General features: G+C 40.2%; 5 protein-coding genes and 1 long non-coding RNA gene across 7 annotated transcripts in view; 3 read left to right on the top strand and 3 right to left on the bottom strand.

Moving 5' to 3' along the window:
• The window catches only part of LOC311037952 (kelch-like protein 24), a gene marked incomplete at both ends in the record, with an annotated part of 8,862 nt that extends 7,089 nt beyond the window's left edge, over nt 1-1,773 (bottom strand). The window contains 2 exons of the mRNA XM_084047247.1: nt 869-1,003; nt 1,543-1,773. Of these exons, the coding sequence (XP_083903373.1) occupies nt 869-1,003; nt 1,543-1,773 (366 nt within the window). The remainder of the gene's footprint in view (nt 1-868; nt 1,004-1,542) is intronic.
• A 15,627-nt stretch (nt 1,774-17,400) lies between these two features.
• Nucleotides 17,401-34,650, top strand: ptpn11a (protein tyrosine phosphatase non-receptor type 11a). Of its 2 annotated transcripts, none has more exons than XM_084047044.1 (16): nt 17,401-17,703; nt 20,086-20,208; nt 20,535-20,729; nt 23,287-23,482; nt 24,099-24,218; nt 25,324-25,437; nt 26,050-26,146; nt 26,698-26,795; nt 27,877-28,038; nt 28,447-28,578; nt 29,103-29,257; nt 30,161-30,228; nt 30,706-30,857; nt 31,452-31,570; nt 32,224-32,326; nt 32,672-34,650. In XM_084047044.1, the coding sequence occupies exons 1-15, from the start codon at nt 17,690-17,692 to the stop codon at nt 32,291-32,293; spliced, it is 1,815 nt and encodes a 604-aa protein (XP_083903170.1). In that variant the 5' UTR covers nt 17,401-17,689; the 3' UTR covers nt 32,294-32,326; nt 32,672-34,650. The 2 variants fall into 2 exon arrangements, with proteins under 2 accessions (XP_083903170.1, XP_083903171.1); XM_084047045.1 differs by having other exon boundaries at nt 32,651-34,650.
• Nucleotides 34,651-38,942: 4,292 nt separating this feature from the next.
• On the bottom strand, nt 38,943-40,837 carry LOC311037005. Its single transcript, XR_014599913.1, has 3 exons — nt 40,704-40,837; nt 39,249-39,358; nt 38,943-39,147 (listed from the first exon to the last, which is right to left on the bottom strand). It is a non-coding gene; the product is annotated as an uncharacterized lncRNA (long non-coding RNA).
• Nucleotides 40,838-45,010: 4,173 nt separating this feature from the next.
• On the top strand, nt 45,011-50,604 carry tmed2 (transmembrane p24 trafficking protein 2). Its single transcript, XM_084046591.1, has 4 exons — nt 45,011-45,372; nt 46,334-46,526; nt 47,900-48,007; nt 48,614-50,604. The coding sequence occupies exons 1-4, from the start codon at nt 45,193-45,195 to the stop codon at nt 48,736-48,738; spliced, it is 606 nt and encodes a 201-aa protein (XP_083902717.1). The 5' UTR covers nt 45,011-45,192; the 3' UTR covers nt 48,739-50,604.
• A 2,656-nt stretch (nt 50,605-53,260) lies between these two features.
• Nucleotides 53,261-60,439, top strand: ddx55 (DEAD (Asp-Glu-Ala-Asp) box polypeptide 55). Its single transcript, XM_084047779.1, has 14 exons — nt 53,261-53,386; nt 54,056-54,106; nt 54,475-54,561; nt 54,696-54,787; nt 54,884-54,946; nt 55,182-55,331; nt 55,862-56,051; nt 56,621-56,703; nt 57,020-57,151; nt 57,327-57,419; nt 57,684-57,798; nt 58,655-58,823; nt 59,372-59,676; nt 60,247-60,439. The coding sequence occupies exons 1-14, from the start codon at nt 53,288-53,290 to the stop codon at nt 60,436-60,438; spliced, it is 1,821 nt and encodes a 606-aa protein (XP_083903905.1). The 5' UTR covers nt 53,261-53,287; the 3' UTR covers nt 60,439.
• A 611-nt stretch (nt 60,440-61,050) lies between these two features.
• On the bottom strand, nt 61,051-64,958 carry eif2b1 (eukaryotic translation initiation factor 2B, subunit 1 alpha). The gene is made up of 9 exons (XM_084047780.1): nt 64,635-64,958; nt 64,423-64,524; nt 63,777-63,913; nt 62,503-62,619; nt 62,260-62,372; nt 61,859-61,927; nt 61,702-61,777; nt 61,462-61,587; nt 61,051-61,210 (listed from the first exon to the last, which is right to left on the bottom strand). Exons 1-9 carry the CDS (start codon nt 64,645-64,647, stop codon nt 61,055-61,057), a joined length of 909 nt encoding a protein of 302 aa, XP_083903906.1. The 5' UTR covers nt 64,648-64,958; the 3' UTR covers nt 61,051-61,054.
• Nucleotides 64,959-71,822: the final 6,864 nt, after the last annotated feature.

The following is a 71,822-nucleotide window of genomic DNA, read 5'->3' as shown; positions in this document are numbered from 1 at the left end:
ACATACCATAATGTTGCCATACTTGTCAAACACAGCAGACAACAAGCATGGGTTAAAGAAACAACGCCTCCTCCTAATTGAGCGGCTTCCTTTGAAGGCCCCTCACAACCAACTTGTGCACGTGCCCTACAGGCTACCAAAGATAAAAAACAAAAGTTTACATCTGTAGCCTAGGCCTAGCTGAGAAATGGTCTGCTCTAGCTCATGATATTTTAGCACTTTGGTTAGCTTCCTCTAAGCTGTAATCAAAAGTACAGCCGACCTCGAGAATGAACACCTCCCTATGGTTTTCATTAACAACAATTAATGACATCAGGGGTGTTAGCTGAAATGTTAGAGAACACAGAATCATCATTACACAGGCTAAAAATGCTCGGCGTCACAGTAGAATGCTTACACAGCATGATGGAGGACCTGAAAATAGAAGAGATATCGTTTGATATAAAAAAAAAACTGTATACATTGCACCCATTTAAGATGTGAGACATGGTTTCAGCTATTTGTTCATGACCATGATGTATACAGTGAGGAGCATGGTTGCCTGGAAACCAGATGGAGAGGTTAAGTTTAGATGGTAAAACCTGCAACCTCGCTTTCAGAGTAAAGACAACAATGCACTTGTCTAAGGCAACATTTTTGAACACGAGTGAGAAACAGAATGGCCCGCAGCAGGGAGACATGTAGTCTTCCCTTGCAGTCTCAGCTCAGTCTAATGTTGCCGCTGCCTTTGCTGTTGTGCCCATAAGAGGCGACCTTGGGCATTAGTATAAATAAACAAAATATATACAATACCTATCATAAGACATTAAGCAAATATAGGTAAAATAAATGGAGACAACAACTAAGGTTTATGATAATAAAACATCACCTGCACATTTTCAGTGGAGATGGCCACCTTTGAAGTGTAGGCATAGCAGACCAACAAGTCGATCATCTGAGGTTCTACTCCATTGATGACTATCTTGTTCTGTTGAGACTCTGTCCACTCAGTTGTAAACATTGCCTGTGCAGGTTGAAAAAGGTGAATGGTTGGCATAGAGCAGGGGAGCAGTGCCTTTTCAGGCACAAAGCACTTAGTTTACTAAGGCTGGGGTGATCACCCAGTGCCAGGCAGCAAAAAACAACATCGCTTTTACGTTGCAGCTGCTAATTAATACAAGCATAGAATAGGTCAACAATTCAATAATAAAATCCAACAAAGAACGAATCAATACATTTAATATGAATAAAAAAGATAAGATACATTCTGACTATATCTGGGGAGAAAGGTTTTATGCATATTATCTAACAATAATGGTTAATAATGGTTGTTTTTGATCAACTCAGTTCCCACAATAGCCTTATTTGATCACATAGTCGATCAAAAAGAGGTGGTTGCCCATCCCTGGCTTAGAATGGTCATGGTTTAGGCCTTTCTTATTATTGACAGAGTCAATAATGAATTGATTGGACATAGCATGGTATTCAGTTCATGTGAAAGCCAAGGCAGCATTGATCGTCATGCCCTTAACAACACCTAGGTCAATAAATGTGTGCATTTACCTGAAAGTAAGGGCTAAAGGAGGCTAGGACGTTACGATGGCAGGGGAACTCCTGCCCCCCACAGCACAGAATCACATCACAGAATGTATTGCTGAGTCGAAGACTGTTCAGGCCTTCCAACAGTTTGTTGGGATGCCTGGTCTCTACAAACACAAAGGTGTCATCCTCCTGAAGTGCAACATCCATAGGGCAGGGGGGTAAACTGGCATCGACTGGAATCATTTCAGCCATGTCTCCCTTTTGCTAGAGCAGCCTATAGGACAGTAGGAAAACAAGTTGACATTTCAGTCTGATATCAGGCTACCTTGCCCTTCCAATAATCTACACCAACCTTTACCAAACTGCCCCAACCACACTAATCTGCCCCACATCGGTTGATTTAGAAAGGTTAAATGTAGGGTAACTGATTTTCTTTGGTTAAAATAAGTTGCATAGCTCTATGTTCTGATAGTAATCATTGTGTTTGTTCAGTAACATGAGTCTCTAGTTCTTTATAAAAAAGAAAATGCATTTTCAGGTCAGGATACCAATTTTATCCAGGATACAGATTAAACAAGTGTAATTGGAAGTGATGTCACAAATAAATAAGCAGACAAAATTGGAACAGGAACATTATACAAATGAAGCTGAAATGTTAGGTGACATTCCGTATTGTTCAATAAAAACGGTCATGAGTCTTGGATCCATGGCTAAACATGAAGTGACAATGAATGATGACATTCTTACATTCACACGAGAACCAATTCAGCTTCACTGAGCTCACTGAAGACATGAGAAGATGATGAAGATTTTCATTCACAAAACACAGTGGTGGAAAGTAATTAGTACATTTACTTAAGTACTTATAGTACAATTTTGAGGTATCTTTTACTTTATTAGGAGTATTTCCAAATGTCAGTACTTTTACTTCTACACTCCACTTACATCTCATAATTATTTGAAATTAATTAGTTATAGTTACTTTGTAGACTGAGTATTATTACAAAACATACAAGTACGGTACCACTTCAGCCCATTTCGGCCATTTGAAAATAGCCGATCTACAAGCTTGACTAACTTCAAAAGATTTCATACATTTGAAAACTTGAAATGGGACATTCTGCATAATGAGTACTTTCTACTTTTGGTACTTTAAGTACATTTTTATACCAATACTTTTGTACTTTTACTCAAGTAAATTTTGAATTCTGGACTTGTAACAGAGAGTATTTATTCATTGCAGTATTGATATACTTAAGTAAATAATTTGAGTACTTTTCCCACCACTGTCGATAACATCATACCTTCTTGTTTCATTAATGGAATAAACAGCTACACGTGTCATATAGGTGCACCGTGTTTATGTTTCGTGCAAGTATTTCTTCTCCTGCTTGTTATGGTGACGCCACGGTGGTGGAGAACAGACTGTACACAGCCTGCAGCGACACCTACTGCGTGAGTGGAGTTGTGGATGCAGTGAATGGAAAATGAGACACACACACACACACACACACACACACACACACACACACACACACACACACACACACACACACACACACACACACACACACACACACACACACACACAGTTTAGCACTCATCATCTCTAGGTGTTGGAGCCTGTTTGTCAGTGTGGAGAAGATGACAGTGGTTTGGTTTCTGATATGTATGTTGTGGTACTGGTATCATTATGACCTTGGAGTGTCCACACGACAGTTTTATGACAACTGCAGGGTCCTTTCTCAAAGCAGAACCTCCTCACTGGCTCACTCCCACACTGTCAGGGAGTATACCACTCTGTATGAACTGAAGTCTTTAAGTTAAGTCTCTAAATATAATTTCGATTTTTTTTTTTTACCCCAGGTACAGAGGGCTGTACATGGTTAAATGCTGTCCTCATATGCTGTTATATGGTATCCTCAAGAAGGATTTTTTTGTAACAAGAAGAGTAGGCTGAAAGTCTGTTGTGTATTAATAGCACCCCGAATTGATCTGTGGTCATTACATTTCAGTTTGGACCCTTTACCGTGTTCTATATTTCAGCATGAGAGAAATGACTGAAGGCCCGCAACACTCCAGATTAAATAAAGGTGCACGGCACATGCAATAATATCATGACAAGTGTGGATATAGCCAGCACACAATGAATCTTTCACATGGTTTTATTTATCTCTCACAGACAGAAACAGCGGACACGTTTCAACCAAATAGGTCTTTCTGAGCATTGACAACTCTTTAGTAGAGGACATGTAACTGAAATTACAAGTCTCCCAACACCAACAAACCATCAGCAGAAATGAGCGCTACACCAGCTGAGCCTTGTCCACTGGATGGTTCCTTAATGCTGTGTGTGTGTGTGTGTGTGTGTGTGTGTGTGTGTGTGTGTGTGTGTGTGTGTGTGTGTGTGTGTGTGTCCATATATTATAACTCTATGGTTCTACCATGTTACGCTATATACGTAGTGTGACCTGCAGAAACATTTCACAGCCAAGCTTAGCCCTCTATTAACCATTTTCATCCATTGATGCGCGATGTCCACGACCACACGCATGTTCGTGCAGGGAATGATTATCGTATCTTTCCAAAAAAAAAAGAACTAGAACACACCAATGGCAAAATGGAGCTCTAATATCTGATAGTGGAACACAGCTGTTTGTTTGGCTCTACCGTTCACACCAGACGCGAGTTCCCGCAGAATGTCTCCCGAGCCAGACTGTTGCCTCACAATCTCCAATTTTCAAATTTGGAGATTGTGTAATAGTAGTCTGGCTATGTGAGACTAGCAGATTGTTAACCCCACAAAAGTTTACATCATGAACAGGAAACATTGTTTTCAACAGAACTATTGTTTTCAACAGAACTGTTTCCAGACAGTTCTGAGTTTGGTTATTGTACCAAAATGTTCTGGGAAACAGTTCCGTTATTGTAATGGATGAATTGTACTGGTCAGGCTGACCTAAAATGGTGTAACTAATCATATGATTACATAATATTTAGCGCCAAGATTTAGGGCCACAAGGTATAAAAACAGACCCTATTTTGACAGTTCTGTCTGCAGACATGGCTCCGGCTGTATATTAACAAATGTACTATAATGTACACTTCTGAAGATGGATATACCGTACCTGTCTATTTTACCTGCAGATGTTGAGAGCTTGTAGAAAAATTATCTCACCCACTTTTTTACATCTGTAATCATGTGATGTGAAGTGACACTAAAGTCGAGTCTTCTGATTCCTGCCTCCAGATTATATTCTTCCACACATTCAAAATGTAGTAATGTTCAGAGGTCATAGATAGCTTATGTTTCACCTTCCTGATAATAATCCATTACACTTATAGCATAATTATGACACATACTGCATGCATGCGTGTGTGTGTGTGTGTGTGTGTGTGTGTGTGTGTGTGTGTGTGTGTGTGTGTGTGTGTGTGTGTGTGTGTGTGTGTGTGTGTGTGTGTGTGTGTGTGTGTGTGTGTGTGTGTGTGTGTGTGTGTGTGTGCGTGCGTGTGTGTGTGTGTGTGTCACATCACAATCTAATAATGTAATGTGACTTAATAGTGATGAAAGCCATTACATTAAGTGTACTAATTGCTGTCATAATTAGTAAACTGATATATTTAATAAGTAAAATAATGTATATAATGCCCCATTCATTGGACATGTAATAGAATACAGCAACAATTACATTAAATCATATTATAAAAACTGTCTGGAAAAACGGATTCTAGAAAAATAGTTCTACCTTATACAATTGATATGGTCAACATGGTCATTTATATAGTTTGAGGAACCGTTCAGTGGAGTTCAATGGACAGGTGGCGACATCCTGGGAGCTAATACTTTCAATGGTGTGACGTCAACTTCTCTTTCTAGAAATGAATAACACCTAACTAATTTGAGATACCTCAATGTAAAAACATGTAATGCAAGATTATACCATTACCACTTAAAAGGTAAACTATGTAACTTTTAGCCTATAGATATATAAAACTATTTAAGCCGTCCTCCCACTATCAGCCACTGTATTATTGTGCTGGTGTGCTTCCCTGCAGAAAGGGGGGGGGGTCTTAATTGATCCCTTTTAACTTCAAAAGGGTTGTGCACAGAGTTGATTAATCCAACTTTTATAGTGAAAAGGTTTTTTCTCTAGCGTGTGGACACGCTGGTGTCTTTTCAGCTTACCTGAATTACTGAAACTCTTGTCACAATGTTTACAGTGGAAAGGTTTTTCTCCAGTGTGGATACGCTGGTGTGTCTTCAGGGAACCTGATTCACTGAAACTCTTGTTACAGTGTGTGCAGTGAAAAGGTTTTTCCCCAGTGTGGATACGCTGGTGTTTCTTCAGGTCAGATGACTGAAAGAAACTCTTGTCACAGTGTGGACAGTGGAATGTTTTTTCTCCAGTGTGGACATACTGATGTTTCTTCAGCTTACCTGAATTACTGAAACTCTTGTCACAATGTTTACAGTGGAAAGGTTTTTCTCCAGTGTGGATACGCTGGTGTGTCTTCAGGGAACCTGATTCACTGAAACTCTTGTTACAGTGTGTGCAGTGAAAAGGTTTTTCCCCAGTGTGGATACGCTGGTGTTTCTTCAGGTCAGATGACTGAAAGAAACTCTTGTCACAATGTTTACAGTGGAAAGGTTTTTCTCCAGTGTGGACACACTGGTGTTTTTTCAGCTGACATGACCGAATGAAACTCTTGTCACAGTGTTTACAGTGGAAAGGTTTTTCTCCAGTGTGGACACACTGGTGTTTTTTCAGATGACATGACTGAATGAAACTCTTACCACAATGTTAACAGTGGAAAGGTTTTTCCCCAGTGTGGATACGCTGGTGTCTTTTCAGGTCAGATGACTGAAAGTAACTCTTGTCACAGTGTTTACAGTGGAAAGGTTTTTCTCCAGTGTGGCCACGCTGGTGTGTCTTCAGTTGAGATGAACTAATACAACTCTTGTCACAATATTTACAGTGGAAAGGTTTTTCTGCAGTGTGGATAAGCTGGTGTGTCTTCAGGGAACCTGATTCACTGAAACACTTGTTACAGTGTGTGCACTGAAAAGGTTTTTCTCCAGTGTGGATACGCTGGTGTCTCTTCAGGGAACCTGAATGTCTGAAACTCTTGTCACACCGTTTACAGTAAAAAGGTTTTTCTCCAGTGTGGATACGCTGGTGTGTCTTCAGGGAACCTGACGCACTGAAACTCTTGTTACAGTGCGTACAGTGAAAAGGTTTTTCTCCAGTGTGGATACACTGATGTGTCTTTAGGGAACCTGCCGCACTGAAACTCTTGTTACAGTGTGTGCATTGGAAAGGTCTTTCTCCCGTATGGCTCATCTGGTGTCGTTTCAAACGAGATGAAATACTGAAACTTCTGAGTGTCCAAGTATGGACACTCAGAACAGGAGAAGAACTGAGTGTGGGAAGACTGGGACCTCACTCCTGAGAGAGAGAGAGCGAGAGAGAAAGAGAGTGTGGGGGGAGGGGGGGACAGAAGAGAGAGGGGGAGAGGCAGGTTAGAACTGGTGAGTACAGATACAACTTGAAAGCTTCCATCATCAAACAAGTCTGTTGTTTAGGAGCACTACTGCTTCCCTGTTAATAATGCTGATTTAATTGTATTTTTCATCCTCTTTTATTCCAACTCCCAGTTTTCCCCACACATATAAGTCCTGTCCCTGTGTTTAACACTGACTGACCGCCACTGGTTTCCTCCCAATCCTCACTGTCTTCAGTGACTTCAGTGCCAGATTCAAGCTCAACTTGAACTTCAAAGCAGCGTGAAGAGATGTCTTCATCATCAACTTCCCCTTTCACTGCTAGTAATGTCAACATTGATCCATCAGGCTTCTCTGGTCTTTGAAGTAGCTCCTCCTGTTCCTCTTTAATGTGTGGAGGCTTTGGTTCCTCCTCAAGCAGACTGGGGCTCCTCTTCTGTTCAGGAGAAACCTCCTCTTTACACACAACCATGTGCAGGATGTCTAGGAGCAGAAAAATTACATGATAGTGAATACTGGATTCCTTAAAATGTGCATCTATTTTTCCATCGTCCATGTTCCCTGTATAAAGTGAGCTATCACCTACTTTGATTGACCAAACATTTACATTTACTACAGGTCACTACAGTTGTTTCTTGAAAACTGAAATTCAGAAATATCATGTTTTAACAAAAAACATATCTTGAAATGTCATTTGAATGTATATATTTAGTTACTTCACCAAACAAATTAATAATGTTGTCACAGCAAACATTGAATTTGAATCATTAAATTGTGAAACAATATTAAACCATACAATTTCACGCATCAGCTCTGATTTGTGAGTAAATTAAGCTGTAGGCCAAGCCGTGTGAAGTTGGGTTGTAGTTTAAAATCTAGAAATGGGTCTGTGAATCTTTGAATCTGTCTGTATGTTCGGGGCGGATCTCACAAACCGCTGTACCGATCAGAGACACATTTCTGCCCGCTGCCAGTAGACCAAGGGAGTATTTTTCCCCATCTGATAGAATGTGTTGCAAGTCATTGTCATGCTTCATTTTTTCGCTGATTATGAAAGTGCAGATTTTAACCTATGATGTGTCATGCACTGAAATCTGAAAATAGATGAAGATATACTCATGTTCATGTTAACCACTTTAACCCTCTATACTTAATGAACTAAAACTTAGTTGACTGGAGCTAGCTCTGTACTAGTCTGCTCTTTCCCCCCCCTCTACAACATATCTATTGACCTATTGATCTATTGAGTCTGGACTCCACACACTGGTCTGAAATGAAGCAAGTTAAGGAGGACTTTAATAACTGGAGACCTACAGTAGTGGAGAATAACAATATTTGCAGACGCCTAAGCCCAACTCTCGAACATATGAACCTCGAATGCAAAGATAACAGGATTGATATGTTAGGGTAGAAATCACGCTTAATTTAAGATTGCAAAATACATCACCAAGTTACAACTTATGTTCACAAGTACGGATAAGCAATCCTCGCTCCCTAAAATCCCAAACTCAATCTCAGTTAGACTGTGAGATGTTTAGTTCAGATGTAGCCAAGATAATGGAAAGAGAGCCTTTGGCCAACAAGAATGCTAAAGGCAATTCATTTGTTTGGAAACACTTTAGTTTCAAGAAATCAAATGAGGAACAACAAGAAATACAGTTCAAGATGTATTATGGTGGTGTGTGTGCACTGTGCACCACAAGACAATACGACCAATTTGTTTAATTATCTGAAATTAAAATACAAGGGGTCTATGACCAAATAGAAGCAGCAAAAAAAAAGAGTTTACAGCATAGTTTTATATTTCAATGCATGTTTCCAGTCAATGAGTAATCATGTTAAATAGCCATGTAAAAAAAAAAAAAGATTATTTATGCCACAATCGAACAGCCCCAACCTTGTGTAAAAAGTAACTCATTTTAATTTGGGCTGATGGTGGAAGATGGAGACACTCGTTAGGGTTCATCTTCCAGGGAGCAAGCATGAGCAGAGCACGCTTCATGGCAATCTGTCCATTCGATTTTGAGACATCCCTTGTGCAAGTGGCCTAAAGGTGGCGCGAGCTAGAGGTTGGACACCAAAATCAGTAAGATTCATCCTTGTTTACAGCATTCATCCTTAAATTATTAGGGGTGGCCATGGCTGAGTGGTTAGTGAGCCTGCCTAGGGAGCCAGAGGCCCTGGTTGCCCCAGGTTCGATTCCAGGCCAGGCCAGCATATGTGTCAATGAAATAAAATTTGTCCCTGAGCAAGACTCTTAACCCCTAATTGCTCACAGGTTCTCATTGGAAACAAGTCCGCAAGGACTTTCATGAACAACCTGTTAAAAGGAATTATCCTTATCCTTGCTGGGTGCATTAAAGGACTAACGGTATTTACTGTAACTGTTGGAAGAAGCGGCATTCAGTCATAGTTGTCTGTAGTGGAAAAGCCCATATGACCAGAAAAAATCATCCAGACTATGGATGTGCATACGTGACCAAATTCTAAATACTGTTCTGGCAGATTTGCTTTGAATGTGTTTCTATTATCTATTTGATATTACTAATATTACCTTTTATATGATCACATTTCATTTTGTCTTATTCCACACTGTTGAAGCACAATTATTTCACTGCCAATAGTGCAGCTAGCAACTGTTGTATGTGATAATAAGCACCTTGAAGCTGAAAAAGAGAGACTACTGATGTCTAGCTGGTCTTCAGGTTCCTCCAGTTTCACTGAAACGGATCTCGCGTCTGGAATGAAACGATAGGAGTTTAGGATTAATTAAGAACAGAACAGTATATTCTAACAAACAATAAAGAAGGAGTACCTTATTTTTCTAATAACTGGGCACGTTACTAATTCACAGAGCACTTCTTTATGAATATTAACCTTTTTCACGTCAAGTTGCTCACTATCAAAATATGTTATATAGAGTCATTCTACGAAACCGGTACGATTTGGACTTTTTTTTGTGGAAAAATCGATGGAAACTAATTACTTTTTCTGAATAGCCCACACCATTAAGGACATATTTAACATGCAGAAAAAAATATTTTCCCATCTTAGGCATTAAATTAATATTTTTATATGGAATAATTGCGAATGCGGAAGGAGGCGCGCCGCCCAAGTGGAGCTTACTATCAAATCCTGCTCGGCTTGTGTGTGTGTCTGTCTGTGTGCGTGCACTGCCTGTGTGCAGCCTCCAGAGTGCGCCAGAGTGCCGAGCAGGGTTTCACACACACACACACACACACACACACACACACACACACACACACACACACACACACACACACACACACACACACACACACACACACACACACACACACACACACACACACACACACACACACACACACACACACACACACTACAGTGTGGCCATAGACGGGTTTCCGCGCGACGTCATCACAGAGCAGAATGCGCAATCTGCGCATGCTCGGGGGAAACGAATTGTTGCGCCGTTCACTCTGTTGTTGTGTTCGGGAGTTAGATAGCCATAATTCTGCTATTATAGGCATAATAGGCATAATGCTGCTATTATATACAAACAGATCCAACTTCCCACAAATCATTTTTATTGAGTAAACAAGGTATTACAAACTGCATAATTTAATCTACTTTCATTAAACCCGGTGAAGATCATTTCTTTTATGAATGGACATTTGACCAGAGCTGCTGCGGGTAATGGCGCCCTCTATAGGCTTCCCCCTCCTCTGCACGGTCATATCCTCTCATGTTTACTAACAGGAAACCTGTCTATGAAGAACGCAGGAATGTAGACAATGCTCTGATTAAAATGCACACACCTGCAACATATTTCGAGCTGCGTTCGCTTCCAGCGTTCGCACGTCTTACTTGTATATGTAACAGGGTTGAAATTCATAACGGGGTTGAGTGGAACGGGGTTGAGATTTTTTACTCAAGATGGCCATAACTCTACCTGTGATGATTAAGAGGAGACCACATGGCATGCGTGACATTAGTCAATCACATATATTGCTGAAATGACAAAGACAATTTAAAATAATAATAGTTTTCTATCTTTATTTCATGTAACAGGATTGAGTTGTTATGCTTTATGACCACGCTTTGAAGTATAAATGACCCTAAATAGCTGTATAAGAAGTTCGAAATGTTCCTCTTTCTGCAGCATCTTGCTCAGAAGACTTGTAGAATGCCATCACATGTTGTTGATGCCACTAAAGGGTCAGTTTATACTTTTTACAGAGAGGAGAATGACTTGTGTAACGGGGTTGAGTGTGACTGTGGGACAGAGCTATATAACGTGATTTGAATGATTAATCAACTATTTATTAAAAAACTAAACATGACTAGCAATAGAGTACATTGCTGGTTTTATGTGAATAATATAAGTTATGGATTATTCTACACTTTTAGTAGTCATATCTGAAGGCCAATCTCTCTATCAGCCATTGGGGACATGAAAAATGGGCAAAATAGGCGGTGTCTACTGTAGAAAAGGCAGATAATTTCAGATATAAAGATAAAATATATAATATTTTTTACACAATAGTAAAGGGAACATTTCAATTGATGGTGAAAAGCTTTTAAAATGAATTTTGGTGACCCAATAGATAAAATACACTTAAAACTGTTAGAGGGACCTCAAATCGTACCGGTCTCGTAGAATGACAAGACTGCTATATAGCAGTCTTGAATATTATGTGGCTATATTATGAATATAATGCAAATCTATCTCTGATAGAAAATGTTCCCTCTTAAAGGTAAGTAAAATAATGAATTCCCACAGCTCAGCTCAGTTCAACTCAGTGTTTTTAGAAAGAAAAACAAAACATGTTCATTTTTTCAGGTAAACCACTCCTCACTCCAACACAATATTCTTACTGCGCGCACACACACACACACACACACACACACACACACAAGTTTCATGCCTGGTTTTGTGCTTGTGTATTTCACTCACAGTGTCTTCTCAATCTCATCCCACGTTGTCAGAGGAACTTTGAGTGAAGGAAGCTGGTTGTTCAAAGCTCAACCTGGTTGTTCTCTTGTTCAGGTTGACAACGACAGACTGACCCTCAAAACGTCCAACTGGTTTAAGTTAAAATGTCTAGATTCTAGAAAACGTCTGTTCACTTGTAATGTACTTGAAGCTAGCTTAGCAGTAGTCCACAAAGCAAACATGCAATTCCTCCCGTTTTCACAACTTTACACAGACTGTTGTGCAAAGTCAAAGACAAATCTTATAATATAACACAGACTTTCTCTGCATCACGTTCTCTTTCAAATCCCGTGCAGGTCCATTATTTTCGTCGCGCGACACTTCTGTGAGGTGAAGTATATATCGGGTATATATATATATATATATATATATATATCCGTGTGTTGCCAAGTCTGCTTATTATAAGTGACTTTGGGCTTGTTTTTCTGTAAATATTTTCAATGCTTTTCAAATGTTTTCATACCCCCCAGATTAATAAATATTTTGTCTCAGACCCCCATCTGAAAATATTTTGTGCCAGGTACCCCCCCATACAAGATTTGTGGTGTTTAAAGACTTAAACTTTAAAAAACTATTTGAAATATTTGCAACACAAACTTTAAGTGTTTAAAAACGATTGCAAATATTTCAAGATTATTTGTTTTCAATCGCAGATCTACAAGCTCACAGTTGCGAGGCCTTGTGTTGTTGTGAGCTTGTAGGTCGACCGTCGGCTATTAAAACAGGCTTCTTTTTGGGCTTGTTTTCTTCGGACACCTGGCCGCTTGTTTCTCAAGCAAAATCTGGCAACGCTGGTTTATAGGCCTCTTTGATTCATTTCACACGGTTGGCCGGAGGGGGAGCGAGTCTCGCGAGGTTACAACAAAACAAAGAACACAAAGGGCCCAGCGGTTCTTCCCGGCAGTGGAAAACAAACGCACACTTTTTCCCTTCTCTTTTTTTTGTCGCATGTTTGGTGACGTCCAAATCATCGACTTGTTCTCACTGTTGCCATGTCGGCTTATTATAAGCGACTTTGGGCTTGTTTCTAAAGTGTACTTGCTTATAGGCTTGCTTCCAAATGTCTTAATTATTATTTAAACCAGTAGTTCTCAAATATTTTCATGAAAAAGTTTTGTGCCCAGGGGAGCCTTTGTAGCCTGGGACCAGAGTCACCAGACGAATCTGCGTTGTCAGAATGTTTCAAAAATGTTCCAAATTCCACATATTTTCAAATAGCCGATGCTCATGTATAGTCCAGGCGTTTCGGGCCATATTTTGATGGAATCGTGCACTTTACGATACAAGCATGAAATTTGGCACACAGTTAGAGCATGCCATAAGGATCATTTTTGGCTATAGGGCCATCGCAGATTTGTCCTGTGGTAACCATGGCAGCCATTTTCCAAAATGGTCTCCATCTGCTGTTATTTTACCAATAACTCAGGTGCTAGACCACCTAGGATCTTGATTCTGGTGACTAATCCTACATTTTCAAGTATGAGGAATACAGTGGTACTATTTAGAATTGTCTTGTGGTAACCATGGCAGCCATCTTTCAAAATGGCCACCACCTGCTGTCATTTTACCAATAATCTGAGTTCCCAGAAGTTTTCGCCAGCTCTGGCGAGGAACTTCTGGGCCAGAGCCCTGGTATTTGTGGGCGGGATGTACCTTACGCTCTGAATCTGAGCGGACACGCCTCTTACCGGTCTGAGAGCTGTGCAACTCGTCTAAAAAGTCCGACGAGAGGCAAACAGCAGTACACAACAATGGCGGCCGAAATTTCTCAAGGGGAAATTGCTTCCCGTCGATCCTATTTAGATGCAACACCCACTGCATGTGGATCCCGCCCCCTTTTCTTCATTGGCTGTTGATTCGAATCACAACGCAGTGGCCGCGCCCCTGCTGTCCAAGCTCCGACGCTAACCCTCCCAGACTATTTTACCAATGACTCAGGTGCTAGACCACCTAGGATCTTGATTCTGGTGACTAATCCTACATTTTCAAGGATGAGGAAAACAGTGGTACTATTCACAACATGCTAGTAACTACCTAACTAACTACAGTACATGAGGAGGCTGATACTCGTGTCATATTACACCTAGAAGATGCTGTGAAGAAAGGGTATAGCAAGGTGACAATACGCACAGTAGACACGGATGTGCTGGTCCTGGCAGTAACGTCAGCCCAACGCCTCCACTTGACTGAGCTGTGGGTTGCTTGTGGAACTGGGAAAAGTTTCCGCAACTTAGCAGCTCATGAGATGGCAAGGGCATTAGGCCCAGATCGATGCTTAGCCTTACCCATGTTCCATGCCTTTACTGGATGTGACACAGTGTCATCTTTTGGAGGCAGAGGCAAGAAGACGGCATGGGAGACCTGGAAAACCTATGGTGACGTCACACGTGCCTTCAGTTCCTTAGCTGCCATCCCAGACAAAATAGATGACTGGATGGAGCCTCTGGAGCGTTTTGTGGTATTGCTCTATGACCGCACTAGCGGCCAGGCATCAGTGAACGGGCACGGAAGCAGCTATTCACCCAGAAGGGCAGAACAATTGATGGACTCCCCCCAACACGAGCTGCACTGATTCAACATACAAAGAGGGCAGCCTACCAAGCTGGCCACTGTTGGGGACAGGCGATGGTTGCAGCCCCTGAACTCCCATCCCCAGGTGAATGGGGGTGGAAGAGGAAGGATACAGGTGAATACAAATAATTGAATCCACTTCTTTACACTTGTAAACCTGTGATCTGACAATAAAGCTGATTCTAATTTTGACAGGAGGATGGGAAGTGCACTGGACCACACAGAAGCGAGCCTGGCCTTTCGGGAACTCCTCCGCTGTGGTTGCAAAAAGGGATGCAGTGGACAATGCAGATGTGTTAAGGCAGCACTTCAGTGTACTGCCCTTTGCTACTGTGGTGGACTGTGCAACTAACATTGTGTAGATTATCTGGCTTTATTGCATAGACCCCTTAACAGACGACGTCACACTGTTAAGAACCAGTCTGCGCGGAACCAGTATCCGCACAATGAAACCCATTCTATCAGGTCTCGCTAGGACGCGCCTCACTAGCCAACACACAAGAGGGGGTTGGGGTGTGCTGAAATCAGCGCACCCCAAAACAACAGGTTGAGAATTGATTGCGTGAAACAATCACCTGTGCGTCCAGTCTCAATGTTGGTAAACAAATAATTGGTCTATATGCCATTAGGCTATGACTCATGAGTACTCTGCCTTTGTTGTGTCTTATAGTCCATTGAAAATAATTATGCAATACTACTACTAATAAAAGAAACAGTGAAGTACTGCATTCTTGACTCTCACGTGTCAGTTTGAAAACATCTACTGTACTACATCATTACATATTTTGATGGGTTTATTATTATTTAATTAACTGAATGCCAGATATATGTAGTTAGGTAGTAGAATGTTGTAAATAGTACCGCTGTATTCCTCATCCTTGAAAATGTAGGATTAGTCACCAGAATCAAGATCCTAGGTGGCCTAGCACCTGAGTTATTGGTAAAATAACAGCAGATGGAGGCCATTTTGGAAAATGGCTGCCATGGTTACCACAGGACAAATCTGCGATGGCCCTATAGCCAAAAATGTTCCTTATGGCATGCTCAAACTGTGTGCCAAATTTCATGCTTGTATCGTAAAGTGCACGATTCTGGCCCGAAACGCCTGGGCTAGTAGTGGCGCAGTTAAGCAAACCAATTGTGCATTTTATGACTAAAGTATGGAACTTTCAGAGCATATCATCTATATACCCCAAGGTTATGTTTCAGACATGGACACACTTTCTGACTGACCTCTGGTGACCCTGAGGCGTCATCGACTTCAGAATTGCATTATTCTTTTTTTGTCCCCTATTATTCTCCATTATAATAATATACATTATGCTTATTAAAATGACAGTTTTGTGCTTATAACGGAAACATTAAACCCAATAATCTACTGTAAATTTGATAGAAATGTTATGCAATTAGCATAATATATAAATTAAAGTGAAAACTCAAAATAATCACTGACTTCCAAGATTACATTTATTTTAATGGTAATGTACTGCATAACATTACAAAAATAAAAAATACAGAAAACATATGTAGACTCATTATCATGCCTTTATTAACATATAATAACACCCATATTTAATGAGGAAAAGGGTGAAAGCAACGTGTAGTGAACGTGTAAAGGGAATCCTCTGTGTCATGCGTGTACAACTTAACATATTGCCGGGGCCGGGAATCAAATCTGGGACCTACTGTGTCCCAGGCGGCCTCTCTACCCATTCAGCTATGGCCACCCTTATGGAGATTGTGTTGCAGAAGTGGACCTCACCTCCTTCACACTTACTAGTCAGTGCAGCAGAGTCTTGAATGGTAGCTGCAGTTTATTTAGCTGCAGGCCTTCAATGCTCTGCAGCTGCAGCTGGAACCATTGCCTGGGAGTAAAGAGCAGGCATAACAGCCCCTAGCAACCTCCCGCCCAAATCTAGTGATATATCTTGCCTCTGAAGGTGGCTCGCTCTGATCTGCAGCCTTCCACAACCTGCAGATGAGCATGATTCTGTATGCAGAATTATATTTGTCTGCCAATACAATGTGAAGAATAACTCTGTACCAGTATCTTTCAGGCCACTGTGTGTGGCATCAAGTTCCCCAAGCACTGACACTAGGCATGGTTCTTTCTAGGAGTACTTTAAGTACATACCTTGCCCTTTCCACAGGGGAAGGAGACAGACTATCAGTATCACATCCTTGGAGGAGGATATGGCATGCCGATATGCACCCAGTGCATTTTATCCAGGAATTACCATTGAGCATTATGGCGATGCCGCCAAATGGCACTACAAACCATGCTTTTATCCCAGAAATGTTCATCAATGTTCCAATGCAGCCAAGGAATGACATCAGAGTGTGTGCATAATGCCGGGATGGATGATGGTAAATGGACTTTAGGAGACTAATTAGCTCATTGTGCTAATTACTCAAATTGCCCAACGTGCAACTTTTAGCAACCAAGCTTAATCTAATCTGATAAGCCTATAGATATTTTAATCGTAAAAGTGTACAGGAAACATTTCTGGGTTTAACATGGGCCCAATGCAGGGCTGCCAACACTCCTGGATCCTGCAGGAGTCTCCTGGATTTCGACCACGCCTCCTGACAATCTCCTGGATTTGGTATCAAACTCCCCAAATTCACCAGTACACAGGTGATTACATCTACCATGTTAAAAAGTTAGAGCCCCACCCCACAAAAAAAACACACAACACCTTCCATATATGAGCTTAACTACTGCCCCACTAATGTGGCCTATAGTTGCTTCTTTTGGGCTTGTTTTCATAGACCCAGTTGCTTACTTCTTTCGCAAAAACCTGGCAACCCTGCTTGTTCTCCTCAACAACTCCCCGGGGCCGAGGCCTAACTATCACTCTACCAGGGAGCTTTTTTTTTTCCTTTTCTTTTGGCAGCCGTTAACGTTTAACCGTCAACGGTCCAAGCTTCTTTCTTGGGGTTTCGTGGCCGCCATGGACCGATGAAGCGCTTCATTCCGTGGGGGAGACACCTTAATAAAACGTCCTGGTGGGGGAAGAAACGCTAGCCTAGCCCAGCTAGCCGTAACATAGCATTAAGCTATCTCTCCCATAGCCGAGGAAGTATAAGTGCTGAAGGAAGCCCGAGAAAACAAAATGACATCTCGGAGGTAAGCAGGAGAACCTGGAGAACAATGTGTGATCGTTCACCGTAATGCGTGGATCATTGATGCTACATAAGGGTTAGATTGATGGTTTCTGGTCAACGTGCAGGAGAACCGCCTCCTGGGGATAGGCTCTATGCACAGCAGCCATATTGTGAAGAAATTCACAGGTGTTACCAATGATACTAATGAAGGCTCTGTTCCATTCTGTTCAAACGGAGTCGGGGTGCTTATGGTTCCATGATGGGGTTCCAATTGGCCTCTTGCGGGTGTGTAACTCTGAGAGTGTACAAATGGAAACAAATGGACCCGTAAGGGTCCATTTGTACCCTCTCAGAGTTATGGTGGTCGTGGAAATTAAAAAGTCTTGAGAACCACTGTGCTACACTAAATGGAACAGAGCCTTGCAGCCTTCATTAGTATCATTGGTAACACCTTCTTCACAATATGGCTGCTGTGCATAGAGCCTATTTACACAATTAAACCCCATCGGGGTCATGATCATTACTGACAAGTTACACGTCACCAAAGAGTCTTGTGAAGAAGCGTGAGATCTGATCATGTTTCATCATACTTGGGAAAAAAGTAACACCAAAATGTGCAAATTAATTCATCCTTTCGGCGTATCCTCAGCAAGCGAGGTGGCGGTAACGTCGGTTAGCTTTAAACTGACCACTACTGTTGACCAGTATACCCCTCTCTTAACTGTCACTTGTATGGATGCTCGTTGCTGATGTTTGAATTGTTATGATCAACAGATTATGTCAAAACACAGAGGATTCCCTTTACACGTTCACTACACGTTGCTTTCTCATGTTCCCTCGAGACATAATTTAGACAGCTTATTGTTATGCTATAAACTTTGTAAAATCCTGAGTGTTACCTTAAGCAAATGGGTAAATTACACTGACACACTGATTACACACTGAGGGTAGTGTGTAGTTACTGATCCTTCAAGGGAGCCCCTTTGGAACTCTTGAAAGACATAATTTACATAGTTCATTATAGTACAGTCAGTGATTCTCAACTGTGATATGATTTTAGTGATTTTGTCTTCTGGGCCTGGGACCTCAAACCACACTGTAAAATCCTCACTGGTAACTGAGAGTGTTTACAGCAAATGGAACCAAGTGGACCTGTAAGGGGTCAATTTGGTTCCGTTTTGTCAACTCCGAGTTACAGGCCCGTAACTGTCTTGAGTTACAGAGTGCAGACCCGCAAGGGTCCATTTGATTCCTAACTATCAATCATTTAGCCAGGGACCCCATAGAACCGCCTCAAGAATCCCTGGGGTCCCCGAGTGCCGGACCACACGTCAAGAACCAGTGTTATAGTGCAGTGGTTCTCCATGTGTGGTCCAGGGACCCTCTGGGTTGCTTGAGGGTGTTTCGAAAATTCGAATGGACCCTTACAGGTCGGTAACTCTTGAGTGTACCAATGGAACCAAATGGACCCGTGGTTCCATTTGTACTCTCAGTTATGGGGGTCCTTGAAATGAATTGCCACAAAAAAGTAGAGAGTTCTATTGTTCCTGTATAATGCAAAAAAAAATGTTTTAATGCCTTAAAACGGCTATTTTACAACTTCTTCTTTAGGTAAATGAACAAACGATTCGCTCAAAACCTTTACAGACTACTCAGAAACGTGTTTCGAGTATAATAACTCCCTTGCTGCCTGAGGTAGAATTATTATACTCGAAACGCGTTGCAGTAGTCTGTAAGGCTGAGCCAATCGTTTGTTCATTTGCCCAAAGAAACATTTGTAAAAAAAAAAGCTCTAACTAAAAAGTTTGAACCACTCTTATAGTGTTCTGAATCGATCCTTAAAGTGAGGCTCCATTGAATCAGAATCAGTTTTATTGTCACATGAAAAGTTTACTGGGGTGCATCAGTGGGTGAAATTCATTTTCGTGCAAGCTCCATTATTTTGTTGTGTTCCAGGAAAGAAAGTAAAAAGATATCTACATAATATACACAGCATAGTAAGCAGCATGTACTGTATGTACACAAGGTTAGACATAAGGTGTAAAAGGTAGAAGCACAACAGCAGTTGCAAAACAAAACAACGGTACAGGTAACAATCCACATAGTACACCCACAAAGGTTAAGTAGTTCTCATAGGTTAACAATCCACACGATAGGAGGTAATCCAACATAGGGAATAAAACAGTCCGTCAAAGGAAAGTGTTGCAGGCCAGCCTGGTGACAGGTGATGTTCAGGCCTTGTTTAACAGCCTGATGGTAGCCAGGTTGAAACTGTTCAGAAATCTGCCCTTTGATACCGCGGTAGACCTCCTTGTCTGGCTGCGGTAATAACAGCTATACCCCACTAATAATAACACATTATGTCCCAGGCCCACTAACTCTAAACATGGTGTTCCTCTGTTAGGTGGTTCCATCCCAACATCACAGGCGTGGAAGCGGAGAACCTGTTGTTGACTCGTGGAGTGGATGGAAGCTTCTTGGCCAGGCCCAGTAAGAGTAACCCTGGGGACTTTACGTTATCTGTACGGTGAGTGTTTATAATGTCTGTCTCGTCTATCCAAAGCAGTAATAATTATTTCAAAGCAGGAAGCCTATGCATAGAGTCTGCTACTAATGTCATTTCATAAGGATTGAGGTTTCTTTATTGTTACATTTTGTGTATAGGTGCATGAGAGTAACATTATTTTGTTCTGGTTCCTCAGACATTGTAGCAGCAATAATGGTAAACATATCAATAACAAGGAAATTATAGGGGAAAAAAATGTAATCAAGGAATAACGGCAACATTAAGAGAAAGAGAACAGTTTGTTATAAACATCCTTAATGGTTGTACTGTTCTTTTTTGTTTTACAGGCGTAATGGAGCAGTCACACACATTAAGATCCAGAACACAGGAGACTACTATGATCTTTATGGTGGGGAGAAGTTCGCCACACTGGCTGAACTGGTCCAGTATTATATGGAGCACCATGGGCAACTCAAAGAGAAAAATGGAGACGTTATCGAGCTCAAGTATCCACTAAATTGTGCAGACCCCACTTCAGAGCGGTGAGCTATAATGTGGTTGCTAGCTTCCTTTGCTTGAATATATGGTTAGAGATGATTCTCATTTAGCATGGTGCCATATTTCTGGTAGCTGCTTAAGAAACATTTCACACAGTTCTGTTTTAGATAGGTTCCTCATTATCAACTTGAATCATGCTGATTTATAAAGTATTTATAAAGTGTGTGTGTGTGTGTGTGTGTGTGTGTGTGTGTGTGTGTGTGTGTGTGTGTGTGGTTAACCGATGAGTGTCACATTTCTTGTGTACGCTGCCAGTAGCACTAAGGAAGTAACTCTGTACATTATTTCATGATTTATATTGTTTTTTAAATATTTAACTTTATTTTTGATAATGGAAGTCAAAAGCAGTCGGATTGGGCTAAAAACCTGGCCCATATTTGGAGTCATATCATGTAATAACCGTCGCAGTCTGGCCTGTAGCCTCATGAAGTCTGAGATCCATTTGAAGCCATGCCATTATTAGACCCCCTCTTGTTTTGATCAGTTGGGGATAGGCTGCGGCAGGGATGCATTGGTCGTGGGACGCGGTAACACGCCGTGCAACCCCTTTTTTGAGCACGCACACGCATCGATTTAAAACAACCCCACACCTCAACAACGTTTTTTTTAAAACATTTTTAGTTTAAAGTTTACAAAGGCTGCCTGCCGACTGCCGGTTGTCACACCAGCATGAATTAACATAGGATTAACACAGGAATGAGCCTAGATGCATATCAATTGTCCTTTGTGTGACCTGTAGTGTAGGTGCTAAGGGATGTGCACGTGACGACATTGAAATACCGTCCCACCACTAACAAAATCACCAATACAACACTGGGGATAGGACATATACAGGCACCTCAGTGTCGTCCTTAACAGCTTCATGAATTAAATTGAAGTTTGTGTTTTCCCAGGAGGAGGTGTATTGGCAAAGATGTGGTATTTGTTTCTGTTAAGTAGATAATGATATATTTATACCATGGTCATATAAATATATTATAATATTTAATAATATATAATATTTGTATATATATATATATATATATATATATATATATATATATATATATATATATATATATATATATATATATATATATTGGGAGAGACATTTTGGTTTGAAAATCTAGGAGCATGTTGCTCCTAGACCCACAAAGCCAATCAAGCTCGGCAAAACATTTTCTATTCATCCCCACAAAAATCTATTCTAAACTGGAACTAGTTCTCACCAGGGCTGTGACGATTGCAAATCTTAAGTTGATGATTAATTGTCACACAAATGATTGCGATTAATGATTTAATTGTGTTTTTGGCTTTGAACATTGGAACATAAATTATGAATACAAAATTGCCGTTTAGGCTTCGTAATGAAAAATTGCTCTGGGCAGATTTGACAAATAACTTACTAAGAAATTACTGGCATATTTAATAATTCTGTACTTAAGTATAATTCTTATACTTAAAAAATAAATGTAAAAATAGCGGAAATAGCTGATCTACAAGCTTGCAAGCTTGTAGATCTGCTACTTTTTTTTTATATTTGAAAATGTATAAACATTGTTCAACATGGAAACGATCATGACGATTATTCAAAAAATAATTGCGATTATGTAATTGTTACAGGCCTATTTCTCACATTCCAATTCCAGTAAATGTTGTGTTATTTTTCACTGATTTTTAAAGGTGAATGTACACCACAGATCCATTACGTTACGGCTCCACTATGTGTGCCCAATCCCATACAAGGGCATTAGACGCAAGCGGATCCCGACAAAATATTCCTCTGGTCTATTTTTGCTGGATCCACTCGCGTCTATTGTACTTGTATGGGGATGTGGCTTTCATGCCGGCGCTCTTCCACATCGTACAATACACATTCTCCTTCAGGTTAATGGAACAGTATTGTATCAAATGTATTATCCTGATTACGGTTGGGATTCTTTAGGATTTTAACAATTCCTGTTCCTTAACGATTCCCTCTGAACAGTCCGATTCCTTAACGCTTCCCTTTAACGATTCCTATATTTGACCAAAAATATTTAAGTGCAGATTGCTGTGCTATGAGCTTGGTCTATCTGCTGTTTTTGAAAAATCGTGACAATTTGTGCAAATCTTTCAATATATATAAATGTTTTTAAAGCGAACATTTGTAACTCAAATCTTTGCTTCTGGGGATTCTACAAGTCTATATCTATCTATCAGTGGTTCTCAAACTTTTTCATGTCAAGGACCACCCAAAATGATATGTATTGGGTCACGGACCCCCATCTCAAAATATTTTGTTCCAGGGACCGCCCCCCCCCAGATGCAAAGATTTGAGTTAAAAGTGTATATATTATATTCAAAGATTTGCACACATTTTCACTATTTTCTTTTTTCATAAATAACAGATCTACAAGCTCATAGTGCCGCGCCATGAGCTTGTACATCTGCTATTTTTTAATAGCCCAAAGAAATCTAAAATGACACTGATGCGTTCCCGGATTGAATGGGTTAATGTTGGCTTCGGTTCTTCCGGTTCCCGGATCCCTAATCCTGATGCACGTCGTTTTGGTTTGTCAGATGGTTCCACGGGCACCTATCGGGCAGGGAGGCAGAGAAACTCCTGACGGAGAAAGGGAAGAACGGGAGCTTCCTGGTGAGAGAGAGCCAGAGCCATCCGGGGGACTTCGTTCTGTCTGTCCGCACCGGGGACGACAAGGCGGACAGCAACAGTGACAGCAAGCCAAAAGTCACCCACGTCATGATCCGATGCCAGGTGAGAACAACACCTGCTCTGCTCTAGGGATGGGACCATATGAAAATTACATGTCACGATTATTGTGGCTAGAAATATTTGCGATTAACGCTATTGCAGCTCAACAAAAGCTAATTCATCCTAGTGTATGACGGAGGACGATTTCACGATAAATTAAAATCTCTGCGATACGATTGTTAGGGTTTTTTTATCACGATAAACGATAACGATTATCGGCCCATCCCTACTCTGCTCCTTTTGCTCGTCTCTTTTCCTCTTTTGTCTTTTCTTTTCTCCATATTTTTATTTTTTTTTGTTCTCATTTCAGATTATTAGAAATGGTCTTAAAGTGCTAATGTTATTCATATAATGATCGTTGTTCCAAAACTTTTCAATTGCAAGGAGGATATTTCAGTTGTTAATCAGTCATATAAAAAAAGGGGGACATATACCATAATGCTCTCTTTAATGTCGTCTTTGTCATATTAAGAGCTGCACTGACATATTTTACATTTACTGTAATGTATTGTTATTAAATATTGTTACAAATATGTTATTTGTATAGTTTTTTTTGCCCATGATTGTATGAGACTTGTGTGTCATCTTTGCTTGTTGCTTATGTGTTGTTGCTATTTAGCCTGACCTGAAGTATGACGTGGGAGGAGGGGAGAAGTTTGATTCGCTTACTGACTTGGTAGAACACTATAAAAAGAATCCCATGGTGGAGACCCTGGGCACTGTACTTCAGCTCAAACAGGTACCTGTACTTAATTCCACCAACGTCCCTTCACACATTCATACTGTAGGGGTGCACCGATACCAATTCTTCATGTTCAGGGAGTTACTTTGCATGTACTTCACTGATACGAAGTATTAGTATTCTCCATAATGATGTGTTTTTTTAAATGCAACAATTGGAAAAAAAAGCATTTAATCTTAAATGTAGAACTGTCCTAGCAGGATCCCCCCTTAAGATGGCGTAAAATTATCCTATTAATTTAGGAATGTCCTGGTTCTATGAGCAAGACTGGGATTGGAGCTGATGAATACATATTTTAATTGTTCCGAATTGATTGGGATCAAATTCCCATCCTTTGTATGTTTGCACTCTCAAATAAATTGACCTTATGCACAACTTGCGGCAGTGATATATACTGTGCACGTAGACTGACGCAGTATACTCATGCTAGGACACACACACACACACACACCTGGACCAGTGTGTGAGGGTTGTTCAGAAAGCCCTAATATTGTATCTATTTATACTCTATCAATGTACAGCATGATATTCTCCTCTTTAATGTTAACTTTTATAATATATATGTTATATTCTTTCAAATAATACATTGTGTGTCCTTGTAGAATATTCCCCATACTAGTCTTGCTGACTAGTGCCTAAAACAGAACAAGCATGCCTTATTTGAAAACATGTTTTGGGTGATTTACTGGTTTTAAGACCAACAGCCAGTGTCTGCAAAGCGAGTGTTTCTAGAGGCGTCAAGCATATCTTACCTAGAATGGATTTTTTTTACTAACTTTAATGTACTAGAAGTGTGTACTGTGCAGCAGTATTATCTAGGTCTCTGTATCAGCAGATACTAAAGATTAAATGACTCTGATCGGGATGGGGGCAAAAACAAAAACGTGTATATAATCAAATACTTGTGTGTTGTTGAAATGGCATTGGTGGGCTTTACCAGCGCCAAGTCTGAGATTTTCGCCTGATATTGCCCCTATACCCATATTGCTATATTGCCCCTACTCAATTTGGGCAGATCTGAAAGTCGATCATCTGTACAATGCTAAGACAAAGTCATATCTCTTGTCTTGATTGTAATGGCTTTACTGATTTCTCTCCTCAGCCTCTGAACACAACTCGAATTAATGCTGCAGAGATTGAAAGCCGAGTAAGGGAGCTGAGTAAACTTGCAGAGGCCACAGACAAGGTCAAACAGGGATTCTGGGAAGAGTTTGAGGTAAGATATTGGGGTTTTAAGACCTAGTGTAATAGGTAAAGTTTCCTACAGGATTGCTTACCTTTTGACCACTGAACCTGATAGACAAATGGATATAATAATTAAGTTATTCACATAGTTACTAGTATCTCTAGTAAATAAATATAAAGGAGGTTTATGGCCAATAGCCACACTGATGAATGCCAACTAAAACAAATGTGTTGGTATAAATGATTTTTATTGCCTAATAGAAATGCTAATATAAATTAGGCTTTTTAAATGCAAGAAAAGTGCCTTGGTGTCTTTTTCTATTTTGGAGACTTAGGGTCTTTTCATACTGAGAGCGAACTACGCCTGCGTACTCACTTGGATCAGCAAGGTCGCACTGTTCTCCCCACGAATAGACACGTTTCAATGCGTCACATGGGAAAAAGTTCAACAAAATTTAACTCGGGTGGCGGGCATGTGCATGAGACAAGCACGAACAGTGCTAACAGTTTCACAGGAGTGTGCTCTCTTGTCTCTCCGCCTGTCAGCACCTCCCTACCTACCTACCTACCCGCCTTGCATTGAAATCTTTTTCTATTATATTTTTGTAATTTGTATTGCCTCAATCTTTTGTTTTTCACCCAGACGTTGCAACAACAGGAATGCAAACTGCTCTACAGTCGCAAGGAGGGCCAGAGAGCTGAGAACAAGAACAAGAACAGATACAAGAACATCCTGCCTTGTAAGTAATCATGACTGTTCTTTCACTAAAGCGGCATAGGGCTGGACAATATATCGATATTATATTGATATCGTGATATGAGACTAGACATCATCTGGGATTTTGGAGATGGTATTATTGTACTATGGCATAAGTGTTGTCTTTTCCTGGTTTGAATCACTTAAGCCTTATTGTATGCGTTCAAGCTCACGGCGTGGCGCATCGCAACACAGTGTTAGCTTGTCGATATTGTCGCTGTAGGGTGGAAACCTATATGTCCAAAACTGGACATATAGGACATATAAACTTTTGAGCTTGTAGATTGGCTATTTATGCTACTTTTGTGTGACACTGTAGTATGACGAGAAATACAGAAGGTATTTGGCCAAAAATATTGTGATATTTGATCTTGTCCCTTAGCCCTATTACAACATGTTATACTTTTAGTGAACACTCTAATCTTTTACATTCAAACCTCCACAACCCAGACCGATTGAAATGTCCTAGTTCATGCTATTGGAAAACATACGGAAACTATCAAATTAATTTCTGTACTGTGTTTCTACCTCCAGTTGACCACACACGGGTGGTACTAACTGATGGGGACCCAAACGAGCCGGGCGCTGACTACATCAACGCAAACATCATCATGGTCGTACCTGCCATCATGGTAAACATACTTCATCCTCAGAGGGGGACACACACAATGACCTGATAAACATACTTCATCCTCAGAGGGGACACACACACAATGACCTGATAAACATACTTCATCCTCAGGGGGACACACACAAAGACCTGACTAAGAATGACGGCCTTTACACACCAGTGGCGGTAACTATTCATATAGTTCACTGGTTGTCAACCTGAGGTCATGGTATTTCTTTTTTGAAAAACCCTTGAAAGGTGTTTTCATAGTGATGCCAGTAAGAACTGTAAGTAGTTCCATTGATCAGAAGTCAGAACACAATTAATTGATTGATAATTAAAATAAGCATGCTATGAAAATGCACGCGGCCCACCCAGTCAGTGATCAGTGATCGTGGACGCTTTCAAGATTTTTGTGGTCCCAGATCAGTCATACACTTGGGCTTAAAGGATAACACAAAAAAGTCCTGAGGACTTGTTTCCATCTAAATTATAGTTGATTGAGCCGCATTCATACAGGTTGATGCCTGTATTCACTTTGCATAATCCACCTCATTCCGATTAAAAAGTGTGTTGATTTATCGCTGTGTAATATTTGTGTTCTGTGTGGATGTACTCATGACACAAACAACAGTTTGAAGAAAAGTATTTTTGGGGCAAATTAATCGCATAGATTGCCCAAAGGTGAAAAATGCCCAAAGGTGTGTACATGTACTTGCAATATCTGCAGAAATTACTTTTTTATGTCATCATATACAGTCATAGCCCTACATTCAGTGCTATATGGGGGTGGCTGAGTTTGTAGAGAGGCCACCTTGGGCGTCAGAAGGTCCCCGGTTTGACCCCTGCCTCGCTCAGTCTTGTGTCAAAAGTGTCCCTGAGCAAGACACTTAACCCACAACTGCTCCCTGGGTGCTGTATTAATATCGCCCACTGCTTCCAGTAGTTAGGATGGGTAAATGCAGAGGGCGAATTTCACGTATGTGCAAATCTACAGTGACAAAAAATACCTCAAAGGAGTGGCGACTAAATAATAATAATCATCATCTTTTTTTATTCATCATGAGAATTGAATTAATGAATTGTCATGTCTGTGTGTGCAGCCGGAGCTGGAGTCAAAATGTAACAGCAGCCCCAAGATGAAGAAGTCCTACATTGCCACGCAGGGCTGCCTGCAGAACACAATCAGTGACTTCTGGAGGATGGTCTTCCAGGAGAACTCTAGAGTCATTGTCATGACCACCAAGGAAGTGGAACGAGGAAAGGTGATCATGAACCAAGCCATGAATTGTGATGGTGTTTATTTGTAATTTCCTTTTGGCTACAATGACAGAAGGTCTGCAACTATTGATTATGTTCTTAGAGATTCTTTCATCTATTACTTTTCAAATTAATAAAATAATCGAGAAAGGCTTTTATTTATCCATTTTTGGGCGGGACTGGGATAAAAAAAAATATATCAATGAATCAACGTAAAATAATTATAATATTTTTTCTATAATCAACTAAATCAATTAGTCTGATTAGTCGATGATTTTATTAAAGAAAATCATTGTTTTTATAATCGATTCGTTGGATTAACCGTTGCACTCCTAAGTGACACATGAGTGATTGTGAAAGAAAACAGGAAGTGAATGTGACTGGTACAAACGGTTTCTGTGTCCCCCAACCAGAGCAAATGTGTGAAGTACTGGCCAGACATGTCGGCTCTGAAGGAGTACGGGGCGATGCGCGTTCGCAACGTCAGAGAGACGGCTGCACACGACTACATCTTAAGAGAACTTAAATTGTCCAAGGTTGGACAGGTAAGTAGGGCTGTCAGGATTGCAACATTTTAAGATGATGACTAATTGTCTTACAATATAAAATCATACAATTTTTTTTTTGTTGTTGAACACTGGAGCATAAAAATTCTGTTTGGCTTTTAGGCTTTGAAGTTACACAGGGCAGATATAACAAATAACCTAAATATACAAAGCGATGACAAGCATATTTACTAACGTTATACTTGAAATATAAAAATGTATAGTGGAAATAGACGCGATGCGTTGTGAGCTTGCAGATCTGCTATGTTCACTCCACTACTTTTTGAAAATGTTTGAAACTATATGAAACATTTTCAACATGGTAACGATTATGACAATTATGCAAAAATAATTGTGATTATCTCAAATAATTGCGATTAGACGGTTATATAATACTCGTGACAGGCCTGCAGGTAAGCGCTTTACTGACTGAGCTACCGGGACATTGGTTCCTCTCCAATGTTTCTAACATGGTTATGCCCTTGTGAACGACATGTCATGAATGGTATCTTAATATATTTCAGGGGAACACGGAGCGCACAGTGTGGCAGTACCACTTCAGGGCCTGGCCCGACCACGGAGTACCAACTGACCCAGGTGGTGTGTTGGACTTCTTAGAGGAGGTCAATCTTAAACAGGAGAGCATATTGGAAGCTGGTCCTATAGCAGTACATTGCAGGTACACGCGCGCACACACACACACACACACACACACACACACACACACACACACACACACACACACACACACACACACACACACACACACACACACACACACACACACACACACACACACACACTTATACTAGCACTATATACAAACCTTTGTTAAAGATAATAATCGCATCATTTGAAACGGGGATATTCCACTGTGCGTTATTGAAAGAAAAAAATGTATGCGGCTGTATCATTTATTTAGTTCAGTTATTGCATATTTTGTGGCCAATTTTGTTTAGAAGAAAGAAAAACCTTCCCAAATTGATGTAGCAGAAAACCCCATTAATAAATCATATATATATATAAATGTAACGGTTACAATTGTAACCAGAGGGTGGCACTGTTGCCTATGTTGTAGGCTACCTTCCCTGGTCTCCTCGGTGTGGTGGTCATATCTTCCAATTAAACCAATATACTTTAAACTAAAACAATAAGCTACAAAGCTCAAATACAAGTCGTGGCCACACTCTTTTCAGTTAATACTAGTCCAATTTATCGCCATTCTTCTGCTGTCTTGCATCATGTACTGTATGTATGTTTGAAAGACAAATGATGTTTGGGAGCTTTGCACATCAGTAGTGTGAGCCATGACCAGTACAGAGTATTGTTTACAGCAATGGTTTTGGCTCGCAAACATTTTCATGTCAAGGACCTCCGAATTGATATGTACAGTATTTGACCGAGGAGCCCCATCTGAAAAGATGTTATGCCAGGGGCATAAAGGGGCATTCTCCCTTTAGAGAAGATTTGTGTTTAAAATCTTTCAAAATAATAAAATTTCAATACGCAATATGTATATTATAAGAGCACACCATTTATTATTTTATCTGATAAAACATTATTCTTATTGTTTCTATTTTAGCGCTGGAATTGGACGAACAGGAACTTTTATAGTGATTGACATCCTCATTGATGTGATCAGAGAGAAAGGTACGTCTTTATGCTGCACACACACCTACATACCTATCTATATAGCGCTGCTGTCGGGTGGAAACCTCATATGTCCAAAACTGTTACCTTTCAGGATTCAAATTCAAAAAGGCAATGCGACGCGTTTTCAGCTTGTAGATCGGCTACTGTGTGACACTGTAGTGTGACTAAGAAGGGCATTAATCTGCGGGGGGAAAACATGAAAAGTTAAATATTATATGATATTATATATTTGTATACTATTTGTCTGTCTGTCTGTCTGTCTGAGCTTGTAGATCAGCTATTTTAGTTTTATTTGGCTTAAACTGTTCCTAATTTAGCTGGGGACCCCCTGGAATCCCCTCAAGGACCCCTTGAGAACCACACTGATTATTATAATTAATAATAGTTACAATATATATCCATTCCTTCTGTGTATATTGCTGCCAATGCTTTAATTTCCCGACAATGTGGTTTGTTTCCCCCCCGACTGTCCAGGGGTGGACTGTGACATCGACGTGCCTAAGACCATCCAGATGGTGCGTTCTCAGCGCTCTGGCATGGTGCAGACCGAGGCTCAGTACAGGTTCATCTACATGGCCGTGCAGCACTACATAGAAACATTACAGAGACGCATCGAGGAGGAGCAGGTTAGGGTTGCTGCCGTCACCGTCACCAAATCTGACTTGACGATTAACTGTCACACAAATAATTGAGATTTAACGGTTTGTGTTTTTTTTTGGGGCCGTTAAACATTGGAAGGTATAATATTATATATAGGAGTTGGGGCATTTACATTTAGTTTGACTCGGTTCAACAGATAAATATTGTGAAAATAGCCGATCTACAAGCTCACAACGCCTCGCAACGTGAGACGTTGTGAGCTTGTAGTTCTGATATTTTCACAATATTTGATTCCTTCTTATATTATCTGACAATTTGGCCAATGTTTGACCAGTATTTATAGTATAGTTTGCTGATTACTTTTGATGCAGTAATGGTCTTCTTTTTTCTCTTTCTCTTGTTTTTGAGCTATTAAAAGTCCTTAAATTGTCACTTGACTGTCATCTGGGGACCCCCAAAAAATCATGTGGGGACCCCCCTGGGGGTCCTGGCCCACAAGTGAGAACCACTGTGCTAGATGATGTTAATGTAAATGCAACAACAGTGCCATCGTGACACTTTATTTCTTTACATGTTTTCCTTGGCCACGTCTCTCACCTTTTTCTTTTCTCTGCCAACAGAAAAGTAAGATCAAAGGGCGGGAATACACCAACATAAAATACTCTTTGTCTGACTTAACTGGAGGAGAACAGAGCCCTCTGCCTCCCTGCACTCCCATCCCCACGCCCACCTGCACAGAGTGAGTATCGTCTACGCCTAGGTCCCCAATCCACACAGTTAGTCTTTGTACACACATTTGTACACTCTCTGGGTTGCAGACCCATAAGGGTCCATTTGGTTCCCAACTATGAATCATTTAGCTGGGGGACACCCAGAAAACCTTCCGAGGACCCTGGGGGTCCCCGGATCCCCATGTGAAGAACCAGGGGTACAATTACTACAGCCGGGCAATCAAAGGTTTAGCAGTATAGACACATAAGGCCAATACAATACATACTTAAGATGTCGGAACAATTTCCGGTTCGGACAGTCTTTCCGAACTATAGTTTGGAGAGTAGGGACATCTGGAGTTGCACAGGAGAAAAAGTTCTGAGACCGCCCATCAGAAGTAAGGAATGGAACGCCATGGAAATGTTTAAGTGCCACTTGTTTATAAACAACATTAGGAAACAAGCCCAAATAAGCTACTACCAATATTTACAAGGAATTTGACAGAAAAAAAGCCCAAAGTTGCTTATAATAAGCGGGCAACACTGGTTCGGACATCAGAAGGAAGGAGTATGTGTTGGTCTTTCATTTTGTATCCTTTTCTGCACCCATTCTAAGAAATCATTGCCTGCAGATATTAATTTGTGTGTGTGTGTGTGTGTGTGTGTGTGTGCGCGCGCGCAGGATGAGAGACGACAGCTCTAGAGTATACGAGAACGTGGGACTGATGCAACAGCAGAAGAGCTACAGATGAGATTCAGCCTTCCACTCTAGTGCTCAGTTCCAGGTGAAAACAAACACATTTGTGGATCCCGTTAGAACAGCTGGGGACCCCACACTTTTCAGCTCCAGATCCTAAAGAGAAATTTGGTATCCCCCCGGGACTCAAACTTACAAAAAAAACTGTGCGTGTGTGTGAAAATGGAAGATCTGGTATTTTCACATTTTTTTTTAAATATATGGAATTTCTTAGATTGTTTGAAAATATATATTTTAAGAAGTAAATGCTTTCTTTGGGGTGGGGGGGGGGGGGGGGGGTGATATTTACTCAAGAGACATTGTTTGGGAAACACTGTGTTCATTTCATTCTTCAATTGCGTTATTGGAACAGCTCTTTGTCTCTTTCTTGTAGGAACCTGATACCTGATTTAAAAAAAAAAACTATTGCCAGCTACACCTTGACGCCTGAGACTCGACCATGAAGATGAACATGGAACAATAGATGAAAGAGAGAGAGAGAGAGAGACCAGACAACAGATAATGGAGGACTTAAACTTCTTACTTCTTGCTCATTCTACATGAACATTTGCCCTCTAGTTTTATTCTAAAACCACTGTGATTTTCAGAAGAGCCTTTTGAGAAGCCTAACATGTTTAAACCCATACTAAAAACCTCAAGTTTGGGTTCAGCCTGTCTAAAAAAACTCAACCCCACAAGGGCTGCAAATAGGAAGCGCTCTCCTGAGAAGGAAAATTCAAGCTAACTTTTTGCTCATCTCTCATTTTTTTTGTATGCGTTTTGTGTTTATTAACCAAAGGAAAATTATGTAGATCGTTTTTCGTTTTTGAAAGTAAACAAGATCGTCGGGGATCTCCTCAGAGTCGAGAGAGAAGGGCCGGTGCCAAAATCACGAATGGTTTCATCCAGTCTCTCTGCCAATTAAAAGCCACCTTTTCCCCCACCAAGCCTTCTAAAGAATGGGAGACGAGACTTTGCTTGCGGAGAAAAATGGGGTTAATTTCTCAGTGAAAGTCAAAGTCTAGGATTCATTGTGTTATTTAGTGTATTGTTACTGGATAAGAATTATTGGCTTTGTTGTGTATTTCTGTATTTACAGGTAATTTCTAATCCACTGACGCAAAGACATGAATTCCTTTTTTTACAGATGAACTGCCTTGAAGAGAAACTAACCCATTCAGGCTATTTGGGAGTATGAATTTAGTTTTTTTTTTTTTTCTTTTCTTCATGTGGGGTTAACTTTGTGGCTTTTGGGGGATACTTTGTATCTATTAGTTTACCATTCCTAAGCTCAAGCCTAATGTCCTTAATGCCTGATTTATATTTAGTTGTGCGCCAGTGTCTCGCACCGAAAATAGCCGACAAGCTTGCAGTGCATCGCGCTGTGACACATTGTGGGCTTGTAGATTTTCGGTGCGAGACATGATATGCAACCAAGTATAAATCAGGCGTAACTCTGCACTTCCTCAACAGTAGAACAGCTCAAAGCCAAGCCTTGATACACCTGATCAGTATCGTCGCTGTCGGGCAGAAACCTTGTATCTCCATATTTCATCTTTTTATGTTTGTTTGTTTTATTTGCCATAAATTAATGCTGAGTTTGTAGAATGACTATTCTTGCTATTTTCGAAGATTTCCGCCTATAATGGCATGCCCGAAAGAGGAACGCCACGTTGAAAGTGGCCACGTCTCTCTTGTCGTCTTTTTTATAAATATGTAACCAATGAAAAGTATTAACGAGCTTGTGACTAAATACAAACTACATTGGATCCAGTGGAATACAGGTTCTTTTTTTCCCATTCACTGAAAAGTAATGGTTTGGAACATAAAAGGTTTCCACCCGACAGCAACAAATATAAGTAGCCATGGCAGCAAGAAATATTTGTTTTTCTAGTCTGCGTTTTGGCTTATGTGCTGGCGGGAAAGGTTTTTCTAGGGCAGTGGTTCTCAAAGTGGGGTCCAGGGAGCCTGAGGGGTCCTTGAGGGGGTTCAAAATGGACCCTTGCAGGTTATGTGCACTCTCAGAGTTATGGGGGTCCTTGAAATTAAAAAGTTTGAGAGCCAGTGTTCTAGGGGGTGATGTTTTAAACATTTCATCCCATATAGTCCTGCACTTGTATGTAAAAGTTACTAAGGTGACCTATGAAAGTTTCGGGGGAGACTTTGTTGTTTATAGCAGACCTTGGGGCTTTTTCAAGCATGGCTGCCAAAAGATATCATTTTAGAGGTTGATTTTTTTTATTGCATATGTTTTTCTTGTTCTTTTTTGAGTACAAATGCCTATTTTAAGTACCATTGCCTATTGTGAGTACCACATGTAATTAATTTCACTGTCAATTTTTAAAACGAAATACATTTCTCACACATTTCTGAGCTTTGACAATATGAATTGTGCTTGTTATAGAGACTTTAGGCCATATGATAGTTGGCTGGACTTTCAAGCTTTGCATATACTGTACACGCGCACACACTCATTTACACACACATACATTAACACTTGCACACACCAGTTTCAACCTTACCATTCCATTGGATATAAGTATGTTTTTTTGTTGTTTTTGGAACCTTTTTTTTGCTCACTAAGCCAGTGGTTCTCAACCTGTGGCCCACAAGGATATTTTACGTTTTCTTTAAAAGTTCCTATTTATCACAATGAAAACACATTTTTCAAGGTTTTACTGTATATTAATCCAAGCTGAAACACAATCGATTGCTTGATCATTAAACATGCTCTGAAAATGCATGCGGCCCACCCATCTGACCACTTAACACAGCAGCCAATAAGTGTTCAGGTGGGTGGGCTGCGTACGCTTTCGAAGATTTTCAAGTGGGCCCCGGTCAAGTAAAGGTTGAGAACCACTGCAACAAGCCATTAGTCTTTGTTTGCCATACTATATTAAGTACTTATCAAACTACAGAAGTATAGTATTTCTGGAAGGATGATGCCCCAGGCTGATATTGTGTCTGTGCATTCTTGTAGCAGTGAGATTCTTATCCTCTTAATGGCAAATTCCTGACTTGATATTCTTTCAAAAGAAAGATCTTCCCCATCTCTCAATTGCTCACTGTCTTTTGCCTTGAGAAACTGCAATCTTTAAATGAACCAGTTCTAAACCATGCACAAACCATCCTCTGTGTTAATTTATCCATTTGGATACTCACTGCGTTAAATTAACACACTGGGTTAAATTTACTGTGTGTATGATCTCAGAATTGATATAAATGAGTTGAGAACGAAACACCTCTTCTCTGCTTCTTGAGGGCAGTTGACATCAACCACTGACCCGGAATCGAACCGCCTTCTCTTGATCCTCTGCAATACGCTTCACTAGCAGAGCAGACGGATCCAACTTCCATTCCCTGATTCATATTTCTTAAAGAGGTGGTGCCATGGTTTTGCACTTTTTCTGTTTTTCATGTGTCTATGAGGTTGATAGAACCACCCCCTGGTGGTGTGAGAACCAGGTATACTTAATGAACTGGAGGTGTGTCCACATAAAAACATAATTTTAACAATTTCTATACACTTTTTTGAAAAAGAACTTCCTCCTAGTATAACCATAATACCTGATGATTATGTTTTAGGGGGGGAGAAAATCACTGAAAATCACGGCACCCCGTCTTTAAATAGCCAGCGAAGAGCCACATTGTGAGCTTGTAGACTGGCTTCAGCATGCGTAAAAATGGAGAGTTACTGTTGGTGTACTTGGCTCTGTGTGTGGGGGAGTGCTCTGTTGATACCTGGTTGTGTCAGCAAGTGTTCTTTTAGATGAGGTGTGTTTTCTTTAATGGGTTGAGAACATCCATTGACTGAGGTATAAGATCCTCTTCAGTGTGTTTGGACTGTATGCAGTATTACCCATTTTTATTCTCTTGCAGAATGTGTGTGTCTGTGTGTATGTACACTTGTATAAGGTCCAATGGAGTGCTTGTGTTTTGTGTAACACCATAGCAATCAAGAGGATGTTCCAGGGGAGGAAAAAAACTGCTTTGGGTTTCAGCCACCTTGTTCTTCTTGGATACTTTGACAGCCTTTATTCTTGTTTTAAACTTCTTTCTTTCTTTCCTGAGACCATGAAATCGCTTTCTCATTTCCCCCCCTTGTGTTTATTGTGTAAACAATATAGATGCGTAGATGGTGCCTTCTATGCATATGCCTATACGTGTATGTGATAGCTATTCTCTTGGGGAAAAAGAAACAGTGCTCCTTAGTTCGACCACCATTCAAGGACGTAGAACCCATAACACTTAACCACTTGGACTGTAGCATCCCTATTCTGGGGAGAACATTTGCCGAAAATATTTAGTGTAACCCATAAGAATACGGTCAACTAAATATAGGGCCCATAAGGATGCGGTCAACTTAGTATAGGGTTTAAGTGGTTAAATGTGAATTCTGTCATCCTGAACAAAAAAGGAAAAACAGTGATTGCAAACAACTATATTTTTAACATGTATATTGTACATGAATACCTTGTAGAGGAGAATGTACTCACTAAACATATCTACTTACCAATAAGATATACTGTATGTATATTCCTATGGGTCTGTCTCCATCACACTGGAGAAGGACCTTGTTCAAAAAGCTTAAAAGGTTTATTGTATTGTATGACTTTCAATGCAGGTAAACATGTTAACTTCCTCAATAACAATAAATGGCTCACTCATGCCTCATTGTATTGTTTCTTTGTGTGATTTATGGACTTGGGTTTTGTCTCTTAGCTTTTTGTTTTTCTCTCAAAAGAGGATAAATGTTTATTTCCATTACCCTATATGAGGGTATTTACAGTACGTGCAGAGAATACTGGCACAAACAATTCTGTCAAACATTAGTTGATTTCATCAAGCAACGGGGCTGTGCAACAAAGTATGAATTAGGCTTGGTTCAACCTAGGGCTGATTTTGATGACAATATTGTGTTGTGAATATCAATTTTCTTTTTTCCAAAAGTTCCCAAATAGATTATCTACAAGCTCACATATCTACAAGCTCACAACGGGTTGACTCGTGATGCTTGTGGATTGAATACTTTTGCTTTTGTATACCAAAAAGCAAGTTTTGAAAGTATAAAATAGGGCTTATATCCCAGATATCTATCGATTGATATATATCTATTGAAGGCAAGTCCTTTTCCAGAAAGGTCTGAAGTGACACATTGATTCTGTAACCCTTTTAATGTTGATTTAATTAGGCCTCGTTGTTGCAATCCTCCAAACTTAGAACAGAGATCAGTTGCCAGGCACTTACCAAATCTGATATGTAGTGTAGACCCTCTGCTTAATAAGTTTGGCATTCTGCTCTCCTTCAATTAACAACAATGCCATGAGTTTTTTTGTAAACAAAAATAAAAAATGTTAAAAAGTTGACGCCTGTTACATATGCTTATTTTAAAAATCAAAAGATTGGCATGATACACACGGTTTCACACTGTTTTCACAGGAAATATGTCATACAACACAGAAACCATAGCAATACGGTGCACACTGTTTTCAGGTTGAACACACCCTAGATTTCATTTATCAGAGAAACCTAGTCTGGGTCATTGTCTAACTGGTACTGCCAGCTGAGGAATAAATGCTCTGACTTTCAATTAGAAAGACAAAATATGCCTAAATGGCCTATTATCTAAGTACAGTTAACAAAACATAATGTAGATGATAGTGGTCACACTGGGTATTGTAGACAACAATGACAGCATTGTATGATGTTGACTGACATCACAAATAATGAAAACATGGGTAGTATGTACTCAGTAACACCTCTATTACACAGGAAACAGGTTGCATTTAAAAGAACATCTCCACTTCCTGTCTGTTCTATTGCCTACAGTAAAAACGGCAGTGCCATTTGCATCATTAAATATATCATTTCTATTTCTGTAAAATGACTTGATGGCCATTGTATTGTACTGTGCAGCACTTCATTTACCCTTATATGGGATGGTATTGAGAGAGCCAGGAAAGTGACAAGACGACATGCAGCAAGGCCTGTACTGCAAGTATTTTTTATTAAATACTAGTAGAACATTTAAAATCCATAATAAAAGCAAAACACATAGCTTCTTGCTAAACAGAATAAAATAAAGAAATATTAAATGCCAAACAGCTCAGTGGCCTTGTGGTTAGAGCAGGGGTAGGCAACCTTAGGCACGGGTGCCAACATTGGCACACTGGCGTAAGTGTGAGAGAGAGGATTTTAAATAAAATCTGGTGGGTGGGTTATCATTACAATGTCCTGATGTGAAAGAAAATAAGAAAAACAAATGAGGTTTTTATATAGGCCTATATGGACAATCAAAATCTGTTGGGAATATTTTTTGATGTGGTGTTATGATTAAACATAATGTTGATATGGCACACTGACCATCAAGAAAATAAAAACGTGGCACTTCATGTCAAAAAGGTTGCCGACCCCTAGGTTAGAGTGTGCGCCCTGAGAATGGGAGGTTGGGGGTTCAATCCCCAACTGAGTGATACCAAAGACTATAAAAATGGTACCCAATGTACCAAAGTCCCTGCTTGGCATTCAGCATCAAGGGTTGGATTGGGGATAAGTCGATCCCTGCGAAATCCTAGCGTCACCTCCGGGGGGTACTTGTACATTTGGTTTTAGACACAGGAGATAGGCTCCTGACCTAAGGCCACACGGTTCAGGAAGTGTTGGTTCCCATAAAAGTTACTACTGTTTAACTTCACAAAGCAGGACATTAAGCTGCAGTTTGATCAATGAAGTTAAGATAAATATATCTTCTGACAGAGCCAGGCAAGTTTATAATCACATGGAAAGTGATTACTCCATTTTCCATCCCCGTGCCAGTAGTATGCACAGTTCTTGCCTTTACCGTCAATAGGCCGTCCAGTGCCCCAGTACCTGCAGAGTAAACATAATGCATTTTAACCACATCCTCTCAGTCACTCACATGTAGTGACTTTGGTAGAATTTCAATAGAGTTTTTTTCAAAAATGTATTACTCTGTTGTCAGGGGTTTTCCATTCACCCACGTCCAATTTCCATCAGCCTTTTTTAGACCGATCCAAAATGGTACTGTGACTGTCCCATTGCTCAATCCTCTGATGAATCCCTAATCATTTGTAGATGATTGAGACATAGTTAATAAGGTTTTCACCATATTCACGGAATTATATCACATGCATCTAGCAGTGGTTCTCAAAGTGGGGTCCGGGGACCCGAGGGGTCCTTGGGGGGTTCCAGGGGTCCCCAGCAAAAGTAGTTATTATAGCATCACACTCATTTTAACCACTTTGTCCATTTATATCATACTATAATTCTAGTAACCTCTGTAGTGGTGGTGAGAACGTGAGTGAAGATACCCGGTTCTCCTCACTGGCTGGACCAATTGCTCTAATTTTGCACACAGCCATTGACCATTACCATCTGAACGCAACTGTGAAGCCCGTTTTTCAATTTCAACAAATCTCAGCTTCTTATTAGCGTTTTTGCGTCAAACACTGTCGCCATGGTTACGGGGCTGCCCAGCTATGGGACGAACTGCCTCCCGGGTTGCCAGATCATGTGCGCATATCCCCCCACGGATGCGCTGCGCCGACCGGGTATGGTCTAGTACTAATAATAATAATAATAATACATTTTATTTATATGGCGCCTTTCAGGTCACCCAAGGTCGCCTAACAAAACAGAAAAGAAATACAAACAATAAAGCAAGTTTAAAAAACACACAAAATACACATAAGGCCTGCAGCAGACTTTTACTCAAGGTGAGCATAGGCCTGTTTGAATAGGTGAGTTTTGAGGTGGGATTTGAAGGTGGGGAGTGAGTCCATGTTTCGAATGTCGGGGGGAAGGCTGTTCCAGAGGCCAGGGGCAGAGCGGCTGAAGGCTCTACCCCCCATGGTGGACAAACGAGCAGCTGGGGGAACAGTGAGGTTGGTGGAGGAGGCAGACCTGAGTGACCGGGTGAGAGTTTTGATATGGATGAGATCAGACAGGTATGGGGGGGAGAGTTTATGGATGGCATTGAAAGTGTTGAGGAGGATCTTGAAGTCTATGCGGTATTTAATCGGTAGCCAGTGGAGTTGGTGAAGAACGGGGGTGATGTGGGAGATGGCAGGGGTTTTGGTGATGATGCGGGCTGCAGCGTTCTGGACCAGTTGGCAATTACTGTATGTTGGCAATTCAAAAATAGCAGATCTACAAGATCACAACACGTCACTTCGTGCCGCACTTCGGGCTTGTACATCTACTATTTTATTTGTATTATTTTTACATAAATCTTCTCTTCTGGGGGTCCCTGGCACAAAACCTTTTCAGGTGGGGGGTCCGCGGCCAAATATATATCATTTTGGGCGTCCATGACATGAAAAAGTTTGAGAAGCACTGACCTACAGTATGTGGATGATGGTACATGTACTGTACCTGGCTGGACGCAGGCACAAGCAGACACTAACCTGTTCTTCTTTACTGTTAATGATCACCAGATCTGCTCCTGTCTTCAGACATTGTTCTCTTCCTTCCTCCCAAGTTTTCTTTTCAGTAGATCTGTGATAACAGCTGCATCCAAACTTCTGCCACCCACTGCGACTTGACTAAACATCAAACAAGGCATGGATTTTCAGTGCACTGATCAATTCTATGTAGGATAACTATTTAAAAAAAGATAATAATGATAGATAAACGATTCCTTCAAAACCTCTCTCACCTGCTGACTCTTTCTGGTTTGCATCACTTTGTAACTGCTTTCTGTCCAGCACCAGGACAATGATCCCAGCCAGCAGCATAACACACAGCATCCCCAGACACAGAGCAACAACTCTGAGACGGTGGTTCCTGATAGGCCTTCTCACTGCTTTAGAGCGCTGTCCTGCAACGGAAAGTGCAGCTACTGACAAAGAGAAACGAGACTCAAGAGTCTAAAAGCTACACCCAGCTGGACCAAAGAGCTTTGAACTGACCAACAATCACTCTAAAAAAAAAAATACTCATCAAAGGAATGATATTGAAGCATATACACTCATTACTGTCTGCTGCAGGAAAGACAAATGCTTGTTTTTGTACAATAAACTTTTTTTCCCTCCTCTTTGAAATCACCTTGAACACATTTCAAACTCACCCCGAGTATGTCTCCCTGTTGCGTTCTCCCTCATGTCCCTCTGTGGTCCAGGGACGAAGGCGGTCACATTCTCGTAGATGACTGCCACTCTCCTCTGTCCTCTTTCTGCATCTGTAGACATCTTACAAGGATAAGAGGCTTGAAAAGTAACTATAGACGACAAATAGTAACTATGTTGTATACAGTATTCCTCTCTGCCTTGATTGACTGTAACGTCAAAATAACACACTATATAATTACTAGTTTAATAAATATACTGAGTGACAAAGATGTGACCTTGTCTGGCTGTGGCTGGTTTCACAATGCTTTAGCAATATAGAACAAGTTGGAAACCCACAAACCACCTACACACACACACGCATGCACGCGCGCACACACACACACACACACACACACACACACACACACACACACACACACACACAACGCGCGCACGCACGCACAGGAACAACATATTTTCAACTGGTAAACAGTCACTGTGACAGTTTTTACATTTGAAAATGTGTAATTTTGTCATGAAACTGTTTAAATTAAGACCTGAGGCGATTCTTTTAAAAAAATCGAAATCTCATTTTTTGAAAAAAATCTGGAAAATATTTTTTCAAGATTTTTGAATAGCCCAAAGAAATCTTAAAATGAGACGCAGATGCGTCCCCGGTCTTAATGGGTTAAGTTAGTATAAAGCAAGGTTGAAAACCGTCCCTTGACATAAGGAATTGTCCCTTATTTGTAAACTAAAAGACGTGTTCCTTATTGAACTGATAAGGCCAAAGGACACCCTTTGTTCCTTATTTTTGGGAATCAATCAATGACACATCTTACAAGTTCAAACAGCTCATATACAATATAGGTTCCCTCTAGACTTTGTGATCTTGTCGATCGATCGGCTACTTGGCCGATGTTGCCCCCCAGAATATGGATGCTGGGATTCAAGTGGTTACAAAAACGGTACATAATATACTGTGGGCTTTTATCTAGTCTGACGTCCCTTATTTTTTGTAGAAATAAATAAGGGACGCCCAGCCGGCTGCCCAATCCCTATGTACAATTTGAAGTAAAACATAGAATTTGAATCAGCAGATATTTTTTGTAACACTTCTGTACTGGTCACAGGTCTGTTTCAAATAAACATTTGGCCAGAAGAATGGCCTTGTTTTGGACTTCAACCTTCAGTCTTAAAAAATCACACCCAGTGTGAAGTGGGCGGTGTGGTCATCACAGTGGTCATCACAGTGATGGAAGCTATTTATAGGTTATTCATTTCATCATAGGGGTGTACTAATGTAGAGGGTGTACAATGGTAGAGGGGGTGTACAATGTAGAGGGGTGTACAATGGTAGAGGGGGTGTACAATGTAGAGGGGTGTACAATGGGTGGCCAATCACAGTGCAGCAAATGTCAATGTCCCAACCCCACTTATAGGGGCGGCTACACCGCCCAAAAATACTTTTTTATAAGAATACATAATTTTCTGAAGATATTATTCTGCTATATTGCTATACCCATTTATTGCAGCACAGTTTGGAGGGGATGGTCTGATTTGACAATATATGTATAATAGAGCTCCCAGCAGAGTAGTTCCGGAAAAGCGGACTGAGTGGCCCTGTCTTTCCCTAAGAGTACTGATCGTGGTGTAGCCACTGGGACGTAAGTCGGGGCTTGATCAACCCCGGCTGGGTCACCTGGGCGAGGGTGTATGTTGTTGCGAGACCCGTGAGACCCGAAACACCCAATGACCCCAGGTTACAACACTGATGATACGTCCCAGGTGCATCCGTGTGATGTTTTCTTTATAGGTAGTGTGTTGTAGTAGGCTATGCTTAAGTCATTGCTTGATGATATGGCAGACTGTCTCCATGTGGTTCAAAGACTGGAATATTCTGGTCATTATGACCATGAGTCTTAGCATCAAGTTTCATATTATTAACAACTGAAGGTCCTCTCTATAACAGGTGCATTGAAAGTGAAAGGGGTTGAAAATGTTTTAAACAGTATATTCCATGTTCTCCCCCCAAATAAATGAATAAATACAGTATTATTATCATTAATAATAATAATGATTGTGGTGTAAAACTCATATTATTTAGACTACTGGTACGCACACACGCGCACACACACACACACACACACACACACACACTACATACCTTTTCTCTTTTTATTGATTGATTGATTTATACAATGATGCTAAAAGGATAACACAAAAAGCCCTGAGGGCTTGTTTCCATTGAGGTCCTATATTCAATTCATCAAGACATTAAAGATAACATACAATAACATTGAATAATTGATTGAAAACTTTATTAACAGTTAAAAAAAAGCAAGTACAGTTTAATACAAATACAAATACAAGGATTTAACCCTATGGCTGGTTTCCATTGGGATGCTGTATATTCAATTCATAGAAAATCACTAGGAGCAAACGTCCTGTTTGTGTTTTATAAAATATGTGGCTGCTTATTTAAATGCAATCAAGTTTTAGAGGATGGAAAAACAAAAGTAAAATGGAAGAAATTATATTTCCTTCTGTCAACCTCAACCGTGGTACTAAGTTTGGTCCTCCTAGTCCTAACTTTCCGTGAAACGCTAAATGTGGTCCTCGTAGGTACCCGTTCAAACTAGACTGGGATGAATCGAGGTCGCTTTTGCCGCTTTGCACCTAATATTACTCTATGGTCTGCACATCCGCTTCCAGAGAGAATCGGCGGATACGGAAACGGTCCGTGCACTGGCCTCCTAATGTGTACGTAGAAAATGACCGGACACAGTTTTGAAAGTAGGCGGGCTTTAGACCAGAAACACCCGTGAAACTACCGAATAGACACCAGTAGTGACGCGAGGGGTTTACGCCAGTGTTGCCATGTCGGCTTATTATAAGCGACTTTGGGGCTTCTTTTTCTGTAAATATTGGTAGTTGCGGTTTTCGTTTTTTGTGTGCTTGTTTCTAAAGTGTAGTTGCTTATTTAGGCTTGCTTCCATATGTTTTAATTAGTATTTAAACCAGTGGTTCTCAAATATTTCCATGAAAATGTTTTGTGCCCAGGGAACATTTGTGTTGTTAGAACGTTTCAAAGAATATTCCAAATAGTCCACATTTTATTGCCAGAGTTTTTTATTTTAAATAGCAGCTCTACAAGCTCACAACTAGGGGTACTTGAGGGGGTTCCAGGGGGTCCCCAGCTAAATGATGGACAGGAACCAAATGGACCCTTGGGTCTGTAACTTTGAGAGTGTACAAATGGAACCAAATGGACCCGTTAGGGTCCATTTGGTTCCATTTGTACACTCTCAGAGTTAAATTAACATTGATTGTACTATATGAATTGGGGTCCCAGAGGTATAAATGCCATTAAATGGGGGTCCGTAGCCTAATGCATGTTAAACTGGGGGTCCTTGAAATTAAAATGGTTGAGAATCACTGCTAGAGAGACATAAAAACCTTCTCTGGGGTCCCTGGGCTTATCTTTTCAAATGGGGGTCCGTGGGGTAATAAGTGTCAATTTGGGGGTCCTTCTCTTGACATGAAAAAGTTTTGAGAACCACTGGCCTAAGTAAGTTGCTTGTTTTGGGCTCGTTCTGCTAGATCCGGTTGCTTATTTCTCTCACGATACATGGCAACGCCAGTGTACGTTGTTAAACCAAAGCCGTACGTGGCAGTCACATAGAGGAGGCAAAGAAGAAGAAGAACCACCAGGTAGCAGGCAGCAGTACGCCTCTAAGCTAACTGTCTGTCACAGTTTAGCCTCGTTATCAGCCCTGCTATTATTTATATTACGTCGTTTTGGACCTATTTTTGGGGGACTTTCCGAAAAAAACAAGACAAGGCCATGTTCACCACCTCGGAGCTCGCCGTGGTCCTCGCCGCGCTGTGTGCCACCGCGTCCGGCTACTTCGTTAGCATAGACGCCCATGCCGAGGAGTGCTTCTACGAGCGCGTCAACTCCGGCACCAAGATGGGCCTCATGTTCGAGGTGGCCGAAGGAGGCTTCCTGGACATCGACGTGGAGGTGAGCCTTGCATTAGCGTATATAACGATCTATACAACTTGCCGGGAAAATGGCAGATCTGCAAGCTCACGACAGCTTTGCAGATCTGCTATTTTTGTTTTGGCCGGCGAAGCCGCCGCCATACGAGGAAGTATACATCTTATAATCTTATAATAATATATAACTTGTCTGTCTGTCGATCAAGTGTCTGTGGGTGCCAGCACGTTGGTAAACTGAGGGTTTAGATCAGAGGAGAAGCGATGTGTTCATGCAACTGTAGACTGTTGAAACCCTTGGATGATGGAACAGGAAGTCTACTGTTCTGTTCTGTTGGTTGTCTAGCTGAATTGTTTAATTATTTAGGTGTCTTGTAGCAATTGTGCTTTGATTTCTCACATCAAAGATGTATAGATGTCATATACACGAATGCTGTATTGCAAGATTTATATTTAGATGCATTTTTAACTTGTTTTCTTTTTTGGTGATCTGTCTTTGCCGTATGTTGCCAACACTAGTTGTATATTGTATCTTACTTGCACCTTTTTATGTCATTATTTGGTTGCTATTATTATTATTTTACTCTTGAAGCTTAGCAGCATCTCAACTCTTGAGTCTTTACCTGTGTCTGTCCTGTGTGTTTACTGCAGTGATGCTGCTATAACAACAGAATTCCAGAAATGTCTGAAAAGATATGTACATTTAGATAAAAAAGTTAATGTACAGTATGTATACTGAAAATACATGTATATTATGTACATATCTTAGATTTTTCTTTTGACTTTTCTATGTTTTTTTCTCCTTGCTTTCTGTTTCTCTGTCGTCGTCCCCCCCCCCCTTTTTCTTTCATGAAAACTATGAATGAACTTGACACCTGTGAACCTGTGATGTGACAATCAAAGTGACTGTGATTCTGTTTTCCCTCTTGGGATCAATAAATGTCTGTCTATGTGTAATAGATGTGATATTCATTCATGCTTTCCAGATAACAGGACCTGACGGTAAGCAGATCTACAAGGGGGACAGAGAGTCCAGTGGGAAGTACTCGGTGGCAGCACACATGGATGGAACCTACAAGTTCTGCTTCAGCAATAAGATGTCTACCATGACGCCTAAGATTGTCATGTTCACCATTGATATCGGAGAGGCACCGAAAGGACAAGATATGGAGACAGAGGGTACGTGTGCGGGTGTTTGTGTACTTACGTGTGAGTGTGTGTGTGTAGGTGTCCAACTGTTAAAAATAATTGATAATTTAAATACATTAATTTAATAATAACCGATCCCTATTTTGGGTTTATCATTATATTTCTAAAGTTTCAATAAATGTTTATTTTTATTATTATAGTTGATATTCTTTTGCACTAGTGTTGTGCAATCTCGATTATTAAATTAATCGAAAAAGTAATTGATAGAATAATGTCCAAAAAATGACAAAAGTTGCAGCCCTTGTGTGTCTGTGTGAGAGACAGGTATACATAGATGACACCTTTCATAATTTTGTGTGTTTCAAGAAGAGTCTTGTAAACCAGTTTTATTTCTGTTCCTGCCGCTCTCCTGGCTTTTATTCTTTGCTTGACTGTTTATTCACTTTCTTGGTTTTATTTTGGGAACTCTTCTTTCCTCCTTGTAGGTGGTGACAACTGGGATGGTAGGGCAAAGGGCAAGCTATATGTGAAATGGACTTGGCATGTAAAGCACACAAAGCCATCTAACGAGTGTTTTCTTTTTCACTGAAGCGTAAACTAATATTGAGTATGAGACTTATATTTAGGGAATCAATACACCCCTCATGCTGCCTGGGAATGGCTTTAGAAACATCTCAGAAAGCATTTAAACCCATGAGGGCATTAATTATTCCTTGGTAATGGGTATACTGCTCGCCTCTTGCATTAGGCATGGGATTCAGCATAAATCACTGTGATACAGTAGTGCATGTGTTCCCGTGTGTGTGTGTGTGTGTGTGTGCGTGTGCGTATGTGTGTGTACACTGTGTTTTAAGTAGCCTGATTTATACTTGGTTGCACACGGAAAATAGCTGATCTACAAGCTCACAATGTATTGCATGGCAACTAGGCCTGCCGCAGTTATTACATAAACATATGAGCACAATTATTTGAGCCAATCGCAATCTTTTTGCATAATCATCTTCCATTCATCTGTTGAAAAATATTCATACATTTTCCAAAAGTTCCCAAAATAGAGGAAACAGCAGCACATTGTTTAGAAAGTACACAAGTATTTGATCTGTTTTGGCCATAGTACATTATTTATTGTGATTATTGTTACTGGTCATTGTCATGTCTTTGTATATTTAAAGGCAAAGAAATGTAATTTTATTAACACAGTACATTCCAATGTTCAGTGTCCCCAAAACGCAACAAAATCATTAAACACAATTATTTGTTAAGATGACTGTCAACTAAAATGTCATGAACAGCCCTAATCAAGACACAAGAGCTTGTAGATCTGTGTGCAACCATTTCTAGATCAGCTGGTTAACGCTAGAACTATTTATATTAGTTGCTGATGTTTGCCTTCATTATTTCAGCCCACCAAAACAAACTGGAGGAGATGATCAATGAGCTGGCGGTTGCTATGACAGCTGTCAAGCATGAGCAGGAGTACATGGAGGTCCGTGAGAGGATACACAGAGCAAGTAAGTCAGTTACGTAGTGTATATCGTCGCTGTCGGGTGGAAACCGTTTGTGTCTTTTCGTAAATTAACACCCTACTTGATCGTCCTACAAAAGCATCAAACGTAGCAGATTTGTTTTGAGCTTGTAAATGTGCTACTTTTGCTATTTTTGAATCCTGAAAAGGAATAGTTTTGGACATATGAGGTTTCCACCGAACAGAGACGTTATTGTCCCTGTGCCTTGTGTATATACCTTGTATCTCCATATTTCAACGTTTGCTTTTTCAAGTATTAACGAGAGCTTGTGAGTGAATGACTACATTGATATTTTTACAAGGCAATACATTTATTTAAGTCCAAACACAATATAAATCATTCCCAGGACAACACAAAGTATAATGAAATACTTCTTTCCAGTGTGGTCCTGTCAGTGCCCTAGGTGGCAAAAGCACCATTAAAATAAAAAGTATTTTTTTCCCCATTTCCTGAAAAGTAATTGTTTTGGACATAAAGTTTCCACCCAAAAGCAACGATATGAAATATATCCTCAGAGCCAGTTGGTGGTGTTTGTTGTATTGGTGTCATTTCACATGTTTAATCTACAATCCTCTTTTTCTCTCTGTCTAGTCAACGACAACACAAACAGTAGAGTGGTGCTCTGGTCCTTCTTCGAAGCACTCGTCCTCGTAGCCATGACGCTTGGACAGATTTACTACCTGAAGAGATTCTTCGAAGTTCGGCGAGTCGTGTAACCTGATTAAGTGGTCCTCGTGTGAAGCGGAAGCCGCCATTTTACTCCAATACCAAGACAGTCATTTATACCTGGAAAAATAAGACTGGCTGTTTTCAGTCTAAACACATTTAGATATATTCTTCCCCCCCCGTTAGCCCTTTGTTTTCAGCCCTTTTATCAACGTGATTATTATGGTTATGGTAACGACCTAAAGACCATGGTCCCTGGATTGATGTCACTTGATTAGCATTTTTTGTCAGTTAAGTTCATTCACTTTTTGTTTGTACAGTTTACTTTCTAGTACAGTTTTATCTCAGTCTGTGTCAATGACAATAAGGCTTATAAGCGACAGCTAATGAGGTGAAATGTGATGTACAAATGCTACCGTATTTGTGGAACGATAAAAAGTTCAAACCTTGAAAAATATACTGCATCACAATAAGGCACAAAGTGCCAGGAGCCTGTACTCAATTCTGCCAACCAAGCTAATGATGTTCAGGTGGCTATGTTGTTGCTGTTGCAGACAATCAGCCTCTAAATATCTGAAGGATCTTTTCTGGTTGATCACGGTGGGGAAACTATACTGTTTTTGATTCAGTTCACACAACACACTGTTTTTGGTCACAGGCTGTTGTCTACCTTTGTAGTTCTTAGGCCCAGAAATTCAGAAGTTGATTGCTTTAAGGGTACAGTCACACATGCACGGTGACAGCCAATATCAAACGTGTAAAGTTCGACGAACTTGCGTGGCAGGCCAATGCACCTCAACCTGAAAGCTGCGCACCTTCGCTCGCGTAGAAGGGAAGTGAACGGCACAACGGGATGCGACTGTTTCACTCGAGCATGTGTGACGTACCCTAATGCAGTGGTTCTCAAAGTGGGGTCCGGGGACCCCCCCCCCCCCCCCAGGGTCCATGAGAGTGTTGCAGGGGGGTCCCCAGCTAAATGATTGATTGTTAGGAACCAAATGGACCCTTATTGGTCTGTAACGGGGTCAGTTACGGGTCCATTTGGTTCCATTTTGTAGAGGGACTCTCAGCGTTATGGGGTCCATGGCCCTAATGAATACCATTAAACTAGGGGTCCTTAAATTGAAATCTGAAAAAGTTTGAGAACCACTGCCCCAATGTTCCAAATGCACTCATAAGCAAGTCCTTGAAGAGCTCTTGGTTGCTGGTTTGGAAGCTAAGCTGTATTTCTATTGTGGCTCTGAAGCTGGGGTAGAAGAACACTGTAGAACCTTACACGATGAAGGGGGGAGGGGGAGGGTCAGTCCTGAAATCCAATGATTGGTGGTGTGCTTTAATTGCTTCTACTTTGATTGTAAATTTGTTTGGTTCCGGGATTTTAAGTTAGGTTATACAAAGTTTGTGGATTTTTTCCCTTTTGAGCTTATCCTGCGGGATGCTACATTTGGACAAAATACCTTTAGAATACTTTTTATTTTATTTTTATCTTGTCATCTTGCACTCAACACATGTCTGCAACTTCATAATTGTGGAGGCAAAGCCACCATTTTGTATTTTATTTCTGCAGAGTACAGGAATAATTGTTACAGTACAATACACACTCACCTTGGTGTGATCATCAAAGTATAATTTAAGATAATGAGAGTCAAAAGTTTTAGAATGTCTCATAATAACCCAGCGTTCTTGATAAATCCCAAATTCTGTCTGGCTTGTTTCGATATGTGGTGGGCAGTTAATGGTTTCTTGAAATGTCTCAGTTGCACTTGCTACAGTATGTGTCCATTATGAAATAAAACTTTCATAACGAAAACTTGTGGGCCCCATAGTTAAGCAAAAAATGTCACCTTGATATCTATGGCAGTGTTTCCCAAACAGTGGTTAAATATCCCTATTTTTCCTGCATTTTGTTTTTAATTGTTTAAAGAAATGTTCCACAAAAAATTTAAACAAATTAAAATATTTTTCAATTGAATTTCATAAATACAAAAATCAAAGAAATTCCATAAATTAGAAATAAGAAAATAGCAGATCGTCTATTTTCAGTAGTTTGGGTTACCTAGTTTGGTTTGGGAACCACTGGTCTATGGTTCTCGACCACACTGGAATCGACTACAACGTGGCATTGCTGGGTGCACTGCACACACCTTGGAGGTGTGGTGTGAATTCATCAGCTGGTTCTGGTTTTGGAAAGGGGTGGAGCAGTGATGAGATTACCTATTAGGCTTTGACATGGTGAACTGACAGATTTTTCTTGAATTTGTAGGCTATATGCCATGATGTGGAGTGTGCGTGTATTTGTAAAAAAGTGCTGGTAAATGCTTGATTCTATTTAAAGGTGCAGTAAGTGATTTTCTTTTGTTCCAATGATGTTAAATGGCTCTATAGTCTGATGGTAACCATAGCTGTACAGTGTTTGTTCAGTAACACGGAGGTCCTTATCTCTCCAGCTCTTTAAACAGAAAATGCTTTTTCAGGTCAGGATAGCAATTTCACCAATCAGGAGAGAGAACTCATACACAAGATAAACAAGTGAAATTGGAAGTGAAGACACAAAAATAATTTGCAGACCAAATGCAAAGGGGATCACTATAAACTGAAGTTAATAAATGGGATGATTAGCAACCCACCTGAAAATGTATTTTCTGTTTATTAAAGAGGTGGGGAGACCTCTGTTATTGAATAAACACTATTATAGCAATGATTATTATCAGAATATATAGCTTTAACCTTTTGACAAAAACCTTTTGCAGTGATGGGGGAAGTGAAGTCTCAGTAACCTTTGATTACCGCCATTTATTCAAATTATTTTGTCCAGGACCTTTTACAGTACTGAAGTGGCAACCATTTTATAATTCAGGCATTTAGCAGGCTTTCTTTATCCAGAGCGACTTACAGTAAGCAAGGTAAACGCAACATCAAATGTATAGAGACAGTGTAGTCAGTATAGGCTCATAACCCTACCATCAACCCTACATTCACATTGTGTGGTATACTCTGCGGTGGAAGAAGTACTGAGATTAAGTAAAAGTATCAATACCACAAGGTAGAACTCTGTTACAAGTGAAAGTCTTGTATTCAAAACTTGAGTAAATGTACAAAACTATTGGCATCAAAATGTACTTACAATACCAAAGTAAAAAAATACTCATGCAGAATGGTCCATTTCACAATAATATAATTGGATTGTAATACATTAAAGTAATACATTAAGTAATACATTAAAGTGTTAATCACTTTAATGTTGCAGCTGATAAAGGTGGGGCTGATTTTAATGGTATGTTCTGCTGGGTAGATTAACACATATGATTCTATTCTGCCACAGTAATGTATGTTTTATATTAATCTAAATCTGCAAAGTAACTACTAAACCTGTCAAATGATTGTGGAGTAAAAGGTACAAAATGTTTCTCTGAGATGTAATGGTGTAGAAGCATAAAGTACTCTAGTAAAGTGATAAAATACATTTTTTACACTTGAAAACGTGTGAAATGGGACATTGTGAATAATGAGCACTTTTACTTTTAGTACTTAAAGGAAGACTTCACCCATTTCCAACCTATCTTCATATAATAGGTCCTCACTAATGTTCATGATAAAACTGTACCATTTTTTTCTACTCAGTCTGTGTCTCATAGGAGAGCTGTGGAGAGTTCAGAAACCCGTCTACCAGTGACATCATCGATGGGGAATCCAAGCTAATAGAAACTGCAGGCTTTGTATTCCTGGAAAGTTGCAATGCAATAATAGAAGCCATTGTTCTCGCGTTAATAAAAATCTAAATAAAATGTTTTAAATCTTGCCAAATGATGATGTCACTGGTAGACGGGTTTCTGGACTGTCCACAGTCCTCCTATGAGACACAGACCAAGTAGATTTTTTTTTTACCATTTTATCATGAGCATTAGTGAGGGCCTATTATATGAAGATAGGTTGAAAATGGGTGAAGTCGTCCTTTAAGTATGATGTAGTACTTTTACTGAAGTACAGTTTGAATACCAAACTTGTACTCGTAACAGAGTATTTCTAAATTGCAGTATCGATACTTTCACCGAAGTAAAAGATTGGAGTACTTTTCCCACCTCTCAAGTCAGTATGGGCTCTATTCACAGCAGCCATATTATGAAGACATTCACAGGTGTTACCAATGATACTAATGAAGGCTCTGTTCCATTTAGTGTAGCACAGTGGTTTCCACGAGCCCCATAACTCTGAGTGTACAAATGGAACCAAATGGACCCTTACGGGTCCAATTGGTTCCATTTGATTTGTACACTCTCAGAGTTACACACCCGTAAGGGGCCATTTGGAAGCCCATGACTTCATAACTGTAGACCCACTGGTGTAACAGAATGTTTCCAGTGAGCCAACATGCACAACATCAGCACCCTGACTCTGTTTGACCAGAATGGAACAGACCCTTTATTAGTATCATTGGTAACACCTGTGAATGTCTTCATGATATGGCTGCTGTGAATAGAGCCTTAACTAAAACACGGGAACGGAATGTATTGTATGAAGTACTTCCGTTTCTACCCGGACTGTAAACATCAACGGACCGGAAGAAGCGAGCAGAAGCAGCGTGTTTATTCTTTTTCCAACATGGAGGAGGGAAGATGGAGCAGTTTACCTGTGAAACTCAATGACTGTATCTTACAAACACTCGACGAACTGCAGTTCACACACACGACACCAGTACAGGTAACGTTCTCCTTGTCTGGCAGACAGTGTAACGTTAGTTTTCCTACCAGTATAATGGTAGCTATCACTTAGCTACCATTATACAGTACTAGCTACTGGCTAGTACTGTAGCACAGTGGTGGAAAAAGTCTTCTACATTTTTACTTAAGTAAAAGTATTAATACTGGCATACTGCAATGTAGAAACACTTTGTTACAAGTAAAAGTCCGGTATTCAAAATGTATTTGAGTAAAAGTACAAAAGTATTGGCATCAAAATGTACTTGGAGTACCAAATACCAAAAGTAGAAAGTACTTAAAAAATGTCCCATTTAACACGTTTTCAAATGTATACAAATCTTTGGAAAATAGCAGATCTACAAGCTCACTATGTGTGTGAGCTTGCAGATCTGCTATTTTCTAATGGCCGAAATGTATAGGGCTGAAGTGGTTGATAATGTATGTTTTGTAGTAATAATCAAAATCTACAAAGTAACTAAATTTTTCAAATAATTGAAGTGGAGTAAAAGTATAATATTTGTCTCTGGGATGTAGTGCTGTAGAAGTAAAATACTGCATATTACTGTGAAATACTCAAAAAAGAAAACCTCAAAAGTACAGTACTTGAGTAAATGTACTTATTTACTTTACACCACTGACCCGTTCTAATGTTTCAATGTTGTGTTTCTAGGCTGCGTGCATCCCTCTGTTCATGAGGAACAAAGATGTGGCTGCCGAGGCGGTAAGTGTCAGTGACCACATAAACTAACTATTACTACTTTTTTTTGTGAACTGGAGGCCCTTGAGAGACACTAGCTCTGATTTATGTGTACTCAGTTATACAGGATATAAAATAATTAAAGTCGATGCTTAAGACAAAGATTCACCCAGATTTCCATAGTGCCCACTTTGCAAAAGTGCCCAGTTCTCCCGCATTCATTTGCTCTAGCATGGTGGCCAAACAACAATGATATAGGATCAAACTGGATAGGCGATCAAGAATATACAAGTATATCTTTTTTCTGTGTGTTTAATACTTATTTAGACAGACACACAAACGTACATAGAAAGCACAAAGCAGCTTCATAACTAAATCATTGTATGTTTTAGGTAACTGGGAGTGGGAAGACACTTGCTTTTGTCATTCCTGTAATAGAAATCCTACTGAAGCGAGAAGAAAAACTGAAAAAAATGCAGGTATGAATTTTATTATTTCCCAGGCTGGTATCTCTGTTGTCAAAGAAAAACTTAAGTCTTCATCCTGAAGCATCGTCCCTTGCTAATACTCTAAGTTTCTTATGTATGCATAAGTTAACATGACATTTTGGCAGGTTGGTGCATTGATCGTTACACCTACGAGAGAGCTGGCCTTACAGATCAGTGAAGTAATGGAGAAATTCATTGAAAAGTTTCCACACTTAAGGTAGGCAAAGAGAATGGGTGGGTGGATTTTCACAATTTGACACGCTGTTTGAAACTCAGGATCATCATTCATTTCAACTTTATATTTGTTTTTCAGGCAGATTTTGTTGATTGGTGGAAGTAATCCTATGGAGGATGTGGAAAAGTTCAAGGAACACGGGTAAATGCAGTTACATCTCCATATTATCTATCTCAGTTTAGAATTTTGGGTAGATTGTTAAACACTTAAAACCTAGCTCCCCTATTTTCAGTCGGTTTTCTTTTTTCGTCTTTCGTAAAGCCTTGTTTTCATTTTAATTTTAAGTTTAGTTAACTCAAATGTTTTTTCATTGTTATCATTAGATTTAGTTGACTATAAAAAACATTGCACCTGCATCTATGCTGTTCAATTTCAGGGCCAACATTTTGATTGCAACTCCGGGCCGACTGGAGGACATGTTTAAGAGGAAGACGGACGGTCTGGACCTGGCTAGCGCAGTCAAGAGTCTGGATGTGCTGGTTCTGGATGAGGCAGATCGATTACTAGACATGGGCTTCGAGGCCAGGTATAAGGGACCGTGAAATGTTTATTCATTTGATTTGTGTCTGAATAGCCAGGAGGAGCATCCTCATACCATGTTTTTGAGTCAAGAAATTGTTTTTTTTAACCACTCGCACCCTATTTCATACTTTGTTGTACGATGCTGTCACGTGGTGACAAGCTCACAACGCATCACATTGTGGCATGTTATGCCAAGCTTCTAGATCGGTAATTTTTAATATTTTTGAAAAATAATTTCTTACGTTTTTGGCCAAATATTAAATGGGAACACCAGATGAAAAGTACCTGAACACTAGTGTCCCTATTCTGTGCCGAACATTTGGCAAAAATAGGAGATCTCCAAGTTTACAATGCATCACGCGTGTGACACGTTGGGAGCTTGTAAGATTTTCGGCTATAGAGGGAAAAAAGTAGGGGGCCTAGTTAGTTTAGATCCCTGAAAGAAGTATGTAGGGTTTAAGTGGTTTTAAAAAGATAGTGTTTTACATCATGGTGGAATCACACTTGTAATGGAGTTCCTTTTGGTCTGTCCAGTCTGAACATGATCCTAGGCTACCTGCCGAAGCAGAGGCGTACCGGCCTGTTCTCAGCCACACAGACCCAGGAGCTGGAGAAGCTGGTCAGAGCTGGCCTCAGGAACCCTGTCCGCATCACTGTCAAGGAGAAGGGCGTGGCCGCCACCAGCACCCAGAAGACCCCTGCAAGGCTGTCCAACTATTACACTGTAGTAGAAACACCTTTGTTTTGACTTACTTGTATGCCGAAAATAGCTGATTTACAAGCTCACGCCGCTTTGTGAGCTTGTAGATCAGCTATTTGGGGCTCTAGAACGCTTTAGAAGTATCATGTATACTGAATTAAAATAAAAAAACACCCGCACACAGTCTAAACTAAAGAAACAGTTTTATTTGATTAGCAGCAACATTTCGGTAGAAGACCTTCAGAATGAAGGTATTTTACATTTTTTTATACCTTTAAAATACACATTCTTTACAACGTAGCCAGGGTTCTCGCGAATCCTTAAAAAGTCTTAAAACATCTTGAATTTAATTTGTTAAATTCAAGGCCTAGAAATGTCTTAAAATGTCTGGAGTTATGGCATTAAATTTGATCTGGGAATGAGTGTGTCACAGACAGACGAGTTGTTTTACTCTGCTGTTTATTTCATGACTTTTTTTTACATTATAGTGTCCTCCCAACTCCTGCTGCATCTTTTTTTGCAATTGTATATGATACAAAAGGATTTGTTAAATGGTCTTTATTTCAAATTTAAACATGGTCTTCTTATTTCAGATGTGTCGGACCGAGGACAAGTTCAATACCCTCGTTTCGTTTCTCAGGCAGCGCAAGCAGGAGAAACACCTAGTCTTCTTTAGGTAGGTGAAAATAACCAATAACCGACTTATAATCGTATCGAGAAGCAAGTTTTTTTTTAAAAATATGTATTGTTTTCTTCTATATAGACGAACCAATACAAAACAATTCATGCTATTTTCACTTTAAAAAAAGTGTAATAATCTTTTATTAATCATAATTGAGGCAAAAGTTTGAAATAATCATGATATTGATTTGAAGTCATATCGCCCAGTCCTAGTAGGTGATAATAACCCATATGGTTGATTTGACACACATAGTGGTTTTATTAGGAGTGTCGTATTGTTGCACACGACTTAACAAGCTTCTTACTCTCAGCACGTGTGCATGCGTGGAGTATTTTGGCCGTCTCCTGGAAGCCCTCGTGAAGAATGTCGACATCCGCTGCATTCATGGCAAGATGAAACATAAGCGCAACAAAATCTTCGCTGAATTTCGGCCCCTGAAAAGGTGAGTGAACTTGGCACCAATGAAAAGATACTTTATTTAATCACTTTAACCCTGGCATCTCTATTTTGGGCATAGGCAAACACCCCCCCTATTTTTGCAGTTTTTTTAAAATAGGGCTTAAGTGGTTGATTATATTTGAATAACTAGTATAATCTTCCTTTGTATTGTGTTTCAGTGGGATCCTAGTGTGTACTGATGTCATGGCCAGAGGTGTAGATATCCCAGAGGTCAACTGGGTGCTGCAATACGACCCTCCGAGTAGTGCAAGGTAGGCAGCATTGACAATCTACTGCTGAAGGAAGATCTGTTCTGACTGAAATGTGACTGCGTGCGTGTAATGCTTTTTATACTTTGTCCAAAGAAATTGCTACAAGCTCACAACAGCATTTGCGAGCTTGTAGATCTGCAGTTTTTGGTATGCGACACTGCGATGCCGTTATGAGATGTTTAGAGTACTATGAAATTGGGCCAGTTGCATAATGATGTTCATTAATCAGAGCTGTGTTAATGAGTGGTTTTGTCCGTGTCTCAGTGCCTTCGTACACAGGTGTGGACGTACAGCACGGATTGGTAATGAAGGCAATGCGCTTGTCTTCCTGCTGCCAATGGAGGAATCCTACGTCAACTTCCTGTCCATCAACCAGAAAGTGAGTGTTTTGTTTAAACATTTTATTGAACTCTGAATTCGGGTCATGTAGTATTTATTCCTCTATTGTCAAAATCCATGGAACTAGAACTGCAATTTGCTCATTCTGGGATTGTAGTTTATCTCTTTAAAGTTGCATTGTGTAGCCCTAAAATAAACAAAGAATTACTGTTATAAGACTGAGAGACAGAGGTAGGGTAAGTGATAGTTTTGGTTTAAACAAAATAACTTTTAAACAAACTATATTCTGAGCACTGCTATAGAGTGTTCGTTCAGTAACAGGGATTTCCCCGTCTCTCCAGTTCTTTAGTAAACAATTTGCCAATTTCAGCCAATCGGGAAAGAATACCAATTTTTCAGCTTAACTTTTATAGTGCTCCAGTTCCAATTTTGTCTGCTCATTTCTTTGTGTCATCACTTCCAATATCACTTGTTTAATCTGTATCCTGTGTGAGTTCTCCCTCGTGATGGGATAAAATTGGTATCCCGACCTGAAAATGTATTTTCTGTTTATCAAAGAGCTGGACACAGGGAGACTCCCGTTATTGAACATACATGCTATAGCAATGATTACTATCAGAATATATAGCATTTAACACTTATTGTAACACAAACAAATATCACTTACCATACCTATAACTACTTAAACCCTATGTATTTTATGGTATGTCAAATAATGACAATGGCACATCTACAAGCTTGTCGTTTTTGCCAAATGATTGCCTATTTTTGGTAGAACCTTTGCCTATTATGCCCATAATAGGGTGTGCGTGGTTAAAGTGCACTGTGGCTTTGACTGTTACTTTAATCGGCTGAAGGACTAAAACAAAAGTGTTCCTTCCTTGTCCTCTCTGCAGTGTCCACTTCAAAAGATGCGTCAGATAAAAGACGTGGGGGATGTCCTGCCCAAAGTGAAGGCCCTGCAACTGGCAGACCGTGCCATGTTTGACAGGGCCATGAGGGCGTTTGTCTCTTACGTCCAGGGCTACGCCAAGCATGAATGTAGTCTGATCTTCAGAGTCAAAGGTAAGAACCCTTAGTAGAGCTCTGAAGTAATGTGTACGTACATTTCCTTGTTAGTTTATCAATACTTCATTGACCGTTATCTCCCAGGGGTCTTTACTAGGGATGTCCGATATTATCGGCCTCCCGATATTATCGGCCGATATTAGCATAAAAATTGATATCGGGAAAATATCGGTATCGGTTTTTGAAAACCTTATAAATAAGTTACAGGAGTTCTTACTGTATATGGTGTGTGTGATATGAAATTTGAGCTTACCCTAATCACAATAATCCCCGCATATATCGGTATCGGTTGATATCGGTATCGGTAATTAAGAGTTGGACAATATCGGTATATCGGTTATCGGTAAAAAAGCCAATATCGGACAACCCTAGTCTTTACTTTATAGCCGACAACTGAGCTTGTAGATGGCCTATTTTTGCAGAATGTTCACTTCTTTTCACTAGTAGTTTACCTATTATAACATGCCCAGAATAGGAACGCAAGGGTTCAGGTTGTTAAAACTCAGAACTGAAAACATGTTTGTGTGGCGCATTTCATTGGTTAGATCTGGACTGGCCTGGCTTGGCCCGTGGCTTTGCCCTTCTCCGCATGCCTAGGATGCCTGAGCTGAGGGGGAAAACCTTCCCTGAGTTTGAGGAGACTACAATCGACACAAACACCATCCGCTACCAGGACAAGAACCGCGAGAAACTGAGGCGAAAGATGTTGGCTGAGTTGGCTCTAAAAAAAGAGCAAGAGGCAAACAATCCAACTCGAAAGAAGTTTACACAGACTAAATCCTGGTCCAAACAGAAGAACAGGAAGGACCGTCGCCAAAAGAGGGCTGCCAAGAGAAACAACACTGATGAGGTATTTGTATAAAGCCATCTCATTTAGGTTGACAATTATCGTTTGTTTAAGCCATTATTCTATTGATTACGTTTTCGATTGATCGAATAATCTGGAAGGCGTTTTAAATGCTGGCTCTTTTGAGCCTGTAAATGAATGTAAACAAAGCTGATTCTGACAGTATAGAACATTCTATATGTTCTATTTACGGGCTAAAAGAGCTCCTCCTGAGCCTCTTCACTGTACAATGTAAGTCAATGAGGAGCATATTTTAAATGACCATATATTTTAAATAGTCAATGGAGAAATTATTTTAGATTTCTTGTCCACCGTGGTTGTTACATCATGGCAAGGTAACTACACAACCCAAACCTCTACCAAAGTGGTCTTGCCCTTTAATTGCACAACAGTGTTGAAAATAATTTCACTATTTTGGAATTTCTTCGTCTGCCATGCCCAAAATAGGGATACATTATTAATCGGTTATTTGACTAAATTATCAATTATTTTTATAATGAATTAAATCAAATAGTTGGATCAATGGTTGCACCTTTAATGAGAATTAATCAATATTTACTGTTTTGTCGGTAGGGGTCAGACGTGGATGAAGAGGACATGCAGGAGCTGTTAAAGGACACCTGGCTGCTGAAGAGGCTCAAGAAAAGACAGATTACTGAGGAGGACTTTGAGGAGCAGGTAACAAACAGCAAAAAGATGAAAGGTGAAACACAAGAAGAACCACAAGCTGAAGTGAACTGCTCAGAAGACCGATGCAATGACTAAGACGGTCTATTCCACCCAGTTGCATTGACTTTGGAAGTCAAATCTAGATAGGGAAATCTCTTGCCATACGAACGGCATCCGAGGGTGACAACCGTGCCGTACCACTTGTAATATTCAAGGTCAGCTTTTGTCACACAACAGTCACACAACACACCAGGTCAAGGTGCAACTGATCGCCGGTGTGTCAAATTTCCACTGGAAATACAGAGACATTACTATAACCTTTCAAGCATTGTTGCGGGCCAGGTAATTATACCATATCGTCTGACGGGCGGAAAACTAATGTCTAGAAATTATTTTCCAGTGGATCCAATGTAGTTATTTGGTCACAAACTCTTGATTATACTTTTCATTGAATTAAAGTATTTATAAAACCCACAGACACTCTTTAACAGTTTGAACCTGGTGTACCTGTCAATTGCCAATCTAAAGTCCACAACATGTCACATTCTGACATGTTGTGAGCTTTTTAGATTGGCTTTTTTGCTACTTTTGCATTCAACAAAGTATAAAACAGGGCATTAACTTGTTAAAAAAGGATGAAATATGGAGATACAAGTTTTCTGCACAACAGTTACCAATTTCCGGTATGTTTTATTTGAAAGTTCTGGGACAGTTATAAATAGAGTTTAATGAGTTCATCACTGACAGCCGATGGGGTGAGGACTCCCAGGTCAGTGAAGAGGAGGGTGATGAGTGAAGGTGGTGTGTAGTCAATCATAGGATGCTCTTCTGACAGGTTCTGTACAGTCTTCAGTGTGTCTGCCTTGTACTGTGGGGTGGGGGGACAAACATGTAATGATTAAAGTATATTATGTTAGTTCCATTGATCCAAGCCGGAATGCAATCGATTGATTGGTCATAAAAACAAACATGCTCTGAAAGTGCACACGGCCCAACCTTCTGACCACCAAGGGTGGGCTGCGAACATTTTAGGTTTTCAGGTGAGCCCTGATGATCCAGAAAGGGTTGGGAACCGCTGGCTTCGGGTATGACTAGTGACTACTGTAATGTTCTGCATACCTTAAATTTATCTGGAACGTCCTGCTGGTTGAGTGGATAAAGCCGGACAAACTTAAAACTTTCTGCCACTACATAGAAAGGCTTGTTGTGAGCTTTGGAACAAAGTGCCATCTGATAGGTACCAATCTGTATGGACAAAGAGACACGTATTTATGTTCAGCTTTTACATGTTGCAGTAAAGAGAAACAGAATTGGTTAACTCATTGTTTGCTGGTTTCTATATTATATCCCATAACACACCTTGTTAATGATGCCTCCACTCTCCACAACTCCCTCTGCACCAACAATAACCAGGTCTACCTTCTCAAGGACATATCTGTTGAAATGAATGAACACATTTTATCATTCAATTTGTTTTGTTTTTTACATATGTAATTGTCGTAAATTGAATATTTACCCCACAGCTGCGTCCAGAACTACTGTCACAGGAACATTCAGTTTCCTGAGGGCTTCTGCCATCTGTCGCCTAAAAAAGAAAATTCAGATTCAACAAGTTTTCATGTTACCATTGAACAGCAACAATGAGTGTGGTGATTTGACACAATTTAATAAAACTATTTTTTGACCAAATACCTTGATATCAATTTTGTGACGATAATGTACTGTTGATTTTCCAAAGGTTCAAAGTAGCAAAAATAGCTGATCTATAAGCTTGCAACACAATGTGAGCTTGTATATCTGCTATTTTTTAAAGTAAAAAAAACACTTATCCCAGATCAATACCTCTATATTTCCCAGCTCTAGTGGCTACCTTCAGTGGAAACACTATCACAACAATTAGTGGCACAATTCACACACCCTGCTGCATCAGGCTGGGATTCAGTGACGTAGACAGAGAAGCGCTTTTTCTCTGCCACCGCTTTCTCCAGCACCCTGAGGACAACTCTGGAGTAGGAGTGAGTCAGGATTTTCTGTGGAAGGAAATATGGAAGAGAACTGCAGGTCAATTTGGAATAATTTTTGTTAGGTTTAACACAGTATATGGGACATGAAGAATGGAATAATGTTTTCAATTAAGCCATGAAGACTGGCACCACTCACCGCTCCGTCTTTGATGAAGGTGTGACAGAGCTTGGCCACTTTGGTTCGGGACAGCGAGATCTTTTGTAGAAACAACTCTCCTCTCTCCTCCATCACTTTCTTACAGCGTGACAGATCCTGAGACAAACCACATGAAGTAGATTATATGAAGGCTTGTAGCTAGGGCTGAGCAATATAATATTATATGCATATCCTGATATGAGACTAGATGATATCTGGGATTTTGGATGTTGTGATATTGCAAGTGTTTTCTTTTGCTGGTTTTGGTCACTTAAACCCTATTTTTTTACCCAATACCAAGTGCTGATTAATCTAAGGGATTATGAAGTCCTATGAGCTCAACCAAATTGAAAGTAGCAAAAGCTCACAAAGCGTTGCGTTGTGAGCTTTTGGAAGCAAGAAAGAAATTGTCACAGTACGATATAATCACAATATCAAGGTATTTGATGAAAAATATTGTGATATTGTTCAAATGATATGTTCTATGCCAGTGGTTTTCAAAATGTGCCCACGGTACACCAATGGTCAAGTCCAAATCTCATGGTACACCTGTATTCATAGCAGAAATAGCACATGTACAAACTCGAGCTTGTACATGTGCTAATTAGGAATGTTTTTGAAAACTTTTAAAACATTTTCAATTTAAAAGGCAGGTTGAAAGTGGTTAAAATATATTTGTGATAATTGTTAAGGTAAAATAAAGGGGTTTATTTCTAAACAATGACCGGCTTGCTGTCAATTATCCTGCTTATTACATGGCTTATTAAGAAATTAATAAATTGACCCAGAAGTAACAACGAAGGCTTCATTGCTTAGGTTAATTAAAGTATTCCATAAATTTATGCCAGGTCACGGCGCGTCCAGTGCAACGTGTCGCCTCGGAAAACAACAGGAAGTGCTGATCAAATAGAATCAATTTTCGGTCTATTTCTCACTTCAAATGTTTTCAAAAACATTCTTGAGAGCAATGTTTGGCTGTAAACGACATTGTGTGTTTGTTTATGGCTACCATGTTGGGTATGGCAAAAATCAAGCAGTGCAGCAGGTGGCGCTCTGAACCTTTGATTAGACAGCGGTCTGTTATTGAGCTCATCAGTCATTATCGAGAAATAACGCTGAATTCGGTGATTGACCAATCAGAATCAAGCATTCAACCAAGCCGTGTAATGAATTGCAATAATAATGTGTGGTTGTCACAAAATCCCAAGGCACACCTGGACTTGTCTCACGGCACATAGTGTGGGAACCACTGTTCTATGCCATTGCCGCCTAACCTGGTGCTCCAATGAGGTGAGACTTATGAAACGCAGGAACAGTTCTCCTCCTGAGGACACAGCCACAGACGAGTCCACTCCTGTCAGGCAGTCTGTGGCCCATGTCAAGCTCTCCCTCAGTCCCAGGATGGTCTCTCCTGGAAAAACAAACACACCATTGCAACTGATCTGGGTCGACAGTATTAGGGTTGCCAACTATCAACACCTAGCCGGGGCGTCCCTTATTTCTAAGAAAAATACGGCCAGATAAAGATAAAATCTCATTGTATATAAGTACAGTTTATGTATATTATATTAACCACTTGAACCCCAGCCTCCATGTTCTGGGGGGAACATTACAATTTAGGCATTTAGCATTTAGGCATTTAATCCAGAGTGACTAGAAATAGCAGATTTACAAGCTCACACGTTGTGAGCTATTAGCCCAAGGACTATAGGTCCTTGGGCTGAAGACCCCTGCCCTAGACAGTACAGCTCTGATTCAGACACGCCATGCCAATAAGCCGCCTATGCTTAACTATATCATCACTAGGCTACTATGTGGAAGCAATCAGTGGCATAACAACAACAACAACAACAACAACAACAACATCCCATGAATAATATCAGTGTACAGATGGTTACAGTGGAGTGATGCTGCTCAAACCTTTATCTCTCTTGAGGAATTCCAGCAGGGTGCGGATGGCAGCCACAGCAGATGCCATGTCTGGGTCTTTCTTCATCTGATTCCTGAAATACTCCACCAGTTCTGGGTTGCATTATGGAGGTGAGATTGAGACCGTTATCTTACATTCAAAGAAGCTATGGTGGGGATGACTTTTAAATCATGTTAAATGTGTTGGGAGCAAGAGAACTCACCTTCTTCATTCATCTTAAGGCAGCAACACAACCACAAAGGTTGATTCTTTAAGATTATATCACACCCTCAGTGACTTGCACTTGATGATCCTTTCAATGTGACAGTTTTTGTGTGCACACGTGAGTTTGCTTTGATCGGGGGGGAACCAGTCTTTCTAAAACAAAACAAACGTCCTGTAAACGAACTAAGAGGCCAGTCGTCCTTCAATTCAACTTGATGTAATATTTATTAAGATTAAGAGCCTGTGTTTGATGATATTCTGGTCACATTTATACCACCAAACCTCAGCTGCTGTTTTCCTCCCTTCAGTGATGGTGCTGCGATGTGTGTCGCGGACTGATGACGCGTCTCTCGACAGCGAAGTAGTGCACACGCGCATCCGCCGGCCCCGCCTCCGCATATCTGTTCATTCTTTGCACACAATTCCTTAAGGTATCAAGAAGACTCACCCCAAAACCAACTCACCCCAGAGGTAGGAAAACTCACCCCGGAAGACTCACCCCAGAGGTAGGAAAACTAGCTCCGTTCCGTCAGCAACGATAGGACATCCGGTTTTTGAGCTAGCAACAATAAGGTTTCCGGTTGCCTTCAAAATAAGATCGCGAATTTGTAATGGTTTTTAAAAGACACAAATCTATTTTAAAAATACATTTATGATGTATGTCTTTTAAATGGCGCATACTAGAACACTTCTAATTGCCTTTTTTTTTTAAAGACACACATTTATTGAAAAAATATATTTATGATGTATGTCTTTTAAATGGCTTACACTAGAGCAGTGGTTCTCAAACTTTTTCATGTCAAGGACCCCCAAATTGATATATATTTGTATTATATTATTGTATCGTATTATTATTTGTATTATATTTGAAAATATCTTGTGCAGGGACCCCCAGAAGAGAAGATTTGTGTTGCAAATGAAAAAGTTCAAAAGAATTTCAAGATTTTTCAAAAATGTAAAAAAAATAGCAGATCTACAAGCTCGCAGCACGGCACGAAGTGACGCGCTGCGAGCTTATAAATGGAGCTTATAAATGGATAAAGTGGTTAACTACTTTTGCTGGGGACCCCCTGGAACCATCCCAAAGACCCCTGGCGGTCCCCGGACCCCACTTTGAGAACCAATGTAGGCCTACTATAGCACTTCTAAGTGAGGTTGTTCCAGATTTAAATTGGCTATTGATCCCCATTAAATGTGCACAGTTTCTGATCCTGTTTTGCACTTGGATATTGTGTTCATTTGTGTGTGTTAGATATATGTATTTGCAGGAGCAAAAGAACAATGATAAAAGCAACAACAAAATATGCTACAAGTAATAATAGTAGATGCAGAGCAGGTAAGATAAATTTAAAAAAAGTATAGGGTTTATTAAGTTGATCTCACCTATTTAAAAAATAAAATACAATACAAATAAGAATGTAATCAGAAAAATACATTTAAAACGTATATTATTTAACGACATACATACAACATGGACACAGTATCAAAAGAAAAGATTAAAGGCATATTGGTAGATTTGTAGTATATGTGCTGTTCCATAACTGAGCGCCCCTGCACTTGATAGGAAAAAAAATGGTGGGCCGCCCAGTGCGGCCAGAGGTCAGAAAAGTGCCACTTTCAGACAATAGTGGACACTGGACAGGAGACCGCTCAGCGAGGCAGCACATTGGACATACGCACGCGTTCAGGGACACCTCCTCTACACCTCCTCACTCTCCGCTAAGCCCGAGAGGTGTAAAAAAAAGTGTGGCGGACCGTCCAGTGAGGTCAGAGGTCAGAAAAGTGGCAAAAAGTGCCGCTTTCAGACAATAGTGGGCGCTGCACAGGAGACGGCTCCGCGAGGCAACACTTTGGACATACGCACGCGTTCAGGGAGACCTCCTCTACAATACCACACTCTCCGCTAAGCCCGAGAGGTGTAAAAAAAAGTGTGGCGGACCGTCCAGTGAGGTCAGAGGTCAGAAAAGTGGCAAAAAGTGCCGCTTTCAGACAATAGTGGGCGCTGCACAGGAGACGGCTCCGCGAGGCAACACTTTGGACATACGTACACGTTCAGGGAGACCTCCTCTACAATACCACACTCTCGGATAAGCCCGAGAGGTGTATATAGTTTACACTGGCAACCTATATCACACAAAGGACAGATTGAGAAGTAGATATATTAGGGGCCAAGAACGTAAGGAGTTAGGGATATCAATGATGGACAAACGGCCATTTTGTGCTTACGTCGATGCAGTAGTAAATGCAGATCCTAGGTCTTTAATAGCTGGTAATCGAAGTGGAGTGGGCATTAACTCTGGCCAATTGTAACCAAATGGAGTCCCCAAGTACTCCTTTATACACAGTGTGACTACGCCACTCCCAATTACAGGGTGGGAGACCCGAGGTACATGTTATTATATCCAGTTAACTTCCCCAAAGGTAAGCGTTCAGTTTGAGTGAACAAATAATGGTCGGTTTGGAATGCAAAATATATATTTATTCACAATCGATAAAGTACAATGTATTGGTAGCTTTAATGATTAAAAACTCTGTCCACATGTCAACCAGTACTAAAGTGCATAGGGCTACTAAAGAGACAAAAAGCTTGGCCAAATAGCTGTACTGAAATGTAGGCCTACTCATTGAAGTCTGTACACACTAGTTAAACACTGCAAATCAGCAAGATATAAACACTCAGAGCCATGTGTAATTTGGCATTAAAGATCACTGCAAATGTACACTCAAAAAGGCCAAAAGCCATGAACACCACAAAAAGAGACAGCAATCAATTAAGTGCCAATCTGCAGTATAACTATTAGCCAAGTATCTTATCTGTCTCAGGCCGTAGCCGAATTAAACATCTGACCAAACAGTGCTCAACTAATAAAAAGGTAGCAACATAAAACATAAAAACAAAAAGGTTAAAAGCGGTCAACAGTACACAGGCACAAGCTGTACTGAAAGCGGCACTTTTTGCCACTTTTCTGACCTCTGACCTCACTGGACGGCCCGCCACACTTTTTTTTACACCTCTCCCGCTTAGCGGAGAGTGTGGTATTGTAGAGGAGGTCTCCCTGAACGCGTGCGTATGTTCAAAGTGTTGCCTCGCTGAGCCGTCTCCTGTGCAACGCCCACTATTGTCTAAAAGTGGCACTTTTCTGACCTCTGACCTCACTGGACGGCCCGCCACACTTTTTTTTACACCTCTCCCGCTTAGCGGAGAGTGTGGTATTGTAGAGGAGGTCTCCCTGAACGCGTGCGTATGTTCAAAGTGTTGCGTATGTTCAAAGTGTTGCCTCGCGGAGCCGTCTCCTGAGCAGCGCCCACTATTGTCTAAAAGTGGCACTTTTCTGACCTCTGACCTCACTGGACGGCCCGCCACACTTTTTTTTACACCTCTCCCGCTTAGCGGAGAGTGTGGTATTGTAGAGGAGGTCTCCCTGAACGCGTGCGTATGTTCAAAGTGTTGCCTCGCTGAGCCGTCTCCTGTGCAGCGCCCACTATTGTCTAAAAGTGGCACTTTTCTGACCTCTGACCTCACTGGACGGCCCGCCACACTTTTTTTTACACCTCTCCCGCTTAGCGGAGAGTGTGGTATTGTAGAGGAGGTCTCCCTGAACGCGTGCGTATGTCCAAAGTGTTGCCTCGCGGAGCCGTCTCCTGTCCAGTGTCCAATTTGTATAGGCTATGCATTCCTTTGAACAGCATTTATCCATTTATATAAATTATTAATGTTTTAAATCCCTTTTTGTTACACAGAAACATAATATGTGTTGTATAGAAACATAATATGTCGTTTAAATGCTTAATTTATAGTTTTAATGTGCAAATTAACCGTTTTTCAATGGCTCCTTTTTGCTCTAGAGGGTACTCTTATTCTGAAGAGATCGTCCACCGGAAGTCTTATTGTTGCCACCTTATCGTTGCTGACGGAACACAGCTAGGAAAACTCACCCCCAAGATTTTCGGGGGTAGGAACACTCACCCCAGGACCTGAGAAAACTCACCCCGGAAGACTCACCCCAACTTTGTGGAAAACTCACCCCAATGGTTTTTAACTTTAAAAAATGGTTTAAAAAAAGGTAGATCTACCGGCTTGTGAGCTTTCCATTTTCACAGAATGCTTTCATAATGTGAGCTTTCCATTTTCACAGAATGCTTTCATAATGGTGTTTAATCCATATCTGGATTAAATTCTTTCTTTGAAGGTATAGTGAACAGCAACTTGTAGTTTATGTGTAAACCTGATATTTAGAGCAGCGTTTCTACAAGTTTTGGGCTTTTCTGCTGAAATCAATATAATCTTGCCTCCTGTCTACATGGACAATGATGACAATATTTTAAACACAAAAATATCATTGAACGACATAATTTGGTAATTCTATACCTTCAAAGACAGAATTTAATCCAGTATGGATTAAACGTGTCTCATTATGAAAGCATTCTGTGAAAAAGGAAAGCTCACAAGCCGGTAGATGTGCCTTTTTTAAACATACAGTAGAGGGGAAAAGTTAAACCCACCCACAAAACAAAAACTCACTGTACTTTACACCATTGAGTTTTTCTGGGGTGAGTTTTCCTACCCCCGGGGTGAGTTTTCCTACCCCCGGGGCGCGTGTTCCGGGGTGAGTTTTCTCAGGTCCTGGGGTGAGTTTACCCACCCCCCGGGGTGAGTGTTCCTACCCCCGGGGTGAGTTTTCCTTTTTCAGTTGGGGTGAGTTCGTCTTGGGGTGAGTCTTCTTGTATTCGTTTCAAAATAAACAGCCAAATATAAACATCCTACAGATGGAAGCTTGCACGACAAAGAATTTCACCTACTTTTTTTACACTTGCAAACCTGTGATGTGACATTTTAGCTGAAGTTGAGTTGAAGAAAAATATATTGTGGGAGAATATATATTGTCAGTAGCTAAAATATATTTTTGAAAATGGATTTCTAATGACCAAATTATATTTTTTACTACACTTTACACTTGAGTTCCTAAAACAAGCCACTAGAGAAAGTTTTTCAGTTCCAGAACTAAGAGTTGCCATGTCCAGCGTTTAGGATGAAAAAGAATTGGGGGCTGAGCACTGGAGATGGGGACCATAATAATAATGTGCCCATTTTCTAAACATTGTTCATGTAAGGAAAACATCCAATCCGCTTCAGTAATTGCTTGTCTGAATAATTGTAATTCTGTGTCTAGAAACCTAGCGCTGCACCAGTCACTCATGTGAAAGATGTTTACTTGCATCTCTTTCAAAGAACGGTTTACTGTGCGGCCAAATGAAAAGGTCATCAGAATTTCAAGCCGGAGATGGAGCCACCATGCAAGGGAAAGGTGTTTCGCACAGAAAATAGAAGATGTACAAGCTCACAATGCGTCACAGATCTGTGAAGCGTTGTGAGCTTGTAGATTGGCTATTTTAACCATGTGACGCCATTGTACGATATAAATCAGGCGTGAAATTGCTTCAGGATGTGCTTTCTTTATTTGGAGGGCGTATTGAACAAACAATATCCCACTGTAGACTCTTACACAATTTTATATTTATGTTTGTCTGTATTGCAGTTGTTACAATAATGAATTACTCTGTCATCATTTATTTGTGGATCCTTGCAGTGAAGTAGAATCATCTGTATGGGTTCATTTGTTTTTATCTCAGGATTATTATTCTACATCCGTAGCAGATGTTATATTCACCTGTGTATACTGCTGCACGTTGCAGTGGTAGAACTGAAGTCAGTTCTTCATACTAGCCTTCTGCACGCATCAACCGTTTTAAATTGATAATGCATCATTTCTGTCATACAGTGCTTGTCTTAAGGGTCAGGCAACAAAGTATGATTTAAGCCTTAGCTTTTTAACAGTGTTTTGTTGAACAGTTTGGATTTAACAGTTGATTTTTCAAACCAACGATGAAAGAATAGATAATCGCTGCTATGCTGTGCTGGAAATGATGCGATGCTGACAGGCCTCAGAATGATTTTGTTCTTTAAATTATTGGTAACGTAGTTGTAAATGTTTTTTTTTTGTTAATTAAATGTGAGTTTACTCAGTGTTAGTTATTGTACAACACTATTCTTTTTAACACTACAGGTATAATTGGCTGAACATCACTCCTTTGTTGTCCCAGTTGAACTGGGCCACGCCATTTAGACTTACTATGATTCGAAATGTTCACTCCATATAAATTACATTTTGACAAAATCATAACCTGAATTACAAGATGATTTAACATAAATTGTTATACATGAATACAGCAAAAGCTAATAAATCAAGCATGTCATCGGAACCTGAACTAATATAAGATTAATTTAATCTAGGATTTAATGTTTATTTTCCTCTAATTTGCTTTTTGATTTATTGTTGATCATTGCATGTAAGAGTGTGTTGTGTTTTGTATTTCCACAATTTATATTTTGGGCTTTTTCCTAACCAGATTATTTTCTACCTTTGTACAATGGTTGATTTTCTTACACTTGTGTTCATGAATATTTTGTAGTTTTAGTTTCTATTGTTCCTTGAGAGCCAAATTAAAAAAAATGTATTTATCTCTGCCGGATAAAGCCTGGATTATGTTTTCTGAGTACTTTTTTGGCACCAGGTTTACAATTCCTGACATAGACACAGAGAGAGAGAGGCGATTTCCTAATTAAGGGGTCTTTTAAGTGGAATTCATAATTAATAATGTGCCTGCCCCATAGATAAGGATGATGATGATGATAACAATGATAGAATATACTTAAACCGATTTCATCTTGGTTGAGTGTCTTGCTCAAGGACATCTCGACACATTGTCAGGGCTGGGATTCCAACCTTTACCCATTCAGCTTTCAGCCAATATGATGATTCTTAAACATTTTCATGTCAAGTCCCCAAATTAATATGTATTTGGCAGAGGACCCCCAAAATCACAAATTGAGCAAATGTCACACTATACTAGGCTACATCAATAAAAATATGCCAAGTCTACGGTGGATTTTTATGACATTAGCTCATTAAACATTGATAAACTACATGAACACACTGATGTAAATAAATTTGATTACATAAGGCCTGTTCGCCGTTACCCGCAGCGGTAAGGGGTGTGTTTTTGGGACGAGCGTTCCGCAAAAAAAGATAAGCAAACTCAGAAACAGGCTAATGACTAGCCTCAGTTAACATGCTGAACCCGAGGGGGGCTGCGTAATGCTAACAGCAAAGATGGTTAATAAATC

The sequence above is a fragment of the Gymnoscopelus microlampas genome, assembly GCF_963454915.1.
Source record: "Gymnoscopelus microlampas genome assembly, chromosome: 21".
Classification (NCBI taxonomy): domain Eukaryota; kingdom Metazoa; phylum Chordata; class Actinopteri; order Myctophiformes; family Myctophidae; genus Gymnoscopelus; species Gymnoscopelus microlampas.
The sequence above is the reverse complement of the archived record's forward strand: the minus strand, read 5'-3'. Positions and strand labels throughout refer to the sequence as shown.

Coding starts and splice junctions, on each gene's coding strand:
- ptpn11a (XM_084047044.1), top strand. Junction 24,219..25,323: donor CTGTACTTCAGCTCAAACAG/GTACCTGTACTT, acceptor TTCTCTCCTCAG/CCTCTGAACACAACTCGAAT. Junction 28,039..28,446: donor AGGAAGTGGAACGAGGAAAG/GTGATCATGAAC, acceptor TCCCCCAACCAG/AGCAAATGTGTGAAGTACTG.
- tmed2 (XM_084046591.1), top strand. CDS start 45,193: ATGTTCACCACCTCGGAGCTCGCCGTGGTCCTCGCCGCGCTGTGTGCC. Junction 45,373..46,333: donor TCCTGGACATCGACGTGGAG/GTGAGCCTTGCA, acceptor CATGCTTTCCAG/ATAACAGGACCTGACGGTAA. Junction 48,008..48,613: donor TGAGAGGATACACAGAGCAA/GTAAGTCAGTTA, acceptor CTCTCTGTCTAG/TCAACGACAACACAAACAGT.
- ddx55 (XM_084047779.1), top strand. CDS start 53,288: ATGGAGGAGGGAAGATGGAGCAGTTTACCTGTGAAACTCAATGACTGT. Junction 54,788..54,883: donor GAAAAGTTTCCACACTTAAG/GTAGGCAAAGAG, acceptor TTTGTTTTTCAG/GCAGATTTTGTTGATTGGTG. Junction 56,704..57,019: donor AAACACCTAGTCTTCTTTAG/GTAGGTGAAAAT, acceptor TCTTACTCTCAG/CACGTGTGCATGCGTGGAGT.
- eif2b1 (XM_084047780.1), bottom strand. Junction 61,928..62,259: donor TCCCAGCCTGATGCAGCAGG/GTGTGTGAATTG, acceptor TTTCTTTTTTAG/GCGACAGATGGCAGAAGCCC. Junction 61,211..61,461: donor ACGTTCCAGATAAATTTAAG/GTATGCAGAACA, acceptor CCCACCCCACAG/TACAAGGCAGACACACTGAA.